Consider the following 70,731-nt stretch of genomic DNA (forward strand, 5'->3'; position numbering starts at 1 on the left):
TCCACCAACATTTGGTCCTTCTCTGCCTCACTTTCACCCATCTCATCCCATATATGCTGCTTGGTGCAATAAAGGAAAATTTCACAAGAAAACGGTTCCTCTAGTAAGTGAACTAATTCAGATAACTGGAAAAAATTTGCCCCCCGTGGCCATATAAAACTGGACGCAAAGCCACCAGATAATAAAACAAAAGAATGGACATATTCGACCAAGTGAACCTATTCTTGGAGAGTACATTCTGCTATAATGCGTAAAAGATCCCCTTGTTCATGCTTTAAAAAGAGATATGTAATTGTGGGATCTCACGCCTTCTGCCAAAAGGATACATTCATTATCATTTTGTTCCTTAACATAGTCAAAACAGAAGACCAATCAGGCAACAGCCTTTCTTTGCAAGATATTTTACAAGCAATATTTTTTAATAACAAATCCACACCTTCTGTCCGAAAAAAGAAAAATTCCCATTCATGAGAAAGAAACCCAATTCTTCTAAAGAAAATCCACTTCATTTTGCGAGAAAATAGGAGAAAAATACAAAGTACCATCTCAGACCTAGAGAAAGCAAATGAAAAAAATTAGTGGCCGTCAAGCCACGTATGAAGCAAAGACAACCAAATTTCTCATTCGGATGAGGCACATTTTTTCCCGTCCAACAGATGACGACGAAGAACCAAGGAATTGGTAGAATGCTACAGTACAACCTAAACTCAAAGACCAAAATGCTCATCCTGTTTCCACCCCCAACTACATGAGACAGCATCATGAAAACCACAAAAGAGAAGTCAAAGAAAAGACGAGGTCGAACCTGGAGTTCTCTTAGCAAGACCCCGCAACTAGTATCCATGCGGATACTCATCTTTCCAAGTCGACAACCTCCCCTTCCGCTCGCCTCTACAGAAGCCTAAACCTCCAGTGATCTCCTGCGAAAAGAAGCCCCATAAAAAAAAGGAACCAAGAAAACCTCAAAACCCCGCCAAAAACTCGCTCTTCAAAAAGCTAAAAAAGCAGAAACAGGAAAAGAACACCACAAGAAACAAGAAAACGAAAAGAGATACAAGAGAAAGGAACAAAATTACATGTCAAAACGAACCAGGAAAGAAACCCCACAAAGTAGGACTCTCCTCGCTCACCAAAACAGAGCCAGAGAAAGAGGAAAAGAACAGACGGCGTTATAATATTCCTGTTGAAGATCTCAAGGATCTAAAGAGAACCCATTTTTGCTAAAAGCAAAAGCAGGGACCTGAAAGACAAAAAAAGACACATTTACGTTCTCCTGAGCAAACCCACTGAAAAGAAAAAGAAAAACCGAAGAAGAAAAAGATCTCTCTTTGGGTAAGTAAAGATCAGAGAAAAGGGAGACACCTGAGAGAAAGAGAAGGAGGTCACATTAGAGAACAGACCTCAGGAATAGAGTGTAGAGGCTTTCTAGGGCCTGAGATAGGTTTCAATGTGGTTTGTCAAGGAAGGAGAAGCCTCTGTTCTAGAGAGAGAGAGAGAGAGAGAGGAGCGCCTACTCTCCTTCTTGTGCAGGCAGAGAACGAGGACCAGAGGAGTATGGGGTGAAGTAAACTCCAAAATATAATACCCTACCCATAATAATGTTTTTCTTTTTACCATATTAAGTTCGTTATTTTAATTTCTCAAGACTGGTGAACTGGTGTGTCTGCATTTTTATAGTTTATACCGAGAAAATGACACTTCATCTTGCAAGTATCCGCCCTTCACGGGACAGCATTTTAGAGGATGTATGATTACAGTAAATGATATAATATGTGTAGATATATAAAGCGTAAGATCCCCACTTAACTCTCACCTCTGGAGTCGATGTTGTTGCATCCGCTCGAGAGTTCAAGGTTAAAGAAGCAGAGCTGTTAAATTTCAGGAAGGTGTTGGGTCGTGAAAGCTGGTATGCTTAGTTTTCTATTAACACCCGAAGTCTGATCACCAGCTCATATGGTGCCCACACTTGCTTAGCACCAACATGGCAACGGCATGTGAGAATGTATGTCACCAAGTGGGAGAGGACATCATGACCTCCAAAACAACTTGGAAATGTTGCCGTTGCACCATCAAATGTTTACAACCAATTTAAAATACATTCTTTCTAAATTTGGCAATCCTCTCACACTCAGGGACCTAACACACTACTTTGTAATTTGAGTCCGTCCACCAACCATTAGCCCAACCAGTTATGTCATACCTTCTCATATATATATATATATGAAAGACAATGCGTATGAGAAGCCGAAGTTCTTCTCCTTTTTCTTTTGCTCTTGAGATCTAAGGTTAGTTCATAGGCGAGGAACATGACACCCATGCATCCACCATTTATAATGTAAAGGGGCATCACTCATGAAAATCAAACTAACAACTTGAATTTCACCAGCCCAGTTATGCTACGCCCCTCAAAGCTAATGCCTTCAATTGGTTTAACAAAAGTGAAACTGATAAGGAAGCGAAATGGGCCCCCACATAATATAAACCGATATATGACCTGGTACTTGCTGATATTACTATAATAATAATAATTATAATAATAATAATAATAATTATTATTATTATCATAAACCTTGTCTCCCTCTCACACAGTAGCCTGGGTCTGCCAAGAGACAATATTGATTTGGATCCCAATAAAGGGCAGTTCACTAAGTTGGTAGTACATATTTCCCTTTATTTTTATTTCTCCCTTCTTTCGCCGTCCCTGCACATGAATCAGGCATGAAGAAAAAAAGTTACGGCACTTTTTCCTTTTACTGCTTTGGATGGACAATTTTAAGCACCGCTCTTCGTTGAGTATCCGTTCGGCCCTACACTTCTTTATAGTGCATCTGCCCGGTAGATATTATTCCATCCGTCAACCTTGTCGACACTCTTTTTAGTTAACTACTCGCGAAAACTTTCACATCGGTTTACGGAAGCATTAAGAGATGTTTTTAAACTTTTTCAATTGAAGTCTTAGTAAGTTATTTATAGTTTTCCTTTATAAAGGGTCCGGACAAGGCCCGTCAGCTAAGTTTCATCGAGTCACAAAATCAAGAGAGAGAAAAAAAAGGGCAACTGCCAACTTATAAAATGAAACTAATAGATCTTTGGACTTTATAGATTTATTGTTTTGTAAAAAGCATGCATACATCAAAATTTTGGCAGAGATACTTGTGGGCTGGTATGTATGAACTTTTTTATACTAACTCGTTCTATTAAAAATTACATTGACTCATGTCAGTGAGTCAAGTGCCTTTTAGCAAAAAAAAATCTCGAATCTATGCAGCATGCCCATTGATTCAAACTTAATATATCTAAAATCCAGGTCTATCAACTCTAATTTTTCATTTTCCACACTAGTGACAAAGGCTAAAAACTTTTGATCCTCTAGCTCATGGGATTCAGTCCAAATCTCTCGAAATTGAGGATCTCAAACGCCGCGCTTTGATCTTATGCCGCAAATCCAAGCTACACATGAACCAGCAAACACTTTGGTTCCAAAAGTTTTTTTTATGTTTAAAAGTTTTAATATATATATATATAAAGTATGAATGACTTATTTTTCACATGATAAATAAATAAAGAGTTTCAATAAAAAATGTATTTTCACTGAGAAAGTATGTATTGACCTTTGACCCAAGGTCGTGAGGGGAGGACGGTGAGCACAAATGTACATGTTTGCCCATCGCGAAAGTGGGACCCACTAATGAGCAACATCACGCCGAGAGTGTACACGTCAAGAGGAAGGGTATTTACGTCATTTCAGAATAAGGGCAATTGCGTCATTTTCGATGCTCCGCCTCCCTGTTCACCTACCCTGGCGGGACGGCTGTCGGCGACAGCGGCTCCTTCCGAAATTCTCGGCGACGACGTAAATAGATCATTCAATTTTTGTCCCTATTGTCTCCTAGAGGAAATCCCAAGATGAAATGTGATATGAAACGAAATACCAACCAGGAAATGCGACCGTAGAAAATTAAAGTTCTCTGGAACATAGTGAAGTTACAGAACTATTTATCAGAGAAATGAACTTTCTTTTTGTCCTTTTTTTTTCCCTTTTGATAAGTTATACCTTACAGGATTTGCTTTGCATATGATGAGATTTCACTGTATCACCATTTTTCTTTAAAAATGGATGCAAAATATCCATTTAAAATTATTGTTGAAATTTAATAAGAAGAGAGATGATCTTGTTCGATGTTAGCCTTTCGAGATTTAATCTTTCTTTTTATCTATATTTGAGGGTCAAACTTCAATAAATAAACTATGTTAAAAGTAGTTCCCACGTTTCCCATTCACTAGACTGTCAATTATCCTCGTCATTTTAGTTTGACACCAGTATATTGTTATGTTAGACTTTCAAGACATTGATTGTCATAATAATGAAGGTGTGATTGATATTGAATATCCAGTGAACAGCTAGAAGCTCTGTTATAACAGTGTGAAGGGAGAAGAATTATAGTTGGTGTAATGGTTCCGGTGCTAGAGCTAGTAGACAGTTATTTTTTATTTCAAATTCTTGTTTCGTCAACTCTTTGCGCTACTAATAGATATTCATTGATATGCAAGTTGAAGCATAATAGATGTGTCTCATTAAAATACTACAATGCAAATAATCTCTAGTACACCTGAATGAAGATGAATTTTTTATACCAGGGCATTATGTCCATTGGTTAAGGTGAATTATTATGCACATCATATTCTAATGGTCTTCGAGCTCAGACAAATCTAAACGCGATATTTTAAGCAGTCTCAATCACGCATAGCATGCATGCAAATATGATAACTATACTAGATAACTAACACCCATAAAATATATACAAAATCAATAATTATACCAACTAATGAATTAAATAATCAAATCAAATATCAAATATTGCTGTTAATGATCGATATTTCATGCTGAGGAGATCAGGAAAAAGAACCTAATTAGAGAGGATACATAGCTGGCAAAGGTGGGGTGGGTAGTCGTTGAATTCATAAAGAGTAATCAATTTAGCTATTGATGTGAGCAGGAAAAATAAGAATTGCATGCACAATATAAATTGAATGATTTTTTTTTTTTCAAATTAGCACATATATAATGGGTGGCTTGAAGACCTAAGCAGGAGCACCGGAGCTAGGAATTTTTTAAATTATGGACTTACTATATAATTTTGCAAATCTTTATAAAGGTCAAATTAAACATTTTCTTGTGTTGATTAGTAAAATATTTTAGAGGGGCATGCCCGTTGCCCCTTGACCAATGATCATGTCTCCGGAATTTGCAGTTTAATTGAGTTCGATTGTTAGTTTGATTTTTTTGTTTCCCAGCCCTTTATCTGTAAATTGCACCCATCAACTTAATTTAGCATGGAAATTAATTATGAAGAAATTAATAGGCTTGACGAACGAATCTTGTTCAGAATATAACGCCCACCTAACTTGTACAGGAAAATTTTAGGTGAGGAACATTTTTCTGGAAGGCCAAAGAGCAGACAACAATCTATTGGCCGTTGGATACGATAAAGCAAGAGAATCTTTTGTGGGGAGATCTTTTTATTATTTTTTTTTTTTTGTTGAGGAAAAGAACTAAAGCAGATGAATAGTTGTCTCTAGTTGGGAATATCTTGAGTTGGTTTTTAGGATATAAAATATTTAGGTGTCGAGACATTAGTTTTGAAGCGCATAGTGTAACTGGTTGAGTTAGGACAGGAGCAGAGCTAAGATTATGGTGCAATTTCATCGCCAGCCTGCATGCCATGGCACTGCATTTGAATTATGGTGCTATTCATCTAGAAAACAAGATTTGAAAGTTGATCAGAAGCATAAGAGGAACAATGCAACTTACAACTGCAGCTTCCTCCTGCTTAGTACCCAAGAAAAGAAAAAATGCATATATGTATAAACGGGAACTTTGTAATTTGGCCTTTATTTCCATGAGTATTAGGACTTGGCCAAAATCTTTTTTCTTTCTTTCACTAATGTTCAAAGCATTAAAGGATTTCATGTCGCAACTTTCTTTGTTAGTGCAGCACGTAGGATGCTAAGACCAACAAAGTTGTTCCCAATTACTGCCTTTCCTACAAGTTGTTCTCTCATGTACAGACATCGACCGTTGTGGTAAGAGAGTTGATTTGGATTAACAATCTGTCCAGTTTCAGTTCCATTCTTCTAAACATATTTGAGTAGACAAACATCTTCAAGGTCATTATTTCAACTAAATTTGACTGTAGCGCAGTTGAATCCAATGAGTTTAGGATACATCTAAAAAAAGACCACAACAAAAGCTAAACCTGATTGTTTAAATTCGTAGATCCCATTTGTAATTGGACGGACACAAATCTAGAGGTCAGCCATGTGATCAGAGCACAGGGCCATGTGAGAAAGCAGCAATATCACAGGGATAAGCCAAAGGAAGAAGCCAGTCCAAGGATGGAACAAGGGCGCAAGGAATGATTCATAATTGAATACCAAAAAAAAAAAAAAAACTGGCAAATCAATCATCAATCACGTAGTTGATCCGAAACTACAAAAGCTCCCTGAACTTTTTCTTTTCCAAAGTAAAAGCCACCTGATAATGGCCAGTGGACAGCAACCTGACAGGCTTCTGGTTGGTGAAACCCTTGGGATCCGGACTTCCGAACTTTGTATACTCAACCTCTCCTTCCCAGCTCTAATTATGAAGTTGTGGCATCTCTTTGAGTTATATGAGGCGCTGAGCGTAGATATTTAACAAGTTTCAGGATCTGTCATTCTATTGCTTGAACTTTCACTGTGTCACCTGCAGTTGTTAAAAGAATGTGTCCACAGTAAATGCAAGATTTTTGTACCTCACCATCTTTTCTAATGTTATTGACCATCCTTGTCTTCCCATCCATTTAAAAAAAGAAAACACTGTTGACCATCCTTGGCTGGTAGCCAGGCTCGGACGGGTCTACAATTGCTGCTGCAGAATAAATGCCTTTTACTATGAGAAGGAAACGATTAAAGATGACGACTTGTAAAGATATTGACATGGTGCTCGTTGCTGCGCCAATAATTGCAGTGGAATTCAAAAGAATTCCATATTGACTCTGATAGAGATGCCACCGACTTTGACTGAATTCCTTTTCTAAAACCTCTTGCCAAATCAATCAAAAAATGAGAGTGATGGCTTTGGATTAAACCCCACTCAGCCGCTTTGAATCGTCCTTTTTCTCCTCAGTGTCTGCTATATGGGCTTTCATGAAACTCATTTAGGCTATAATCTTAGATCTCCAGCCATGGCATAAGATTTAAGAAATGTATGTGGTCGATGAAACGCTATTGTTGCTGTTAGGCCTTTCTTTCTTTCTTTTTTCCTTCTTGTCTCCAGAAGTGCGAAACCTCGCACAGACGATGCCACACTGGTTAAATTGGTGGATATTACATAATTTTTTTAATTAAGTACTGTCATCATATTATAGCTAATTTCATGCATTCGATGCACATTCTTCCTCCATATGGACGGTCTGGTATGGTCCTTTTTTCCTGAAAAGATGAACTGTCTCTTGAATCTTTTCAGCAATTCAAGAGAACGAATCGTTAAATGCAGAGGTGATGATGTTTCCATACACATAAGCCAGTCAGCTTATCGCAGTGATGTGCGATACAATTATGGTAGAATCAACAGTGGACAGAATTTCAACTCGATGCACATGGAAGACTGAAATATTTAAATACTTGATTCACATTAATCAATAGGAAAGTGAAATCCATTAGGTGGGCCTACCAATATTACCACTTTTATAAATTAAATCAACCATTATTAAGAAGTTGGTACAAGGCCTATCGCATAGGCATTGACTGGTTGAGTTTTTTCAAATATGAATGTCAGGCAACTATAACGCCATCCAAAGAATAAGTATATTCTGTTGGGAGACCACGCTCGAAGGTTAGAAACATGTAAACTTCTCTTGATGCCTCTTCCAGTACCTGATGGTTGCATTTTCTTCTGATAGCTCGAGCTAATCTAGAACGAATCATGTTCATAATAATCCAGATGCAGGCTTAAATTCATGGCTGGAGTGCCATTATTAGTTGAGTTGTAAATAGGCTATTAGGCTATCAGAGCGCATTCACTGGACTAATTACTAACTGGGTGTCTATCTTGAAAGGCACGTTCATTTGGGTCAAAGGAGGAGCTCTCTCACTGTTTTCCAGAATGCTGGTGGGCTACGAACTTTGTGCTCCGTCTACACAGGCAAACATATAGATTTTGTTTCACATGGTTTTGTAGATTTAATGCAGCAAAAAATTCGAGCAACTTTGGTTGCTTCAGATCTGGTCTAAGTAGCTCTCTCCTCAAATTTGGCTCGCTACTTGGTTCTTTATTTATTTGGAAGGCAAGACGAGGTTTTGGGCATCTGCCTTTATTTTAACAAATGTTAGATAACAATCAATATATCAACAAATTAAAATGCATACTTTATGCCCTTCAGCCGTCAACTCCAACACTCTGGCCAAGTGAATGAAGCAGTTCCTGCCGAAAGCTTGAGACACGATGTTTGCTAGTTAGTAATAAATTGCATACACGAAGCTCTTTAGCCATTAAGATCTTAGCTTTCAAAAAGAAGAAGAAGAAGAAGAGTTTGAGATCCTCTTCTTCTCAAGGAATAAGTTGGGGCTGGGAGGATAGTTACCAGTTTTATTCAACAAAAACCAACTGTACAAACAGATATATCATAAAACATTACCGCCCCTACCTCAGGCGGCCTTCTCTCTGGAGTGGAGGCTTACCTTTCCAGCGAAAAGCTGCACCATATAGGACTCTTCAGCAAACAATTTATTCTCCTGCAAAACAGTTCACACAGAGAAAGACAACAGCCTGCTACCGAAGACTCAGGCACTCCTGATCAGTTCATCCAATGACAGCATTTTGTATGTAGGTTACAAGATCTTATTGGTCACGACTCAGTTACTACCCTCTAGCAGCATCTCTTACCATGCCTCCTGTCCAAACTCCTAAGAAAGCATCATGGCAGTTCAGCTGGAGTTTGGAGATCAAATCCCGACCCACTCATGGCCAGTTATATTTCGCTTCCAAAAAACCATTAAAAAAAAAGTATGAACCAAAATAGGACATGATAAAATTGTTCTCAAGAATGTCTCAGAAATTATTCCTCGATGTTTGTTTGGTAAAACATGGAAAAAAATGATGGGCAACAAAAAACTGTAGTATTTTCCCTTGTACGCGCACAACCCTGTTTCTTTTACGAACTTTTAAAAGCTTACAAGTTACAAGTATTAATGACATACCAGAGAAAATTTTCAAGGGTAATTAATGGTTGTCTTCGATGTTCTACCAATCAATTACATTATTAAGCCTTATTCACAATTCAGAATGCCATTTAAGGCTGACAAGCAAAGTCAAGCCGGCCTTGTTCAAGCATATTCATGAAGACGAAAACTTGTTTATGAACTATTCATGAACACGCCATGAACGTGTCAAGCCCGCTTGGCCATACCCAAAAGTTATTTTTCAAAAGAAAGTTTTATATTTAGAACTGGAGGTGATCGTCCAAATTTTGGTAGTATAAAGTATAAACTTAGATCATGTAAAAGAAAATGTGCATAATAGATGCGTAAAACATATAAAATATACATGAACTACATTTATGTAGCAAATAGCCCACATTTTTATGACAAGGTGAGCTGAGCAAGATCAATGCTTGCCTCATCTCGTAAGCCTAATCCCATTAAATGTCATTGGATGTTCGATCAGCAGCGGCATTGCAGAAGGGCAACAACGGACAAGACAACAGTATCGCTGCTTTGTCAAAGTCTAAATTAAGCCTACTGCTCATCCCACTCACATTCCACTAGAAATAGCCTCTAAGAGAGCACATGCATCTAGACACTTTCTCATCCATCCTTATACTTTCCGGTTCCCAACACGCTTCCAAGGCAAAGGACATATGCCTTATCTACTGAAAACAACACTTTTCACTTAAGATCTCCTTTCTATTATACATCTAAACAATGTGCACAGAAGTGCTATCATGAGCTGAGTTGATTTCTGATAGCAACAGCTGCAGCTCTATACCATGCAGCAGCAGCCATAGCACCTGGATCTGGAACGCTTGCAAGGATGTCTCTGGAGACATATGCTGATCGGCCAGCCTGCAGTGTCTTAAACTATTAATCAACGAAAAAAGCAGCAACATATTCTAATCCTCATACAAAAGATTGATACCAAATATAACCAAATAAAATTACAAAGGAAAATAAATATGAATCAAGTGAATTACTCTCAGTACTTGTCTAGACTCTAGACCAACACCGAGACTCGCATAAAGTCAAAGAAGCATGCAAATTTCCCAGACAAGATACTATTTTCCGTTTAGTTTCACTTTTCAGTCATTTCATCTTTTAGCTGCAAAGACGTGTACATGTGTGCACACATTTACACATGTTTACACTTTGTATGCCCACAAGCATGCTTTTTGTGCATCTACATATACACAAGCAATTATTTGCAAAATACATCTTACCATGCTGTCCAGAACATGTTTGATTCAATTCAGATGACAATGTCATCAGATATATGCTACAAATTACCTTTGAATAGAAATGTATTAAAGGAAGAGACCTAGAAAGAGAGGTATAGATTCAATAGGAAAAGTACACATGGCGGTGTTGGTGAAGCATCAAGAAAATGACATGACTGACAACTGGTTTCAATACACGTCAGAAAATTTGCAGAAAGAAATATGACCACTGGTACCTTTGCTTGCATATGTTTGGTGGACTCAGCACCAACCTTAGCTGCCTCGGATGAAACAAGAAAAGCTGTTGAAGGCTCATCCCCGACACTTAAACTCTGGAGAATGAAGTAAATATCAATGTGCACATATTTGGTAAAATTTGGACCAAGACTATGTTTACCTCACGTAGAACTGCAGATGCTGGAATTAAAGCATCCAAAAGCGTCCTATAACCTGCTTTAGCACCTCCATATTTGCTCACCGCATCAATAGATGCTTCAAGAGCATCAGCCCCTGCATTAAAAGGACATTTTAATGTTGACAAATTTTTTGACAACACAGTATAACATTTGAATACAAGTTACATTGCTTAGATGTGGCGGAGGTGCTCCCTTTTAACTTTGCATATGCTGCCCTGCAGAATATATCATATCTGAAAAAAAACAGAATGTCAAAAAAAGTAAGTTTACTAAATAATAGAAAAATTCACAAAAAGAAGCTTGGTGGATTTCTGTAATTTTTCCCAAATAATATCATAGAAAAATGCCAGAGTAGCTTGGTGACTAGAACATGAAAGAAGAGCCTACTTGCTTACATAATCCCACTGGTTCCTCCCATAACTCTTCTGACAGAAGCTCCGATTTGGTTGACTGTTTCTGCAGCATCATTCAATGGGTAGCTGCAATATAGCATGAGTGCTTGAGAAGAGGCAGAAAAGAAAACTCCGAACAAAGCACATCTTCTCACATACAAATTTAAGTAAAGAAATTCATGTGTTCAGCAAACATCAATTTGGAGATGGATATCCATCATAAAGAGAATGAAGTACAAGAAAAAACACTTACTGATTTTTCATGTCCTCCAGAATAGCTGCTGCACCTCTACTCATCTATAGAAAAGAAATCCACTGCCCAGTGAACAACATGGTCATAAATATGAAAACAATACATGCTTCAAAAACTCACGGTTGTTCCACAGTCTCCATCACCAACTTTGCTATCCCACTCATTCAGAGTGTCCCTGAGACTGATAAGTTCACGTGCAGCTGCTTCTATAGCAGCTTCAAGAAGACAACCATCCTTCCTTAGTTCTTGAGACAGAATAGGTGCCTGTTTCATGGAACACGGAGCTGGATGATATGAACATAGAATGCTTGAAAAAACAGACAGAAACATATCTTCTAAAGTAACAAGGTGCTACTGATGTAGTTCCTCATTTATTTCATTCAGAATAGCTCCAAAAGCTAATATTTTATGCAACAAGTAATAGATGTACCAGCATTAAGGTCTGGGTAAACATTACTTCAAGTTCATGACATCAGAAGGAAGTTTGAACAAAATTACACCTTGAGTACCTTCTACATATTGATTGTTAGAACTTCATTACTAGAAAGCCCATTTCGCCCACTCACCCATTTCACCCCCAGCAGATTCGTCATTTGGCAGTCCTTGTTAGCCTTCACATACCCCACAAGTGTGACAGAGACAGAAATATTTGAATATTTTCTGTTATTTGCTATGCTGACCAAATATTTACAGCTTTCGGGATTGTTCTTTCCATGAACTTTAAGTTTTAAGATCCATCCTGATTATAAGGTGAGTCTGACCAACCAGATAGATCTACTAAGGTGACACAATTAATTAAAATTTGAAAATTAACATGGTGATGGATTCTGGCTCTGATTGGATAGATTGGATCACATACCAAACCAGGATCACCAGAAAGGATTTGAGTGTTTGGACCGTAATTGTTTTTTTTCATATAAAGATGAACAGAAGGCCCAGACAAAACCTATCAAATTTCCTTGGACATTAGTGCTGTTTCAAGTAGAGGTCCTTCTATGGAAAATGAGCCATCAACCTGCAATTGGTCTGATTTATTATCTTTATGTGGTGTTTTCCCTTGCTTATGAATCCACCTTTTCGAGTTTATACTTGTATAATCAGCTCTTTTTTTTTTTTTGTATTTCCTCCAGTAACAATGGATTGGCTTCTGGTCCACCTCATTCAAACTACAAAGGAAGTTAGATAAGAAGCAGATGGGCATTGACTGATTTTTTTTTTCTTTTTTTTTTCTCGATCGGTATTGAATGATAATCTTGTAACCAGTTGTTCTCTCTCTCTCTCTCTCTCACACACACACACACACATACACGTGTGGAAAACATCATAACAGAATTGAACAATCACCTCATCACTTCTTGCATGAGAGTGGAGAATGGGGACAGGAATCTTGGTAGGTGGACGGCTCCCTGCAAGTTTGGGCACCCATGATCAACTCATTGAAAACCTTTTTGTCCATTACATCCAAAACCCTGGCTGAGCCCTGAGAAATTCGAGAAGATACTCTATGCAAAATAGCAACTAAAGTGAACAGAAAGAAGAGAAGATTTTGCAGTAAAACCATTCTGCAGATGAGCGTAGAAGATTTACCACCAGCACCAACAGGCCAATATGGAGCGTTAGTTGGTGCATCCAAAAACTTCAGAATGTCTTCATTTACCATCATAACTGAAATCGAGAATCCTGAAAAAAAAAAAAAACTTAAAATGGTGCATGATAGCCAAGTTCTTGCTCAAGAAAGTACCTCATTCGAGAGCCACAGATATCATTCTTGGCAATATCATGGAGAGAATTTTATATAAGATTTTTTAAAGCTCATTTTTGGGCAAATCTTGGAAATAAAAGTTGCGGATGGTAGGAAAATTATGAAACTATGACAATACTCTTTTCCTGACATGCTGATAAACATTCATAAAATTATTTCAAATTACAAAAGAAACAACAATTAAAAAATATACACTTAAAATGCATAAAAAAAAAAGATTTTTTTAAGATATAAAAACATGGAAAACATTGTCATATTAAAGTGGTACTTATTTATGCAACATTCTGAAAGAAACAGGACACTTTCCTGATATCATCATTCAGAGTCAATTTGGAGATCAAAATGTGATGTACTCAAAATATCTTTAACAGTGGGGACTATTCTCAATTCTATGTCAACCTGCCATATCAAGAGAGGTCATAAATGACCCTGTGTAGACCCTATCAACAGCCAGCCCATGCTCCAGCTGCAATTGGTGAACAGCCTTTCTTGCTATGATCACGAGCTCCATCATTGGCGTGGCACCTAATCTTCATGTTACAAAGCAAAAAGAAGAAAAAGGATACTACTAAAGTAAGTGAACAAATAAAACAGATAAACATCCAAGCAGCTTTGCATGCCAAGTGATACAGTTCTTGCGTCCATGCCACATGGAAATGGATAAGAAAAAAGTGATGAAAAACATTAGTATAGAGTAAATAAAATTAAACACTAGTCACCTGTTAGAAAAAAATTAAACACAATTTTTGTAGTGCTCCAACCAATAGATAGTCGCCATCAAGATCGAAGGTGAAGACCAGAAACCCTTTACAAAAGTTTGTATATCATTTAGATTCTCATCTGGCCAACAAGCAATAACTCTTCTTGCATTTAAGCAATCACTAGTGCCTTGCTATTGCTAATCAGCATTTCAACTTAAATATTGTTCATAAATTTTTGGGAAATCTCTCCTACATTATTTGATCTATCAAGCACATAAATAGAGAGAAAGCCAAACTATCCTCACTCCTTTTTATATAAGTTCATCCAATTGTTACATAGAACGCATGGTCCAACAATGCAAATGGTTTAACCACCAACTGTTAAATTGTAACTGGGATAATGACAAAACTTGTCTGACTAAACTATGTTATGTGTGTATACAAGACAATATCCAATAAGGTAATGAATAGTTCAGTTTATCAAGTGATGAAGTCACCCATTAATCATGAGAACAGCTCTGCTCCCTCGTGTAATTGGCAAATAACGTGTCTCCTGTAATGTTACAGGATAACAAAAGAAATTACTGATACGTCAAAAAAGAGAAATGCAGCAGCAATCAGGAGGTGGGAACAGCTAGAAATTTTTCCACAGTTCCACCAAATAATCTTTCACGACATCCAAAATATGTAACTAGAGTGGTCTCGTTGAAGAGCACCAAATGAGAATAAGACTAAAGGTTTCGAACAAACCATTGACAGAATTTGCCTAAGAACATGAGACACCACCATATCTGCAGGCTGAATGTCAGCAACAGCAGCTCCAGGTTCTCCATGCTGAAAATAAGACAGCAAATAGAATAAGAAATAAGTTACTAGAGGAGAAACTTAAAAACTTGATAGTTTGATTAGGCTCATAAAAGTATAGCAATGCAGAGTGTCCAGAATTTTGCAAAAAAACATCTGGTACATTGAATACGAACTGGAAAGGAGAATGGAAGAAACATGAACATGGCAAGAGAAGACTCACAATTCCAAGACCAATCTCCATTTTCCCAGGACCCAAACGGTCAGACGTGGCCTGACCTGGCAGGGTGCAGACAGATAGAGCTACTCCCATGGTACCCACCATTTCAGATGCACGTTTGGCCTCTGCAGCAACATCAGCAAGAGAAAGACCAGCAGCTGCAGCTGCTCCAGCAATCTGTTGTTGTAAAAAAAGATTGTTTTTCAAGATGTGAATAATGAAAAAGTGGGGGAAGGGCAAGTATGGGCATGTAAATGGAACAACTACTCAACAAATTCAGGTAGATCAAGTTCAATAGTACCAAAATATACTGCATATAGATGATGCTATGAAATGCAATGTACCAGCTGCAAGTTGGTTCCACTTCAAGCAAGATGAACTCATAAATAATTGGCTCTTCACAGAAAGGAAAAACTGAATACTGCTAAATGGATGAACCAAACATAACTTTTAGAGAACCTAGACATTTTTCTTAAATTTTCATTTTTTTCATAGGGAATCTCTGAGACACTTTATGGGAACAATTTACCTGATCTGTCAGTGGCTGAGTCAGACCCAGACACATGAAAAATCAAAGGCTGGGCAAGGTAAGGGAACAAGAAGTACAAAGAAAACTAATAGACATCACGTGAACAAACCTGCTCAACAGATAAAAGCTACATAAATATATCCTTCATTCCACAAAGTGCACACAGATACAATGAAATGGGAAAACTGAAAAGGATTCATCACCAGAAGAAAGGGGCATCAAGCCCCATTGAAATCCAATAAATAAAACAAGAATAGAACAAAATAAGTTAGTGCGATTGTTTAGTAGCAAAAAGTTACTTAACCTATTAGGACATCACCACAAACAAAAGAATTCAAGAATGTACCAGCATATCATATCCTTCACATAAACGACGATCAATGTGTCCATTCTATAAATGAAAGAAACACCTTCTGATAGTGAATCTCAAGATTTCGAAGAAAAGAAAGATTGAGCATCAAAGCTCAAAGAACCAAAAAGAGGTTCAAAAGAACCTATCCATTCAATCAGTCAAAGTGCAAAAGGCATAAACAAAAAACAAAAAATATTATTGAATAAATGCGTAAGAACAAGAGAGAGACTGTTTACAAGAAGAAAAAGCCCCCAATTTATAGAGAATGGCAACACTAAGCTGCCTGTATTGACATTTTTTCAAACACATTCACCCAAAATCAACCACGATATCTCAAGATAAAGAAGTTACAGATTGCAACACGGATGGTGAATCACTACCACAGTCATAGTTGGCATAGTCATGACTTGGACTTTTAGGTTATTTGAAACATATATATATATATATATATATATATATATATATATATATATATATATATCTGTATTGTTCTTTACATTTTTTTTTTGCTTTTAATATTTTAATCATTCTTCTTGAGCTGCTGCCAGAGGCTTCAACAGTTAGATTTCTAGCCATTGAACAACTCTCAACAGCTAATTCAAGTCTTTGACTGTTCCCCTATTCAATGTATGCTTCAAGACCTTCTTGGTATTTTCTTGGGAGATTATTCATTTCTTTTACTGTGCCTTGGCACACATAGTGGATTGTGAGACTTCTTATTCTTTTGAGTGTTATCCATATGATGAGGGTTTTTTATATCTGCAGTTTACAGGGTCAACATGTTAACTCAGGGTGCAAGTAACCAAGATCCTTCAATTGGCAATTTTTTTATTAACGATTTCATTTTTGAAGATGGGCACGCCTTTATTGTACAGTAAAATCCACACAGGTGTACACATAATCCATCTGGATCAGCAACCCTAAATAACCCATTTGGGCTCAATTTCAGGTCAACTTGGAGCCGAACTAAGACCACATTCTTTTCCAGCACAAACTGATGCAAAGGGAAATGCTATTCATATTCCAAATGGACAGAACGGAAGCAAAACGTGAAGAAACACATGTCAAACAGGTCTATTCATCAACTATTGGACATCTTATCAAATATTGGAATCTCAGTACATGACAAGCACCTTGTGAACAAGGACAGTCCCAGCCAAGCCTCTACGTCCAGCTATTCCTTGTGATGGTTGAAGTGCACAGTCGTCTCCAATAATTACAGTCTAGAGCATTAGAACTCAGTAAGATAATTAAGTATTCCCAAGACCATTTGCTCTAAAACATATGAATGGAAATCCATGCACCTCAATGCTATATCCTTCTGATTTTGCCTGCTCTGCAGCCAAACCAAAATTTAAGCGATCACCTGTATAATTCTGTGACAACCAGTTCTTAATTAGCAACACCATCCCCTTAAAAAAGGTTTGGTGAAAGTGTAAAATATAAATAGATAACAGAACTAAGGACTCAAAACAACAGTCCTAAAGGTTCAAAAGAAGCTATCCTCAAAACAACCCACAATGTGCACCAAGGCACAACATAGAGGCATAAGAAATAAATTGCACAATAAATATGCTTAGCAAAAGCAAACTTACAAGAGGGGATGAGTCCTCAATATACACAACCAACCAAGAGAGGCCTAGTCATTGTGCTAGTCCTAATGGCTACAAATCTATCTGTTCAGACTAGCCAATGGCTGGAACAGTCAACCCTTAATGACTGAAAAGACACTTGAAAAACAGAAAAATAACAGCCAAAGAGTATACATTAATATTTAATACATGTATACACCTACACATCAAATATACATAAGTATATCCTCCTGTATATATGTAGTACATACATAAAAAGATACTCTATACCCAAATTAAAGGCCAAATGCCCAAACCAAACTTTTTATTCATCCTCATTTACTATATATAGGTAAAAAAACTTCTTCAACAACAATTGTAAGTTCAACACCAAAGTCATTCCTTGAAAACTTAACTTTATTTCATATTACCGTAACTACTAGAAGACATCCCTTGGGGCCAGTCACTGCTCGAATACCCTGAAAATTGAAGGCATGTCAAAACACATATACCAAAACTCATAAAAGGGTTTTGACATTGAATCAGGAGCAATACAGCTAAAATGGAATCAACAGGAGGAGAAGTGAAAATATCTCCACATATAGCAGCCGATAGCATCCCAGCCCCCACAAATCCAGATTGAGCAGGCTCATGGCCACTTCCACCACCTATATAAAATGAATTGTCGTAGATAGAGCTACCAGCAAGGCATCTATGATATGACGAAGCAAATTATCTTAATAAAAGTGTAACAACCTTGAAATAAATCACAAGAACATAAAATGGGAAACTATAATGAAGGTGCAATCGCTTCAAACATCAAACATATTTATAAATATTAAAGGGAATGGGAAAAGATCACATGCAAGGAAAGGAGGGCATGAAATGGACACCACAACCAACCGACAGACCACTTAAAGCATCAAATGTATCTCTAGTAACAAAAAGAAATGGGGATGACGACAACAGGAACAGGCTGCTGAAAATCAGTCAGAAAATTTCCCTGTTTCGAAGCAAGAGTTCAGAAGACAATGATAGGGTGGCCGAACTAGTAACAGTTTCAAGTCAAAATGTGTCTGTGCATACACAAATACATGAAAAGACATATAAATAGCCTCTCTAGGACTTTTGTTTCCAAAAAAAGACCTTTGACTCTCTCTGCTTGACATTGTTAAATGACACCACAGTGTTTGGACACACCCATTACAGGTAATAAACTTGCATAGACATATAGACGCGTATAAAAAATACGCACTGCCATAACATACAAAACAAGCGTAAAAAGTACGACAAAGCAATTACCTCCAAATTATGTTTTTTATGTCGCAATTGAAAACAGAAATAACTACTAGAAAAAAGGTTTGCAATACAGGATTTAGCACCTGAGATTACAGCAACCTTGTCATATGATGGGCCTGAAACATCAGCGCGCAAGACAACCTTGATCTGGAAGGCATTATCCGGTACGTAAATAGCAGAATAAAAAAAAATTTGAAGACAGAAGTGACAATTCACAGCCTTTATCAAGATTTAGTCATCACATCAGGAAATCCATCCAAGTATTGCAAGCCAGGATAAGTTTCAACCAAGCCCTCAATGAACTCAGTCACAACATCTGCAAGAGAAACCATCGGAGCTAAGATAAGAAGCAAGTTTCACATAACATGAATTGTAAATAGGTTCATCAGGAGCTTAAAAAGAAAAGCCACGCGGGGCCATCAAAAGTTTCCGAACTGCAAAATCAAGGGTAATTCATACAAGTTTCACTCCCATATTATAATCCGCGCCAAGCACTTTAGTTGTCAATTTGAACAGATAGCGCATCATCAATTTGAGCAGATAGCGCATCATATAGTTATATTCAATTCTACCGGCTAACTGTTGAACCAAAGGTTTGGGTTTGATTCTGTGGCACGTCCCTCATTTTCAAGTCATGGCAGGATCTCACGGTCACAGCAGTAAAATTTGCGACTTAGCAACGGACCGTCAACTAAAAGAAGAGCGAAGGAAATAAAGGAAAACGAGGACCCCATTGCAAGAATTCATAGTTACAGGAAACAAATTTCTCAATTGAGCAGAGGACCACCAGTAGGTGCAAAACAAAGGAAATAAGGACGACACACGTAATTCCACCACCTTAAAATGACCCGAACAGGGGAGCAGGGTAACCAATTCAATTAAACGCCCGAAACTATCATTTCCTAATGGTGTTACAAGAAAGCCATCTTACGACCTTCGCGCTCGATAGGTGGATCACAACGAGAAAACAAAAAAAGACAAAGAAATAATCGCCAAAGAAACAAAATCCAAAGAAGAGGAAGGAATTCGGCTCACAAAAACTCAAAGACCACCGGGAAACCAAAAGACGAACAGAGACGGAGAGAAACCGAACACAGAAGGAAACAAACGGACCGTTGGGATCGTTAATAAGCTTCTTCCCCTGGTACGACATATCAAAGACCAAGATTTCCCTCCTCCAGACCGCGTGAACTGACAGAGAGAAAAGTGTCCACGAGAAATCCAAAGAAACAGAGAATCAAGAAAGCCCCGTTCATCGGAAGACGCGGCAGTGGAAGAGAAGAAACGGACGGTAGAGGACAAGACAATGGACGGTAACTTGCAAACGTAGTGGCGGGAAGCGATTTGTCCTTCGTATATAATATTACGTTAAAGCCCTCGACTTATCCTCGAAATAGCTACCTTGTCCCTACTTATTTTGGTTGCCTTTCTTGTCCTTTTTGCTACTGATAAGGACGAACATGCCACTTGGGTCGGTGGGCTTAAAGCTGGGCATGGGACTGGCCCACCTTGATGAGGAATCGTGCTCGAGTTCGTGTTCCGGTTCAGGTCAGGTCATAGCTCATAATATTAAAAGGAGATAGTTTTAATATGAAATAATATGTAAATATAATTTATTATAATATATATATATAATTATTAAATAATATTAAATATAAGTTATCGACAAAATTTAAGGAGGACACAAGTTTTCTAATTTTCTCGACGGACGAAGACTTTAGTTTAGGATGGCAATAGAAAGGTGCGGTTTAATAATTTATTTTTTAAAACACTATATACAGTGATCATATTTTTAATGATTTTAAATTCGAGTTCGAGTGTAAGATACTAGCAGCTTTAAAAAAATTATTCCATGAAGTCAGAAAGTTTTTTTTTTTTGGCTGAAAATAAGAGAATTTAAAAGATGTGAAGGCCTTTCTCAAGACTATGGTCACTGGACAAAATCAGGCCACAATTTTATTTTACTTCTATTAATAAAGAAATGCCTGGCCTCGTGGAGGCAGCCGCTACTTCCCACGAAGTTAAACAAGCGGGATTCCTTTTCGTACATTCACTCTCTCACTCAGTCTCTCTTTATCGTGTTCATTGGCGGGGCAATGCCGCGGTATGGATGCCCTGGTTCTTCGATTTGCTGTTTGTGATGCAAATCGTAAGATCCATCATCACTCTGCTTCCTCCCCTCCCCTCTTGCTCTCTCACAGCTGCTCCAGGGCTGGAGGTCGCCGTCTTTCGGGTGCCGAGCGGCGGACGAAGGCGTCGTAAGTGTTGCTTTTTCTGCCTCTAATCCTTCCTTACGGGTTCTCTTTCTAATTTCACGAATTGCTTGCGCTCTGACTGTTGGCTCTTTTGTCTGGGTGATTTATCGGCTAAAAGTAGTAGTTCGGAATAGGATTTTTTTTTTCTTTTTAATGTTAAGGTTCGGATTAAGTCCATTCTAATTCCATGCCGGGATTAGATTTGCGTTGCCAATTTGACATTCATGTTGTTGACAGCTGGAAATGCATTGGGCGTTTGCGTTTGATGAATAATGTGCAACCCCATACGTTCATAACCTTTGATTTCCTACTCAGAAAGGCCTCCCGATTCATGTTAGCACCATCACGGAAACACCTTTTTGAGTTATGAACCACAGTTGTATTGTAGTGTGATAATTCTAATGGAATCCTCCTGCTTCAGGTTCTTCCTGCGCAAGGCAGTGACCGCTATGCAATTAATTATGCCTCTTGCGGAGATTGGCATTTTCGGGAAATCATATGATAGAATTTCAGGTTGCTCTTTCAGGAGCTGGATATTTAAACCAAGCCTTGTTAAAGGAAATCTAAAGTTTATCGCAGTTCCTACAGAAGTACATGGAAAGAGGTGAATACTCCGCAACTACGTGCAGCCAAGTAATAGCTAATTGCAACGATTACTTGAATTGAAGCAAATGCATTTTTATCCGGCTCTCATGCTATTGGTTGCTAACTTTCCTCTTTGTGTATGGTAAAGGATTACTTGATATGAAGTTCTTGTCAAGTTACAAATAGATCACATGTTTAATGTGTAGTGATAATATAATTGCATCCCTTTATCCGATTATCTTTGGGGCCGTTGTAAGTTTATCTGTTCGTTTTTTATGAGCCAATAGAGTCATATCGATGAAATATGCACATTTTGCTAGATGGGCAACTGCAATTGTTCAACTTATATCGACATGATACTTGTTGTTGTGTTTGGTTTTATAGCATGTAAGAGATCTTCCAATACTAAAGTGAGAGACCCTGAGATACAAAGAACTCGTTGTTTTGAGAATTGAGTTTAAGGAACATTAGATAGAAAGCTGTTGGAGCCTGAAGGACGTTAATGTGGGTAGGGCAGATATACGAGCAGGCAAGACTGCAGAATCTGTTGCCTTTGTTTGCCAGTGACACTGTCTGCCTGCTTGAATGCTTTTTGACCCACACTATATAACTTTTTTGTATTTAGGGCCTATGTCACGTGGGTGCTTCTAAATGGCTGCCGCACCTGTGTTCGACCCGTGTCGACGCTGGTGCTTCTCCAACACTGTACATCCAGGTCGGTCAGCCGAACCAGATCTAAACTGACCATTTTAAATATGCACATAACTAAACTATTTCTAATACAAAAAGTTTATATATAAATATAGATAAATAAAAGTTATAAAACTACTAAACAGCTAAAATAGCTATATAACAAATGATTTATATACATATATACACACACATATATATACGTAATCGCAACACCTACACCTAAAATTTTTTGAAAAATTGCTGCATCTGCACCTGCACCCACGCCCTGCCCCCATATGGCATAGTTTAGGGCACTTTTGAAAGTGAAATTTTAAGAAAGGGGAACATTCTTTGCACATGAAAAAGCATGGTACTTGTAGATAAAATAAAATTTTCTGATAATTTGTTTTCCTCCTTAAATGGAGCAACTTATGTATGGCTGGTAAATTGTGCTAAAACTTTTGACACTTGAAATGATGGAACATTTACATATGAGAAATTTATTGAAAGATTTTGTTTTGCATTTCATACAGAATCTTCGCTTTTTCTCCTACTTCAGAATATGCCTAATTCTAACAGAAAAATATTGCTTGTAGTGAAATTTTATTTGCTTTTTCTGGGTTGCAATTTTTTATGTGCAGTGGAAAGAGGAACTTACATGGTTCAGAAATTGGGCCTGCATGATAAGACTGCAAAGCAGCATTATCTTCATCCTAAGTTGGAGCACCCTGAAGAATGCGTCAGCTTAAGCCTTAGGATGAATTGTTAGATTGGCTGGCTAATTTTCTCTGCTGCTGATTTTCATTTGAGACAGTTAAATCAATTTATTCTTCTCAAAAGATATCTCTATCATTTGCTTAAGAAGCTAGAATTGCCATCTGGATTTGGTCAAATTCTGACCACCTTTTAAAACAAATAGAAATGGGTTGAATTACCAGGTGCCGGGTGCTTCACCCATTGTGCTGCCTTAGTGGTTCTGAGGTTACAGACTAGTAAATCAATCAAACCCTGGTCAAGCAAACGTAAAGGTGGATGGCTTGATGTAGGTAAATTCATAACCAGACCAAGTGCATTGTCCAAGTGCATTCTTGTCAGATTCTGGGACTATCAGTGCATTCAATTTCTTTATGAAGCTAAACCAGCAGCTAGTTTAGATATTAGCCACTTGACAACCAAATCCAATGAGTTCTTGATAAGAGTCTAAGATTGTCCATGATTGGATTCATCATATCCTTTATTGATGCATAGCAAGCATTGCTGGTGATATGTAATTCTTGGAATTCCATAAATCCATAGTGCCAGTATATGTCAGATAATGTCACCACCATTCTGTTCAGTCAGGTCAAGAGATGCAGATGGAGCTATGAGAATTAAGAAGGCCTGCTTAACTTGTAAGGTGCCTAAAATTCCCTCCTTCCTATGCAGCTCAGTAACAAGTTATATGGATATTTTTGAGCTGACTTGCTCTTGTTAGGCTGATGGCTGATTTTTCTCATGGCTTGTTTGCCATAATGACATATGATGTGTGTCAGTGTCACCTAATACAGCAGTCAAATGTTAACAAGATTCACAGTCTTGTATAAGTAAAAGAGGATTTGTGGAGAAGTTAAACTTATGGACTTTGAAAAATCTATGAGCTTATTCAGAGAATCTATGAACTTAGAGATTTGATAGTAGCTTCAAGTATGTTATCATGCAGGTTTTGGCTTCAACCTTCTAAGCTTTGTAAGCTGCTATCAAATGATGCTCGTTGTACCATTGACTGCTGTTTTGAGTAATGTTCATGGTTCCTAATCCAGGGCATGGGGGGTTACCTGTACGATGTTGATGATTGTACTACAGATTGATGAATGTACTATAGAAACAAAGGAATTAAGCTTTAGGAACATCTACTTGGTTCCAAGTGGGTGCTGTGGTCAGCAGAAAGGCTTCAATGGCCTTGATCTAACAAGGAATCTACATTCCATCTCTTCTGCTGCAGTTTTTTCATGTCTACATGAGATTAGTTGGTCGGAAAGATTAGTCTACTGTTTAGAGCTTTGTCATGAAGATCAGGGCAAAAAAGTTGCATACCGAAGAAGGGCCAAACTCAAAATGTGGAACCTGATGTGGGAATGGTGCCCTTGTCTGGCTTGGAAGGTTATGTTACAGATATTTTTATCTGTATGAATATCCAACTATTTGCTGGACATGAGGGCTTTTGGCTTTTCCATACAAGCTTTCATTGTTCTACTGTTGCTTAGGTAAGATTATAAACTTTGCATGTTAGTCTTTTGGTGTTGATATGACTCAGTGAAATGATTGAAAGGACTTGTGTAATTTCTTCCTCTTTCTCTGTCATTTTTCTCTTATTTTTACAATATCTCCCATTTAGGCACCTGGTATTGTATCACTTGGTCAATTTCCTACCAATTGGTCTTGTTTCTATGAACCAGGGAGATGATATTCAGTGAATATGTTCACTTGTAATTTGGTTTATTCTGTTTTCTATCAGTTGTGATTTCTTATTTCTGACGACATCTTAATATCATTGTGAATATGCAATCCATGTCTTTTATTGAAAAAACAAAACAAGTTCCCTAGTTTTGTCCTTGAGTGATGATTTACTTCACATGGCTTTTCTTTTTCATTAAATGCCCTGCTAGGTCCGAAAGAAGAAATTGGAAAATTGCCTTTGCTTTGGATACAGGAGGTTCTGATGCCACTGGCGATTCAAGTCCAATTGAAGACAGTTCTGCATTTGGCGGGACTCGTCTGGTGAGTATAGTTCGTGCTGCCAGTAGGCAGTTACTGCAAAAGCTTAATGTTGCAAGAAGGAACTTTCCCATGAAAATCTTTCTCTTGCTGTTGGGGTTTTACACGGCAAATGCATTAGCAACAATTCTGGGACAAACAGGTGACTGGGATGTCTTGGTTGCTGGCGTTGTTGTAGCTGCCATTGAAGGCATAGGTATGCTCATGTATAGAAAACCTCTACAGTTACCAGTAGGAAGGCTGCAGTCATTTGTTGTGATGGTGAACTATTGGAAAGCGGGTGTCTGCTTGGGCCTCTTTGTCGATGCCTTCAAACTAGGAAGTTGAAGCAGGCATCATTATATAACCTTCGCAATTTAAATAATTTATTTTCTTGTTGCCAGAATGGTCTTGATTGTGCCATTTTTTGAGGAATACACGTCTGTCTTATACCGGTCTTCCCATTTCACCTCATCCACTGTTGGTCATCCAAGTAAACTTGCTCTGTTTATTTCTGTCGATTGAAAATCTTCATAGCGTCAATTTCTTGCGGAGAAGATTGTGTTCTACACTTGATGAAGCTTTCCACCCAATGACAAGGGAAGGGCCAGAGTTTTCTAGGTACGTCACATCAGTAACTCAAGGGGGTGTTTGGTGACTTTGTTCTTGGATTCGAGAAGATCTAAAATTTTAGGATTTTTTGATCCTTGATTTCTAATAAGAACGTAAAATCTAATGCCTGAAAGATGCCAAATTACACTATAAATTTATAAAACCTTGCGTCTTGAAATCCAAGGCTTTCTAATCAGACCCTCCTCCACTCTGACCTGAGATTCATAGGATTTGAGACATAACTGTAATTTTAAATCCACGGTTTTAGAACCATGAATTTGAGGCGGGCCTCTTGTTAAATCAAAACCTTGGATATAAGATGCGGGTTATTCATACCCAGTTCTTCTTCCCTCGTCCACTAGGAACCCTTGCTTCTTCGTTCCATTCTGTGGCAAATGACACACCTACCATGCGTGTTGAGCTCTAGACCACCAACTTGAAGACGTTAATCCCGCTCACCTAGCTAGGCTGTAGCCTTCCAGCCTTTATGGCGAAGCTTATCAAACAATTTGACAATGGTGTTTGCTTACATGAGATGCAGATAACCATTATCGAACATATGCTGCAGTTGAAATCCTTAACGCGTGCTTACAGATTCAGACAAAACTTTAGAACTAGTAGGTAGTGATTACTGGTCGAGATTGTGTTTGATGACCTTATATCTGAGATTCAAGTAGCAAAGGTGGCACCAAACGTCTCAGGTGCTGTTGAAAACAGATGTTTATAGCGGAAGGGTCCTCATATCTACGATCTGAGTTGCAGCGGGGCAAAGGGGGAGGTTCAAGCTTGGAGTCCCTCTCAGGCAATTGGATCTGAGACCAATAACCTCAAATCTGATCTTACCCCTCTGATCTCAAGATCCAAGCAATCTGAATGCCTCATCAAGGACTTCAGATACTAAACCCTTTGGTGGCGGTGATTACTTTGGACGTGAGATCAGAAGCAACGGAAATCAAATCACCCATCTTCATTAGATGGAAACCATTTCAGTTCTTGCCAGCCCACATGCCCTGTGAAAATTCTTTTCCAGATTTAGTTCAAGTGCCAAAGCAAACGTCTCCAACTCCCCTGCAACTTTGGCATCTTCACCGACAAGGTAGCTAAAACAAAAAAAAAAATTGAGCTGAAAATTGAATTTAAATGCTTGCAACTTAACAAGAAAATTCTTCATTGACGTGAAACTTTCATGTGAACATGATGTGCAAAATTATTTCCATGCAAGTTTTTCAGCCAAAAAGATTTAGGTTTGATGTGGATGACAAAACCAATCACGTGGATAACTTACTCAGCCAACAAAAATTACTTCGGGATAAAATATCCTGGAAATGAGGATGACGTATGGAGATGCATCAAACAAACGGTAAAAGAGCCGGGATTCCCTTGTCGATGCATTCACGACTTCCTTCACCCGCTCGAGTTGTGAAGCGGGAATCCACCTCTTTCATCGCCGACGGTCTCCCCATTCCTCCATGGCAGGCAGCCTCCATACTCTGCATCCTGCCATTCGCTATCGTCGGTTCTGACACCGTCGTCCACTGCATTGCCGGATTCCATACCATCGTTTGTGCTATTCATGGAAAAAGTGCCTTTTCTTCTTCGATCCCCATCTATTGAACCTGATCCGACACCGGCGTCCATTAAAGGGGGTTTCCATGAACGCCTTCGTCCAGTTTCGGAGGATTATTCGAAGTTCGTCGGCTCGGATCTGACTTATCCCAGTGGTGCTCTTGTACGGTTTTCTCATCTGATTTCTCTCTTTCCGTATCTCACTTATATTATATGAGATGATTTACTGTGCTCTCTCTGCATCATGCTTCATGTATGGAGATGTTATCATCATTGCTTGCGATTTACTGTTAATGTTATGGAATCGGTTAATGATCTATGGAATCAAAAGCCGCCTCGTTATCGCTCTGTTCATGCTTTTGTTCGTGGCTGTTCGAAGCATGACGATTGATGTCTATGATAGTAATGCAACTATTACATGAGTTTCATAATTTGTCCACAGATTGAATTGCAATGTCTATAGGTAGAAATTTGACTTGAAGCACGGTATTTCAAGCTTGTGGCTATAAATTCAGATGTTTCTATCAAGTTGATGGTCCGGGCCGACACAGCAACAACTCATCGGCTCATCAGTTTTAGCTGATTGGGTGGGAATGCCTGGACCTACGCTAGCTCAGCAAGTGTTGCATGCGATGTCCGGAACACTGGGACAGTGTTCCCACATACGGAGAAGCCATGGACCACCCTGCAGGTGCCCCTGTCTGCCGTTGAAGATGGGGAGGCAATGCAAGGGTCTGGTTCAGCACTGCAGCTTGTCCGGGTCTCTGCTTCATTCAGAGAGAGAGAGAGAGAGAGAGAGAGGGAGCAGTGTGTCATGGTGGCATCTCTTTATTCATCTGGCTTTAGCAAATACCGTCCTTTCACGTGTAAGTTCGTGGATGGAAAAGCATGTTAGTGGTGGTGGGTGATCAATCGATTGGTCACTTCAATGGCGTTTCTTCGATGTTTGTTGTTCAGCATGAGAATAACGTGGCAGAAGTTCCTCTTCTGGGCGGTGGGAACTTTCTTCCCATAGCCTGCCGTGCGGGCGTTCAGGTGAATGGTGGCCCTCGGCCACAGTGCCTCTCTTGCTTTGTATCATTATATGTGTGGTGTGTACATGTGGAGTGGGAGAGAGTGTGTGTCCGTAGAATTTGAATGTAGGTTAGACAAGACTTGAATTTTAGATTCTACAGTACCCCATTTATGCAACTCCTAAATTTCTTCAGCAGAATCCCTAGTTTTTTGTATAAACGGTACATTTAATTTTAGAAAAGAGAATACGTAGAAGGCGGTAAGAGTTTTTACATCTTATGTCCCTAGTGTGTGCGTGTGTGCGTGTGAATCGAATAAGAATAGATTGGAAGCAGAGAAAGTGAGAGAGGATTATATATTCACCTACCATTCGCATGGACTAGACATCACTGGCGTTCTATACCCTCTGCAGGTTTGGGAATTAGGTAAAAATGGATTTATCCTTACGGTCTTTCTGGCAGGAATCAATTCCCGTGTCATTTAACACCTGAAAATTCATAAAATATGTTGGCCGTTTGGTCACAATCAGATCATTAGAAAACCATGAATTCGCACTAGAAAGCCATCTAAATCAGATTAATCAAATCAAATAGTCTTTAACAATCAAATATATAAAGTGCACTCGCACAGCGTGTGAGAACCATTTGTAGAATTCACCACCTGCTTCTTCTAGAACAAAGGACAGTAGATGCAAAAGACTCACTTTGAGAGGCACTTCAGTAAGTTATAAATCATCTTACAAACTCAACCTACAAACTTTGGCTGACTTTTATATGTAGAACATTTTGTAATATGAACACGTTATACATACACTCCTTGTCATGGAACCCAAGTAAGATCAGTTTTCCTTCCTTTTTCTCACTCTTCCTCTAAATCTTTCTCTCCTTTTATTTTCTTTTTTTTTCTTCTCTCCACAATAATTCTCCTCATCTTAAGTTTAGTGAATCTCAGGGAAAAGAAGAGGCTGTCTTTTGTAATTTGTACATATAGTTGTGCAGCATGCAAAGTGTGCCTGCTTTGCCATTGCCACTGCCTCCCAAAAGGGTGCATTGGTGCTGGTATGCTCATGCCTTCAAGCCAACTTGACGGCTTTCTTGCTGAGAAGTTGAAATTATAGCCTTATCTTTTTCTGTTTGGAGTTATTCTTTTGGTTTTTTCATGTTAAAAAAGCATCTTTAGTTTGTTCAAAACGAGGGCTATGTCTGCAAAGACTTGGGACAACACCTTGGTTACCATCAACCTATGGTGAACACTTTTACCGGTTGCATTCGGACTACGTAGTTCTTGCGTTGAGCAGAACGGACCATCGGCAGTTCTTCCTTGCAGAAAATGCTGCGTATAGTTGGATCGCAACTGGAAAACTTCTTTCTACACGTTTGTTTGGTGCGAAATGAGGAACATGTCCTCTCGTTGTCTCGCACAATCTTTGTGGCCTTACCTAGCTAGCCCGCTTTAGCTCCGGGAATCTGTAGCTATCAAGGCTGGGGCTAGAGCCTAAGACGGTCCTCGAAGCCATGGATGATAAGTCACTATCGTGGCATTTTTGTTGTCAGATTTGTAGATTTACAAGATTTATACTTTGATCTAAACTTAAGAACATCTTGCTTCCTTTGCTGATAGGGCGTATTTGAATGATAAGTTCCTGGCAGCCATTTCTGTTTCTCAGTTATTTGCACATCCTCATTAGCAGGACCTTCAATTCTCATCAAATAAATCAACCCCGCAATCAAGAACATAAAAACCGCAGCATCTTGAGAATGTTTGTTCTTGCAGGATTACTTTTACTTTTAACTTGTAGATTTGTTTTTATACTTTCTTTGTTACCCTTTTGTCGCATGTCCTTAACCAAGGATCTGAATTCTGAACTCCGGTGATCTAACATCAGATCTCGGCCTCTTTTCAACGTGCAGATCTAAGACCCACATACTGGAATGGTGCTGCTGAAATCCACCGTTCGAAAAATAGATTTCATGCCCCACAATAAGAGAGACCTTGCCGTGATGATTTAATCTGCCATGTAAAATTCGGATGCGAACATGCAAACATGTCTATACAGACGTACCCAATTTGTATCCATTCTGCAGGTACTGCTCATTCAGGGAAGCACGGAGTGTAAAAGAATAAAAATGCCCTTTAGCTGAAAAGAAAGAAAAGAAAAAGAAGAGGAAAAATCAGAATAAGTGAAAACGTTTCAGTTTGGAGAAGCACAAAACTGCCTTGAATGCAAAAAAAATAAAAAAGGCCCCTTGCATGGGTCTATTAACAAAGCACCAAACATGCCCACGTGTATAAACTTCTTATATACTAAGTGCAGACCATAGGGCCTTTGTAACAAAAACCCATTATATTATTGTTTTATGAATCTGTTTCAAAGATTGAAGCGAATTCATGAAACACTGGCTTTCAATTGATGCATAATCTGCTTCAATCCTCGAAACAAATGTACACAATGCTAACATAATGCTATGCTACCTAATGCTCCCTAAACTTACTGCTCAATAAATTTGTTTTAATCTATATAACAGATTCATGCGATATTGTGTTAATGTTTCTTTTGCCAAACGCCCCCTTACTGGTACACCATTTTGAGCATGTGTTGATGGTGACATTAGTGCTGGCCCTGGTATGGAGAACATGTAGATATCCAATAATAATCTAAGTTATTAAACTTTGACATTAACAATTCTTTCGTAGAAAATTATTTTTTATTAAATAACAAATTAACTAATGAACTTCTGTCCTCATACCCTATTTTCAAAATGATTTGAATGCATGTCATGACTTGTCCTGTTTATGTGTCCTTGTGATACATACACATGCGCACAAATGGTGACAGTAAATTATTTCACACATACACACATATTATATATATATATATATATATATAAACCACAAACACCTGGCCTCAGATCCAGAAAGAGGACTGAGCGCTAGATACGTACTTTTAATGTAAAGTTATAGACAAAAGAACTCTACTCATAATTAAATGGAAGTAATAGACTCCTTTAACTTTTGTATTTTTCTTGACCTTTTTGTTTAATAAAAAAAATCTATCATCTTTACATAAAGGGCCTGCGGGACGTTGAAGAACATTTAATCAATTATATACACAAAAACACGAATCGATCAGCAAAACCTTTAGCTAGGTCATAAATTAAGAACTATGTAAACACAATTATTCTTGTTAAATATCTAAAAAAGGTACTTTGAATAAAGTGAAGTTGATGGCAAAAAGTCAATAATATTGCATTGGCAGGCACATCTATCTCTCCCTCCCTCTCTCTCTCTCTCTCTCTCTCTCTCTCTCTATATATATATATATATATATATATATATATGGTAATCGTTTTAAGAACAAATTTGAGTAGAATTGAAAAAAAAACACAGAAACAGATGCACGTCTTGTACTTGGCAAACCACGACAGCCACGCCCTAGCTAGGTTAAGCAAAACATAACATGTCCACAATAATTTTTGAAGTCATATCGCAGGGCTCTAGCTCTATGTCTTTGTGGGTGCGCCTGCCTCCAGGCACACGTGAATGCATGTGCTTGTGTCTGCATCTCCATCACACATTCATATTTATCTATCTTCAAAAGAACTCTTGATGTGGACTCAATATACGCATAGGTGCTAGCTGTATCCATTCAATCATAACACCCCATCGTACTCTAAGTCTAATAATCGAACCCCCAATTACAATTCCATAACTCTCTCTTTCTCTCTCTCTCTCTCTATTGTTAGATTCACTCAGCTTTCTTGTTTGTGTTGCCATCCATTTTTCCTTGAATGTTTCCCGTTTTAATGAATTGGTTTTTCAGCTCTCTCTCTCTCTCTCTCTCTCTCTCTCTAGAGTGTTGTTTGCATGGTTTATATATATATATATATATCAATCATTTAGATTTATTGGATACTTGTTTGAGGTGATGAGATGAGTGGGGGCAGATAAGTGCATGAACCGGGAATACACCATCTGCTCCCTTTAGAGGCAACATCGCATTTGTTTATGAATATCAGGGGGTTGAAGGCGACCAATATCTCATAAATTAATCATAGCTTGCCTTGGTATAGATCTTCTTTATGTTTATATCCTTTTTACGGCTTTTGGAAATCTGTGATCCACGAGGAAAAGTTGAAACGAGGCCCCTTGGGTTCACTCACAGACAAAAGAAAACTATATTTTTTTTTTTTTTAAAGTAGAAAGAAGGGAGAAGAAGATACATTATTCATCGGTATATCGAGAAGAGATTTTTCTCATTATTAAACTGTTAATTACATTATTAAATTACCACTTGCTCGTCGTCGTTATGAAATAATCAGTAATTAATGTGATCATTAAGTCCAAATAAAAAAAAAAAAATCAAAGGGGGCCACATGGGCGTGGGCGAGGGCCTAGTTGGCTCTCCCGTGGGGAGCAACAACGCGTACGGCCGGGGTTGATTGGGTCGGAGAATCTTTCCGAATTCGGAAAAATCTCTTCCGCCGCCCGATAGCTCCCCGTCGCTCCACGTCGCTCCCTTTTCCCGAATCTGGAAAACCGTACGGTCGGCTGGGGGGGCTTCTTCCGGCCGGCCGGCCGGCTTTGGCGCTGCGCCCCCTGCCTTTTCACCGCCGGCCCCTCGACCTTTTCCCCATTCTGCCATCGAAAAGTTGCCGAAATTACTGGGCCCATCCCCACTTCCCTGCAGATGCCCTCGGCCGTAGGTCGTCCTCTTTCAGGGAGGGACTTTTAGCTCGAGTAATTGTTGGGTGAGGAAGCCCTCACTGGAAGCTGCGTGAGGATATGTAATAAATGATCAGGATATACATGCCAAGGTTAACTTGTCGAAGTTAAATCTCGAAAAGTGTTAAGACCGAACTTCCTGAAAGCATTTATCATTTTGTGCATTGGAGTAGATCACATACATGTTCTGTGGATCTCAAAAAGATTACACCAATTTAGATCCAACAGTTTATTTAGAAAGAGAAAAGAAGAAACAATAAAAAAAAAGGAGAGATCCGATCGAGCTGACATGTGTCGTCTAAGCACGAGTCTATCATTTGGTTGTCAGTGTACTCTCATCAATGTGCTAATAATTTTAGCATCGGGAGACATATAATGCATGTTGTTCAGTGATTTAACTAGGGTCCAACCTTATCTCCATTGTCAAAATCAAAAGTGTGAATAAATGGATGCCAAAAAAGAGGAAAGCAGTCCCTCTTTAAATAGGCAAGTGAGATTGAAATAGATGGGGATTCTTCCAAGTTTCATCCACATTCCTTGGAAGTTGGGGTGTACAATTTGATGTTGTATTGCTGATTGGTATTGTTTACTTCTGCTTTGGAAAGTATATCATAGTTGATCTATCTGATTGTTATGTTACAGTGACAACCCATTCTTAGTTCAAATTTTTGCTATCTGATTGTTATGTTACAGTCACGACCCATTCTTAGTTCAAATTTTTGTGGGTGCTACTTTTTTGAATTGCAAACAATAACATGAAGTATGTTCGAGCGGAAGGGACCGCTTGTGATGCAAAGCAGCTCTAAGCCCTAGAGAAAGGAAAAGGATAAGTGGCTTCACCTCTCTAAAGTCCTATCAAAGACACTTGGTAGCGAGTAACTGTTTACCGATGGGAGTTGCAAATTGATGGAATGTTGCCAACGAGCTTGATACAATGGAAGTTCAGTGAAAAAAATGGTAAGACTCTCATTCTATGCTCATTCCGATCCTAAGGGTGATTACGGATGGTATTTTGATTCTAAAAACACGAAGCATAAGTTATAGGGAACAATCGTTTGCTTCTTCATTGTCGTCTTCAAACACTGGGAGGGAATTAAGACGTTCTTGTTCGTGGATGCAAGACACGACACGTACGTGTTTGGCTAGTAAGTTGTAGCTTATAAAAAGGGAGAGATAATTTTGTAAAGGGAAGCACATCTTAACTACAGGTCGCAACATTTATGCCAAGTATCTTCTTGGATTAATTGATGGACAAAGTATTAGATGCAATAGATTGCACTTGAAAACTCGTAGTTGCAAGCTTTGTGTAACCAATTTTGCATCGCAGAGGCAAAAAGCAAGTCTCATGCTAATATTTAATCAAGTTGGTTCCCGTATAAAATATAACTCTACAGTCGACCTTACCGTGTGACGATCAGATCATGCTTTTGACTAAATTCCTTACATGAACTATATTCTTCATCACTGATTTTAAAAAGTGCATAAAAGTATGGGATAGGTGGCGTTTACTAGGCAAACTTTCTGGGTGCACTGGATAAATGCCAACTTGTATGTCGATTTGACCAAACGAACTATATATTATGTTATCTCTTGTAGTGTCATTTGGCCAATTGCTAGATGATGCGCAGAAACACGATCAGTATTACTAGTTTTATAAAGGAGTTACTTCCAGCATGCAGAATCAATAAATTGGATTCCCCCTCATTGAAAATCTTTCTTTAGATTAAAGAGGAAGCGCAGCAAAGCTAGGTTAAGTGTTCGTTTTGCATGAAATGATGAACGAAATTGCAACTGCAAAGTCTCGACATGAGACGTTGAACAAAATGAACCAACAAAAAACCACCGTAGACTGTTGCTGCATGGTAGTGACATTTGCAAAATTTTTAAATTTTAGCCATGTAGAACACAATAACATTTGAAAAATTTTTAAATTTTAGCCATGTAGAACACAATAACATTTGAAAAATTTTTAAATTTTAGCCATCTAAAACACAGTAGCATTGAATTCCCCGTCATTAAGAATCTTTTTTTTTTAGGTGAAGTGTTCATTTTGCAACTGCTAAATCCGGAGACGAGACCTTTCACAAAATGGACTAAAAAGAAAATCATGTTGTTACATAGAGTAATGGTTGTGCATTCTCTGAACTTAGGTAACTATGATGTCAAAAGAAAAATGATATATGAAAAAATGATGTGAAGAGTAAAAAGAGGAATAATTGCAGCAAATAATTGAGGTGAGAGAGGGGGAAGGCCGTGGTCTAGGGAAGCGCCACAATTTTAAACGGGCACACACAACGTACACAGCGTTTGTTTCTGCTTGTGGTGAGATTGTGGCAATCTCAAGAGGAACCAAACTAGGAAACAAGACAACCAAGGTGCCGCTTGGTGTCTTTGTAGGACGTGCTGATGATAACATGGCTGACATGATCGTCGAAATCATGGCCATTTTGAAATCTGTCGAAAGAAATGTGAAAAAGAAAGACAGCAACTCTTCTCTCGGTAGTAAAAAAGACAAAAACTCTTCTCTCTGTAGTAAAAAAGACAGCAACTCTTCTCTCTGTAGTAAAAACTCAATCCAGAGAGAGAGAAGCGAAGGGGGCAATGCTGCCATTTGACAATTGACAAGACGAGGCAAAAGAGGAGAGTATGAGAGAGAGGGGAGGGGCTGTAGGATAGTGGTTGGTATCCAAAAGTATGATAGCATTGTCTCCATTTCCCAATGGCCTCGCTCTTTTTCTCGGTTCCCAAAGTAAAAAATAATTGAGAAAACCCATACAGCTCACGGTTTCCCCTCTTATTCACCACCACCATTATGAGCCTGCCCCTCACATGATTACCTCCTCAGAATGTTTTCTTTATATCTTCTCTCTTTCTCTTCCCCTCTCCTTCTATCATCCTAAACAACAAAACGGTTTCCCCTCTTTTTCTCCCTGTAGTTACAGCTTAAGAGCACGAGAGTAAAACGAGGGAGAAATTAGAACGATAAGAGTGTAGAAGATCCTATAAGCTACAGCTTCCACTACCACCATCACCACCACCACCACCATTAAGAGCGTCTTTCTATCTACAGTTTAAGGGGAGAGTTTGAGAGAGAGTTTATCGAGCAAAACAGGACTTTTGGTTGGGCTCTTTTGGTTTGGCGTGGTGCGTGTGATGGAGGTAGCTGAGATGGGAGAAGGAAGGGGGAGTCAAGGAGGAGGAGGAGGGGGAGGGGGGACGGTGTACAGGGAGTGTCTGAAGAACCACGCGGCGAGCCTCGGGAGCTACGCGACGGACGGGTGCGGGGAGTTCATGGAAAGCACGGGTGGGGAGGACTCGCCGGGGAGTGGCGGGAGTCTCCGGTGCGCGGCCTGCGGGTGCCACCGGAACTTCCACAGGAAGGTTGTGGCGGCGAGCCGCGACGATGATCTCGACTTCAGGCGGTGCTGCTCGCTCATCGAGGCGGCGGCGCCGGAGTCGGCCGGGCGGAAACGGTTCAGGACCAAGTTCTCGGCGGAGCAGAAGGAGCGGATGCTGGAGTTCGCCGAGAAGATCGGGTGGCGCATCCAGAAGGGGGAGGAGGCTGCCATCCAGAATTTCTGTCGGGAAACCGGCGTCAGCCGCAGGGTCTTCAAGGTTTGGATGCACAACCACAAGAACTCTTCTGCTAACGCCTCGTCCCTCACCCAGTAGCAAAACCGCTGAATTAAACCCCGGCCGTTGGATATCTCCTACTCTCTTCCCTGATCTGATAATAACCCCACATCTAGCTGTCTCCTCACCCCCCCCTTCTTTTTTTTCCTTTTCTTGTTGGGTTTCTTTCCTTTTCTACTTTGCCTGTTTCTTTTACCCTCTCATTTAAAACTAATCTTAATCTTGATTTTTGAGTCTTATGGGTTCCTGTAAACAAATGTTGACATGGGTACTGTTCCACATGTTTACATGTTGTAGAGAATGAGAGAAGAATGAGAGAGTTGTTCCATAGTGCCATAGATCAATTGGATTCTCCATGCTGGTCTGGTTTCTGTACTTGTTGGTCTAAATTCTTCTTGAACACAATTAGGGTTTAGTCGTTAAGGATTACAGAGAAGAAGATGCTTTCGAGACTTGGGTCTCTTTATGTCTTTCTTTTGTGGATGCTTATGGGTTCTCTCCTTTTTCCTACTGTGCCCAGCGTGTATGTGTGTGTGTAGAGACTGAGAGGTTTGAATTTGTTTGGTGTGCACGATAGAGAAGTGTTGGTGTTATTGAAGAGAATATTGAGATTATGGGGATGGGGTTTCACTTGTTAGGAATAGAACCGTCTAGTGGGATTTTTTTTTGGTTTCATGGTGATGTCATGGAGATAATCCTTTTATAATAATGGGATTTGGACGTATCAGAGAGCTTTCCATCCAGACGCTAACGGAAAGCAGAGTTCTCCATAAGTTTTTATCTCCTTTTTTCTTTTAACTATCGCTTTTGGGCTATGTTTCTGATTGGTATCAAAGGTTGATGTGATACTGCTCTGCGGGTAATGGGACCTATTGTTTTGTTTACAAAGTATGGGGATGGGGATGGAGTGGGGAATCTTTGGGCCACGATGAAGCCGCGGATCAGGCCGGCGGCCCAGGCCGGGGTGGCTGACTGGCCGGTCCCAGCGAGAAGGCACAGTTGGTTGGTGGGTGCCACAGGGGCCGGGCCCCCAGTCGAGCTGAGGTCTGAACTGCTCAGAGATCTACAGACTTGGAGGTCTAGGGCTCGTTGGCATCTCATCAAATTGTTCTAGTTGGTTGACCAAGCAAGGAGGTGTCCGGCAGGCAGCAGTCTGGCCCCATTAATGGCAGATCCTCATCTCGACCAATGCCTCGACACTTCTCCCGTTCCCTCTGGTTGGCGTGTCCTTTAAGCCGTCGAACATGCATGCACCTTGATTTCTGTTGGCCATGGTTACCTGTTGAGAGAGAGCGATGTTTTTACCATGTCTATTGTTAGGGGGGGAGAGAGAGCTCTTTTAGTTTTACCATGTCTATTGTTAGGGGGGGAGAGAGCTCTTTTAGTTTTACCATGTTATGTTGGGTGAAAAGAGTGAGAGAGACATGGTTGTTATTAATTGGCATCATTTACTGTTCGAGAGGGAGAGAGAGACATGGTTTACTGTTGCCTGTTGGAGGCAGATAAATCTGTGTCTCTCTTCAACAGTAAACCGAATTCTGTCTCTAACAGTAAACTCTGCGTGAAGACAACTACAAAGCCCGAAGTGCGATCCTTAACTATGGCTTGCTGTTAGATGGGAAAGAGCGAACCATGGTTTACTGTTCGAAGAAGGAACGCGAAGACCGATCCTTAACTATGGTTTACTGCAAGCAAGAGAGAGAAAGAGAGAGAAAGGGAACCATGGCTTACTGGAAGGGACAGTGAACCTAATTCTTGATTCTTCCTCCAACAGTAACCATACATTGAGAGAGAAAAAAGGGGGTGATGGGGTTTTTACCCTTAACTGTGGTTGCCGCTACAGGAAACTGACGCCATCACTAAGGTCGCACTGTACCAGGTTGGTCTATTCTGTGATGAGAAAGAGGACGCCTTCTCTAGAACATGCGTCACTGTTTTGATAGTTCTGGTTACACCTATGGTTTAATTCTCACTGTGTGTGTGTGTGTGGGAGAGAGAGAGAGAGAGAGAGAGAGAGAGAGTAAGACATAAATTTTGTCTTTAGGCACCGATTTACTGGTGAAGGCGAGGAGTGACGTAGACTTGAGAGTACTGTGGTTGTCATTAACCTCAGTTTACTGTTTGAGAGATAGAGAGAGAGCATTTTTACTGCTAGAGAGAGAGAGAGGTTTCTAACCAGGGTTTACTGCTAGGAGAGCGCGAGAAAGACGAGCAAGTTGCCTGCTCCCGTTAACATTTAACAACCGTGGGACACTGTTGAGGAGAAAGAGAGAGAGAGGGATGCAATTATGGTTGGTAGCCATTGAAACAGCACAAAAGGAGGTGGATGGCAGCCATGTGAAGTCGCAGCTTTTGTCCCGCTCCATCGGCCGCTGACTCCTCGTCGTCTTCGATACAGACACCCCTCTCTTTGCCTTTCCCCCTTCCCTACCTCCCCCCGGACTGACTTCCCTCTCTCATCTTCTTCACTGTGCTCTGGTGTCCTCGACCTCCAGCGTTCTTCCTGCCACATAGTAAATGCGCTCCCCAACATCCCGAAAATTTTCTATCTAGTACATATTTCTCCACCCTGAACCTTTTCATGCGATAATCAACTTCTTCAGCTACCTCAATGATTCTTTAACCGAGATCTTTAATTTCTTGTTTTTCGTTAAGATGGCCTGTTTTGACTTTTGAGAGAACTGTTCTATCAGACTAATCTTTTGCTGCATTTGTTTAGACACATTGAAAGCCCATGAGCCGACATGAATTTAGTGATTATGGTCTCTGCAATTAGTTGTACTTTAAAATTTTTGCCTTCAACTGCGTCCGTTCAGTTAATGTTGATTATCGAATCACAACCATCCGACATGCATTCAAAATTTTGGTGAAATAAAAGCCATGGACTGCGTGACATTTTAGCGATTGAAAGCAATATGTTTTGCTGGGAAATACATTCTAATTGTCCACTACAAAAAAAGCAAAGTGGTAGGTCTGTACCTGATTGAGACCGGGTACATGTGCCCATATGGCTTCTCAAATGAAGTGCAATTCGCCGTGCCGTCTGATCTAATCGGTACAATGCGCAACTCTATATATGAGTTTTGAAATCGATGCAATCCCCTCACCTTGTATTGATCCACGGGAGAAAAAACTCGGTAAAAATAAGCATTTTTCCAAGTGAAAAAACAAAAGCCAAACGTGAGTGAAGACTTTACTGAGATTTACAAGCAAACTATTTTCCGCTAGTAATAGTAACCTGGAGGTGGATCAAGTACCGCAGGGTTCACCGGCAATACTTTGCTCGGTTACTAGATCCCCTCTCCCTTCATTTGTCACTTATTACAAAAAGCACAGTTCACAAGGATCTAAGATCTTATGTTTGAAAAATGCAAACATTACACTATCAATTCATAGATCTTGCATTTTGGAACCCAAGGGCTTCAAGTCAAACACTCCTCCCCACTGACTTGAGAATCCCTGAATTCGATGCACATTGGTGATCTTAAATCCATAGTTCCATCGGACAATGGCCCCTCGGTGCATGACGGTCAGATATGTCACTCATTAGATAGAAGGATCTCATGGTGGATTTGCATAGTTATCTGGGAGATAGTTCACAACTAATCTGGGCTTGAGAAAATCTACATCTTCTTCAAGTGCAGTTCAGACTCTTCCCATTTTGGTTGCTCGTATAAAAATTTTCACACACACACAAGAACTTTTTCTGTTATTGGAGGACATTGGAACTCCACGGAAGACGGTCAAATAAATATTCACAGATGCAATACAGAAACTGTTGAATGAGTGTAGAATCGAGTATCGTGTCAAGAATCCTTTTCATCTTCACAGGCATGAATTTAATTTCCTCATAATTACTGACCTCTTCAACGAATTAAACTCATATTTTACATAACTTTTGCTCGGAATAAATTAACAGAAAAAACTTCGAAGTATTTGTTACATGGGGATACTATGCCATTAATTCTCTAATGTAAAAGGAGCTCCTTAATTGACGAAAAAAGGAGTGCATATAATACTGCTAATAACTTATTTGAGAAGAGATTTTAAAAATTGTACATGGGAAAAGGTTCTTCCACTAGTTTAGCCACTAGGTTAATTTCCCTGTAGTATCTGGGAAGCTGATCATATATAACCATCAAGTGTGCGTGCATGAACCCAGAGGAGCTCCTTTGTGGCCTCTCCCTTTTGTGTATTCAATCAATTTTTTTTAACCATTTTTGTTGACAACTTGTGCTACATGCCTGATGATTGATCAACAGGCTCAGTGTGTGTTGTAATTTTTTTGTTTGGCAAGTAGTAACATAAGCAGATCCATATCAGATTATGCCAAAATACTTGCATTGGTTTTCCAACTTATAATGTCTTTGGCAAGGTGCATGAAACTCTTCCTAAAAAGTTTATATGAAATTTGTCCTTGTGAACGACAAATCTTTTTTCCTGTTTTGTTTGAATCCACAAGTTGTTGGGTGTAGGCATGCAGCTCTTGCTTGGATATATTCTGGGAAGAAAAACATCCCACTGCTAATTATTGAATTTGATTTCCAACCTTCTTTACCAGAAAATATTCTTTCCAAGTGCCTCTTGTACTATTAGGGGGTGTTTGATTGTCTCTGATCTAAAATCCTCATGATTTGAGAACCATGATCAAACCCTTCCCCCCTTCCAATTTAAAACCAGTTTTTTTTTTTAATGCAAAAAAGGTGAAATAAAAGATTTCAAATGTGGATCTTAGGTTTGACCCGAGATCCCTAGTTGGATGAACTATGGATTTTACCCTGGATCTTTTGTCATTTCAGCAAAAGCAAGCCACATCAGATCCATGGATTTCCAATCCAAAGTAATCAAACGCCTGCTTAGTTTCTTGATCTTCAGATCACAACGGTTTTTGCCTAAATAAGTTTCGAAATATGTATTAACTATTTTCTTCTGTTCTAAGTGAACAGGAGGGAGAGCCCTGCTGCCCAGAAGAGAGCTGAAGCCCACAATATTTTCAACTGATACACCATGTAGGCGAGGAAACCGGAACTGATATGAAATCCAAAATGGATCGAGCTCCCATTGGCTCAATCATTTTGGGAATTCGTTTGACCTTTTCCGTTCCCCTTATTTTTCCCTTTGTTAGTTCCGAAGCTTCCTTTTGTCTTCTTTCATGCAAAATACGACTAGGAGCACTGTAATAGCATACGGATCATAAGATTTTCTTGTCTTCTTTCATGCAAAAAAAAAAAAAAACGACCAGGAGCATTGTAAGCATATGGGTTTTAAGATTCTCCCATCTCTTTAGTTAGCCGCACTTAATTTTTCAAAAATCCACCGATTTCTGGCGGTTTGGATCATCTGCCAAATCCGAAGTTTAATTTTTGATGACCCTGAATTATAATGCAGCTCAACGGGTAGCCAACTTGCTTAATGAAAATGTCTGGCAGATGCATATATTATTGCTGGCTTTGGGGAACAGGACAATGAATGCTGGTTCAGTCAATTAACTCAGAGGCATGTATACCCCAAGTTGCCCTCTGCGCCATTAGAGAGATGCTGTCAGTTGCATCCAAGTTGGGCTTATCTTCTTCTTCAACATGTTCATGCACAGTCTCTGCACTGCACTGCCCACTGCAGTCAACATATAAAAACCAAATCGGCTACTGAAGAATTACGTACTGATCCCGATTTGGGTTGCCTTCTTCCACATACAGCCCCTCATGATTCATGCCTACTCTTTAGACCCACATGCGCTTCTTGCTCATCTGCCAAAATTGCATTATTGAATGGATCTGACGTTGACGTCGCCGGTTGAAGTTGTTTCCCGTGACCACCAACATGGATGTTTGGAACCCAGTGCACCTTAGGACGTGTTTGAATGTATGGACTTGATGTCTCAAAATGTTGCATTTCTGAACCTCTGAATGAATCTCAAAATTGCACCTGCAGGCTGCTGCTGGATGGAAGAGTGTCTCTGGGATATCCTTTTGGATAGCCGCAGACAGCCTTTTTTTTTTTTTTTTTTTTTCTATCTCGTTGAGTGCAATCTTTCGAGAAATTTGGAACAAAAGTATATAATCTTTTCAAACTTTAGAGGAACATCTTTGCATAAAGTTGGTATCAGAATTTTCTTGCAACAATAAATTATGTGTTTAACACGGCATTCACAAACACACGATCAACGAATTAATGCATCCTTCTAAAATCTGATATTACATACATCAGGAAGACTGATAGCCTGTAAAATTATTATGTTTCACGTTTTCAACATGAAGATCGGCTTCATATATACGGTTAGTTTGTGAAACGCACAACCTTAGAGGTAAATATAGAAGCGTCAACTCTAGTCATACTTTTGATCCACATATTCTAGATGGGTTAATTAACTAATTACTCGTGTAATCTATGTTATAGGTGCCGATACAACAATATATACTCCTTTCGGAATCTACAGCATGCACACCTCTCTCTCTCTCTCTCTCTCTCTCACACACACACACACACAACAAGCCCGGGTACATAGAACTAGTGCACAAAAAGCTTCCTCTGAACTCTTTAATTAAAAAAAATAAAATAAATGTTTCATTAATTATATACCTTTAGTGTGTATACTATAAATATCTTTTTTTGGGCACAACTTAAGGATATAAAAGTATACGTATATACCTATAAGAAGTATGAGTCTTTTCTCTGCTATAAATTTGTATAACTTAAGAATGTACAATAAACAATATGATTTTATAAAAAGGTGTAACTCTATTAACAATAGATATGTACTTCTTCAAGGTGTGCACATTTCGTGCGTGTGCTCTAAGCGTTATATAACTTAATTTAAGAACATAAAACTGTATGATCCTTACTTACAAAAAGCTGATAACACACTAAAGATATGTGAGTAATGAAAAATATACGTTTATTTTTCGTTTTCTATTAATAAGTTCCAATAAACTTTTTTCTTTAATTTTGCATGCTTTTTAGTTTAATATATATATGCAAAAGTTTTCTTGTACTTTCACTTTCAGAAAATGTATTAATAGACATATCCTTATTTAAAAAGGACATACATTCTTAATCTATACCAAGTTTATGTACAGTAAAATATATATATATATATATATACTTTAAATATCTACAGAGGGACATATGTTTCATTCTTAATTTATACCAAGTTTATATATAACAAACAGAAATACATAATTTAAAGATGAGATATTCGTTTGAAAAAACATATAATACACTTATGCTTTTTATAAAAATTATATGTTTTGTATTTTCTTAAATCATAAAAAGCTGTTGCACACAAAAGATCTTTACTTTTTATAAACGTATATGTTTTGTATCATTAGGTTATAAAAAAAAATCATAGCACACTAACATTATATTATTAATAAAAGATATATAAAAAAATTGAATGATGAATATGGCTCCGGAGAGTCACCCAGCTCACTCATGAGGATCCTCCAATCATCAATCCTGATTGACAGTTGAGAGAAGAGATAAAAAAAAATGTTAAGCATTTTCACCTTCTAATATTAGTTCCCACAATTTTCTTCTTTTTTTTTTTAGTCATCCATCACAATGGATCAAATAGTCTTGGGTGATTCTAAATAGACTAAGTCATTGTTCACTTAATTAAGATATATATATTTATTTTGTTATATTTCCGTTGAAAGTTCAAATAAGGTTTTTCCTTAAGCACTTTTGTGTGCTATTGGTAAAAAAAAAATATGTCTACTATTCGTAAACATACACTTTTTCAAAGGTATATAGCTTTTATATTTGTAAGCTATGCAAATATATAGGCATAAGATGTATACTTTATAAAGATAGTTACAATTTTAAAAAGTCAATTTTATTACTAATATATATATATATATATATATATATATATATTGAAGTTATAGCACACTGAAGCTATATGATTGATCAAAGTTATTAAAAGTTTCATATGCTTATTGTCAACTTTATTTTTTCTTTCCCTCTCGTCGCGGTTGCCATGTTTCAAATAGCAGTTCGCATGCCGCGTAATTACGCGTGGTAGGGTTGACGAAGTCGCCGGTGCACCACCACCACATGGGAAACTCCCAACTTTTTTTGCCTGTCTTCTTTCAAGACAATTCATCCTTTCTCCTCCACCTCAACTCCCTCTCCCCCCATCTCTCTCTCTCTCTCTCTAAATTTTCCGATCAATACTAACGTTTCCTGATCGTGCTCCTCTCTCATCACCATCGTTCCAAATAAGAAAAATAGAGAAGAATTCCAAACAAGAACACCCGAAGAAGGAGAAAAAAAAGAGTGAGGGAGAGACATGAAACCATTCTGTTGCATGGTGACGTCCTTCCAGATTCGGCCGTGAAGTGCTGCGGTGCAGAGGGCAATGAGCGGTGAGGAGAGGAGGGCGACGACGCTGTGGAGGAGGGCAGCGGCGGCTGTGAAGGACGGGCACAGCCTGTGGATGGCGAAGCTGATGGCCGGGCGGCGGAAGGGCGCAGGCGGCCGCCAGTTTCCCGACCTGGAGGCGGCGGTGATCAGGGCGACAAGCCACGACCCATCCCGCATTGACTACACCAACGCCCAGAGGGTGTTCACTTGGGTGCGCACCTCTCCTTCCACCTTCCTCCGCCCCCTCCTCCTCACCCTCTCCCGCCGCATGCAACGGACGCGCAGCTGGGTCGTCGCACTCAAGGGACTCATCCTCATCCATGGCGTTTTTTGCTCCCGCACTCCCCTCCTCGACAAGATCGGCCGTCTCCCCTTCGATCTCTCCAACTTCCAGGCAATCCATCTCTTCTTCCTTTCCACCTTTGATGATCAAGAAAAACTCTTCCTTCCCTTCATAACGCGTTTTTGTCGTTATAAGGGCTTGGACCGACGACAAATTATTAATTTTCATGCATGCAAACGATCGTCGTTCGCTGTTGAATCTGTAATTACCAAGAAAATATCGTTTATGGCTGTTATATTCACAGTAACTATGTTTCCAGGATCATTTCTGCAGGCACGCACGATCATGGGGATACACAGCGTTCGTGCGAGCCTACTTCGCCTTCCTCGACGAGAAATCATGCTTGCTGGCCATCGACGACGGCAGCCAGAGCTTTCAACCTGGCCTGAATTCCGTCACCGGTCGGGTATTGACTCGCCTAGAGCGCTCACAGTCGCTCCTAGACCTGTTGCTACAGATTAAGCCTTATTCCGACGGCATGAACGTGACCTTGATCCTTGAAGCCATGGACTGCGTGGTCATCGAGATCTTCGACGTCTATGGCGGCATTTGCCACGGCATCGCTCGGGTCCTTGTCGGAATCTTCAACGCCAACCGCCAAGAGGCCGTTGGGGCGCTGCAGATATTACGGAAGGCAGCCTCGCAGGGATCCCGTCTCAGCGAGTACTTCGAAGTTTGTAGGGAAATCGGAGTTCTGAACGCGTCAGAGCTGCCGGCCATCGAGCAGGTTCCAGCAGACGACATCGAAGATCTCGAGAGGCTCATATATGGGGTCTCTGTGCAAAAGGGTGTCATGGGTGCAGGGGAAGGGAGCTGCAATGGAATGGTAGAGGAGGACGAGGAAGAGGAAGAAGAAGAAGAAGAAGAAGAAGTGGGAGGAGGAGAAGGAGAAGGTTGTGGAAGTCTGAGAGACACTACCACCATTGTTACCAGAAACTGGGTTGTGTTCAACGATGATTTATTGACAGATAATGAGAGAGACAACTCAAAAGACCATGGTGGTAGTGCTAGTATGGGCGATCCTTTTGCTGCTTCATTGATCATTCCTCCCCATGTTTACTAAAAGCGTGGGAGTTCTCACATTAATCACCTTTCTAAGTGGGATCGAAATCACGTTTCCGGGTTCGGAATGCATTTGTATAGCCATGAGATAATGAGACACTGTAAGCAAAATGTAGTATCCTTTCTATCATCCCGGTGTTCATGCCATTATCTGATCAGGAGTTGTTTCTGCGAATTTGGACCTTACAGATTTTATGTACACAGTTAATTTAGAGGGCTTTTGGTAGCAGGAACGTCTAGAAATTAAAAAAACGCAGTGTTCCTGTCACGTAATGCCCTCGTATAAACGACTGCAGAAGAGATTAGCACAGGGGTGTGTTTGCAGAAATTTACCTCAAAGACCTAACTATTTATTCCCATTGATATAAAATAAATAAGGTGAGACTACTATTTAAACAGAATGAACTTATTTTAAAGTGTTTTCCCATTGAAAAAGGAGTACCATTTCACAAATGCAGTGAGAGGCATATTTTTCTGCGAAAGGAACCGGAAACTACTGTTCTTTAGAACGTGTCAACTAGAGAAGATTCTGATTCTAGTCTTCCTATGTTGGATCTTTGTGTCTTGAGTCTATTCTAACCCGTCTAGCTGATAACACCATTTGAGATGGGGATGTAAACAGGTTAACTTTAGTGAGTCTCGTCACCGATTCAGATATGATTCGATTTGGTTCAGAGTCAACCTCAGGAACAGATGTGGTTGCTTAAGGGTGGAATTGGACTAGCTGGCTTAATCGCCATTCAAAAATTTACATGTATTTGGTTCTGCATATGAAATTGCATGTACACCACATGAAAATTTTCGTCATTAATAATTCTAGTTTCAAACCAAATTTATGCTTTTCTCGGCCTTTCGGCTAAAGATGAAGTGTAGTATCGGTTCTTGTCAGTTCGTTTTAGACCAAATTTGGGTCTGTAAATCAGATAAACCTGACCAAGTGAAAGGCCCAAACTTGGCTCCAGATACAGCCTAGCTACCCCACTATGAGTGGATTGCACACCACCATGAAGAGTCGGCAGGCATCTCTCTCAAGAATACTTCTACATGAAAAAAAAATTCTTCCAATTCCGTTGCGGCCAAGCATGACTATGAAATATGAATGGAGCCAGCCCTAGTTAGAAAGCCATAGAGCCTTCCATGAGACCCCATTTCATTAATGAATGCACTTAACCAATTCCAATCACCAGGCATATGTCACATGAGCACGGGCATGGGTGTGGATGCACACACATGCACACACACACACACACAGCAACAATAAAATTTTAAGCCAACAAATACATAGTGTTTATATTCATAAACTGTATATCAACTGTACAAAACTATCAAAATACAATAAAAATAGAAAAAAAGGGAGTCAGCCGTGTCCAGGCCATGTCTCATCCAGCCATGTTGACACGAGTACGGCACCCTTCTAGGGGTGTCCGTGTGACAGAGTACCAAACATAGGATCAGTAATTGCTGAATCTGATTGAATTGTTCGGTGCCAAAAATTGGTATGAAGATTGGAATTCCAACATAATCCGGCAGTCCAACGTACACCACAGCGATTGATAAAACTGAGAACCGAGTTACTTCTTTATTGCCAAAGTTTTAACACGAGGGCAAGCGATGGGGTGCTTGATTCCTCTGATTTTAGAGGTTTGAATTTCGACTAGATGCTAATGTGCCAAAAAAATGGACGCCAGTTTCATCAAACTAAGATTCTCAATTACGTTAAGGTCCAATATGTATGGGAACCTTCTTCACCAGAGGGCGAGATCCTGAATTCACGAGCACAGAAAGGAGAAGCTACAATTGCCCCTCGCCATCTCTTGTGACAAATCGTGCAACTTTTAAGGGATTTTCAGATACGTCCATAGATTTTACTAAAACTGGGAAGAAGAGTATACGAGCAAATCACCCGTGAATGGAAGAACACACCTGACCATTCCTTTTCCTACTTCTTGGTCGTCTAAACGGCAAATTTAAGTGTCGTAACTCGTAACATAACCCAAATGCCTTCCACAAAAGAATTAGCGTAAAAGAAACACACCAGTGACAGAACCAGATACCACATTTACCATAAACTTTGAGGTACAAAGTTCCATTATGTAACCACAAGATGAAACTAAAAAGTTGAGGACAATGTTATGGGCAAGGGAATGCGTATCTTTAAATATTTATCATCGCAAAAAGTGGACATAAATAATTCAGGAAAATATCGCTCTTTTTAGATCATAGATGTTAGAACCTTCAACAACTTGACTAAAGTAACGGATGTCTCTCTCTCTCTCTCGCTCGCACATGCGTATACATAAAGAGTTAATATGCCGAAACATCTACCACCAACATTAGATGGAATCGATATCCGAAGATAGTAAGTAATTGTTACTGCATTGACTGAATTGCACGGACAGGACCCAAGCAATGGTCATCATTCCAAGAAAATTTCAGCCCCTCGTCGGGCTCCTCGTAGGAATAACCATAAGCTATCGATACCCAACGTTGTGGAAGTGAAAAAATGTGAGGAAATCCAAGCGAAGACAACATTTTTACGAGGATATAATTACACTTATATCAATTCCCTTGAAAAGAATGGTGGACATCCATAGGTTGGCTCTTCTAACGAAGGACACATAGAGGAAGGGAACGGTATAGTTGAACATTACACATCAAAGAAATCCTACCCACTGCAAATCAAACTATCATAACAAAGGGCACTTGGAAAAGTATATGAGATCATAGTTGGTTACCTATCGGTCTATCGCATATAGGCATATGGTTAGAGAGGTGCCTAGAATGGCAAATAGGAATTAGCCTTACATCCAAGGGGCAGCCAAAAAAAATATAATACGCATGCATAAAACCGCCGGGTAGTAGGTATACCACACAAGGAAAAATAAGTAACAAGCAACTTTTCGAGCATGCCTAAAAGAAAAAAAAAATCCACAATCCTAGCTGACATATATCCAGATATATGCAGCACGAACAACTACATTTCGTCACATTCCCCTGCAGGCCTTCCATGGAAAAACCTCAGATTTCCTTTGGGTAGAAAGCGAAAAAGACAAATTATTTGTTTCCGTCAATTCAGTCAACAGCCCACACTACTTTGTAGCAGTTTTGGAAATCTTGCCATCAAGAAATATCAAATACCATCAGTATAGCAAGAAACCTAAGATTTGCGAATTCAGCTGTCTAAAGGGTGAAAAATCAATAAATTTGGTTAGATATTGGTAATTTCATTTGCGAACAAGTTCATGATCCACATACAAGAAGGAGGCGTTTGACCGTCTACTTTTTTCTGCTTTTACAGAAATGGAAGTTACTTGAACATGATAAAGAAGCTGACATGTTACAAGGATGACAAGAAACAAAACCAATGAAGTTTTGATAACACACAGAGGGAGAAAGAGATGTTAATATAACACATGTTTAAAGGGAATCGAACAGAGAAACTGATCATATCAAGGCCAACAACATTACGTATTTTGATTATATGACTCCATCTACCAAATGGTACTAGTAGCATATATGGATTCAGGTCATTTTACCGACTCCAAATGATAAATTTATAACAAAATCGACAAAAAAAGGAAGATGCATGAGGATGACCTAGGAATCCTTTGTTCAAGAACAACTACAAATAGAAGAGTAAGAAAAGTAGCAATCAGTAGATGACAAGCATCAATAGTCATAAAGCCAGAACAAGAATGCATCCACGCTATTACCAATTATAGTTATAGCCACTTCAACAAGTCCAACCCAAGCTAGGTGTAACCAATAAATTTCATCAATTGATGTACATCTGCAGAAGAGTGAAAAGAAATATTGACGTTTTTCACATCACATTCAGATGTAATTCCTTCGAATATTCTCCCTATACCCTACATGGTGACAGGAATATCTTACTACCCTAGTAAGAGCATCTTAACAAAACACATGTCAAGGCATCCTAAGATCACTATATATACCAAGTGCATCTATTCTTTCTCTGCAAATAGACACATATATGCCAAAGCTCACGTAATCTCCAACTGAGGATATATAGACAATTACCAGGAGTAAGATTTAGTCTCATCACAACTAAAAAAGTCAAGAAACTAGGGGGAGTTTGATGGGCAGTTGAAAGTTTTTCTGGTGCACTTTTTCGTTAAAACCTTAAACCATCATACTTGATGCCATCAAAAACAGGCAATATTTCTGGGCACTGTATGGCTTTGATAATTATTCAGCTTAGATTTTTTCTCCAGAAAAATTTCAACTGCCATAAATCATGGAATAATTCAACTGAAGAAATATTCAGTGCTATCAAAGGTCCCACATCACATTCTATTAAGTGTCACCTAGAAGCTAGATAAAGTTAGTGGATCTAGATGCAAAAGTTTTTGTATGGCTGGAACTGTTCTACATGAACTGGTCAACAAGGACCAACCATGTAACCCTTGCTGGTGTCAATACATCCTCAACATCATACGCAGAGAGCTTCCTTTATGAATCTATCAAATTGTATTCAGCAGTTGCATGCCTTGCATCGATATTTCATGACATCTTCGTAAGTCCAAACAAGTTGCAAGAGGGAGGCCCTTCAACAACAGTTAAAGAAACTTGCAGAGTAGACTGGTCCAACCATAACATGACTGAAGAAAAAAAAAACCTAGGTCTTGCAAATAATGTCCTAAAAGCAGTTTGAGACCAAACCTTCACCTCATAGATTCCTAAACCAACCACTATGAGAAGAGTAACTTTTTTATTTTTACCCCTCACTTTGAATACGACAGAATATTTTCAAACTTTTACACTTGAATCCTATCAATTTAGAATCCATCTGGTAATAATGTTGCACAGTTGTCTCCAGCATTCCATGAAATTAAGACTGGAAGATTTTGCGATCATTTACCAGATTGTGGCAATGTCTAAAAGATTGCTTTCAAGACATAACTGATAAATCATCACAACAGAACTTTCCCAAATGTAGAGAACTTACCAAATATAAAATATAACACTTAATTCCTAAACAGCCTATCCTTCATTTGTAGCATGAACATAATTACTAAAGAGTAAAGACTGTGAGAATAGCATTTTTATTGCATTACTGTATTAAAGGAATGACATAGGATGGAGAATATTTAAGGTCCACCACTCTAACAACATTTCGTTATTCATTTCTTAGATTCACGTGGATATGCAACATCAACAAAGGCATATGAATGATATAGAGTCTAGAATGCCCAGTTATTAGAGGAGTACACCTCAATGCAAGCAGCATACGCCTCGGAGAATCGACATACAAAAATGCCCTGAGGCGTTATACTAAGGCGAACTTGCGCTGATGCATGGCGATTTACTTTGAAGGGCACATGTCACCATAGTTCATGCCTGTTCATCGTTTTAAGGAAAAAATAAAACCCCCTTTTTCTCTTTCCATAACCCTTGAAAGAATCTCACCATTGATGTTGCCGCAGTTCACTACCTTGACACTCTATATCACAACCTCATAGCCTCTCTTTCTCTCTCTCTCGATTCTCTAAGTTGCTCAGGTAGAGGGATCTCTTTTTCTCTCTTGATCCATTGTGGCAGTACCTCCTCTACTTCCCTTAGACTGGTGATCTTGCTTCCTTCGAGATGCATTCCTTCCTTAAATTAGTCAACGGCCAAAAGAACCTTGATGTCGAGCCTTCTTACATGACTGTCGTGGAGATCTACAGCAAGTAGCTTTTCTTTGCAAGCTCCAAGATTCAAGTGGTACCCGCACCCACTTCTGCTCTCTCCCCCTCATCAACAACCTAGAGGACTTAATGGAACTAGCAGCGAGGACGATGAGATTTATTCCTTCACTTTGTTGACTCTTTCTTTGTTTTCAGTTGGCTTCAGCTAAGCATAAATAGCATCACTGAGATGCAGTTCTTTGGAAAATCTCATAGAGGGAAAATATCCTAATATTTTGACGCCCTTGGTAGTTTCCCTGAAAACCCTTGAGAAGTTGACATACAATGTCCTAACATGAAGGCTGAATATCACAGAAATTGGCCCAAGCTAGGCGTACTTTTGAATTGTGAAGAAAAACTTCATGCTTGAGGGAGTCATTACATTAAACATACTATCTCGCAATTGTGTAAACCCTCTTTGGAGATGCGTGTTGCTAATATTATGTTGGCATGTATGGAAATACCAAGATTGTCTTTCCATTATCCCATTACATGCATGGATTGACTAATAATAATATCGTCACTTTTCCCTATGTAATTTGATGAAAACCACAGTTGAGATGCTTATTTTAGGATGGAATGTTTTATGCAACATTGTCTCTCGCAACATTTTGTGTGCCCTATTCAGACACACAAAAAATAAATCATGGCGGCATATAAAACGACTAACAAAGGATGTCGACCTTAAGTAGATTCCCGTGACTATTATAGATGATGATACTATGACTATTAAGACTACTCGGTACAAATTGGGCGTTCAACAAAGCATTCAATCAAATAAAATGATAAAACGAAGTTGCCATGATCATCTTACTTTTTTAATGAAGATGATGCTTTTGCATCTCTCTTTGTTGTTTTTTTATCATGTGCACTGCTTCAATACAGTAACGGCATGCATATATGTATATAAAATATGATCAACTCGGGTTAAATATGTCTTTCATACTGTTCTTCAATTATATATTTGTTATTTTAATTTTGTTTGTTCAAATTTTTCATTATTTGTATATCTATTATATATTTTACAATTTTGATCCTGAAGCTTACGCCACGCCTCGCCTCATGATAGAATCAATGCCTAACTTCACCTCCACATTTAACAACATTGCTAGAATGTCCATGCCCACCCACTCTAATAGCATTCCATATCTTCATTTGTTAAATTCATGAAAGAGATGTAAACATTGAAAGAGATGTAAACATTAGGTAACTATAAAACGAGCCTAGGGCACTTAAACTTGCTTTTGAATATGTACCCATATTCAGCCCACAATATTAAAATATAATGTACAATAAACTAAAAAAATAGGTATACAGAGTCAATTATCAAAGACATTTAAATACCATCAGTGTGTATTCAGGATGGTAATTTGCAGCTTCTATTTTGGAACCTTAACGAATGTATCCACAAGCCACCAAGTTGGTAGGGAATGCACCCAAATGATACAAAAGGTTGGTGTTATACATTAGCTCTATAAAGGATCCCCACAGCATTGCTGCCGTAAATTTAAAAAGCCAAAAAAACTCAGTCACGCAGATCATGACAAAATGATAGACGTGCGAAAGACAACAATACATATATGACATTCAAACATGCACATAATAAACTTCTAGCTCAGAGAGAAGGCAAAAGGGAGAGCATCAACAATATGTGCCTTTAAACAATTTTTCTTTTGTGTTTGCAATTCATTAAGCATTTCAACAAAAAGCCCCAGAACATATTGAGTTTTAAGAAGACGATCCAAATCCATAATGGAAAAAACTATATCTGTCTCAAATTGCATAATAATGCAAAAACACCAAATTGCAAGAAAAAGGAATTGTTTTAGCTTCCGACGACACTGTGATATGACCAGGATCATTTCTGGGGGGTTACAGACTAATTCAAAAAACCACCTCTACAAAAGGGCCTAAAAGATATATACAACCGAAGCCGGCCAATACATCATTCTAGAGGCCTAACATGAGATCAGATGGAAGATACCAACATCGATTATCTAAAGTTTACCTGATAGTAACAAATTTGTTAGTACCATGTTTGGCCCAGTAAGGTCTTAGGTCAACCGGACTAGATAGACTATGTCCTTCAGATAAAAGCTTCTCCAAAACCTTCTTAAACGCCCCTCGGCTCATCTTCCTCCCTGCTATCCGAGCTCCCCGCCTCTTCTGGCTCATAGGCAATGGATACATTGACAAACTCGTTGTACAGCAAGCCGACTGCCATCCACCAGAACCCCATTTATAGCACTGTTGTGGGACTCCAGTACACGAACAGACAGGCACCGGAATGCAGGAGAGATCCAAAGTGAGCCCATTGACGACAACGCCAACGTTCTTCTTCACCGCCTTCTGAGAAGGACCAGAGCCGTTGGCCTCGTCCTTCACCACCGAAACCTTCGTCCTGGCCTTCTTCGCCTTCTTTGGCTGCTTCTTCGCTGGATTATCCGTCCTCCCTACGCCGTCCGATATACCGACCGCACCCTCCTGCAGGGTTTCCTGCTTCACCGCACCAGAGGGGCCGATCTGCAGCATCTGGGTGGCCGACGGCTCGTGCAGAACAGCGCCAAAATCTTTGCCACCGTAATTCGAGTTCGACGGCATTGGGTGGAAAAGCTTCGCGTTCGTGGCAGTGACGCATTGCAAATCTCTATGGTGCAGCCATGCCTCCCTCGAGAACTCGATCGGTGCGGTGTGCGCTACCGAGTACGCCGAGATGGAGCCGTTCCTGTCCATAAACCTTGCGTTGCCGTGATGTGCAGCAGCCGCTGCCGCTGCAGCAGCGGCAGCAACAGAATCGCGGTCCGGCGGCATGAGGGCCTTCTCTCGCTCGGCCACCGCAGATATGAACTGCAGCACCCTGTTCTCCTTCAGAGATTGGTTGGGGAGCCCCCATGTTCGCACGCCCAAGCCTCCGCTGTCTTCCATATAACCAGAACCGAAGATCCTACCAACATATATATCTCAACGACCCTCTTCTTTGCCCTCTAAGTCTGCACCAAGAACCCCATTTTCTCCCTCCAAAATCAAACCCTACAAAAACAAGCCGATACCATCAAAGACCCAAAAGAATAACAGAAACCCAAAACGTAAATACATCAAGTTTATCAACCACGGGCGAAGCAACACAGGAGAGAACGGAAGAAAAACCATTATCAGAAAAAAACGAAGATAGTTTCTTGTTCCCTGAAATAAGCACAAAACATTTATTAAAAAAGAATGAAGGAAGAAAAAAAAAACGAAGATAGGAGCGATCGAGAAGAACAGAAAACCCAAGATTAGAGAATAGAAAATGAGAAGACAGGAAGTCCGGGAGACATCTCTGCTTGCCTTTCTAGACAGAGAACGAGGAAACGCCTTAGAGAGAGATGAGGGGTTAGGGTTAATTTGCGATAGAAAAAGAGGTCTTTTTCTTTTGGAAGCGAGGGAGAGAATGTGACCCAAATTTAATGGTTCAACTCCTTATCCAGTTCCCTCCCCCAAAATCCGAATCGCTTCATATCAATTTTCGAACCGTTTCAGCCCGCTATTCTTCGACGGACCGGTTGGCAGTGGGAGCAGCAACTCTTCGGCGACCGCCATGGCTCAGTCGACTCGTTTCGCTTTGGCACATGACTCGTTGCTTTGACTCGGATAATAAGAAGTTGAGTTGCCCCATGAAACTTTGGAAGTGCTCTGCCTCCCATCCCAACCATTTCAAGATTTCATTTGTTCCAACCAATCACTGTATGCTCATCATCTGGGCAAGGTCAAATATAGTTTATATATATATATATTTCTGAAATAATATCAATATTTAAAAAAACTATAGAAAATAATGCGCTTAGAAAAAACACATTAGATTATATATAACGAAAGAACAAGATTACAGAAAATGTTGGAAAAGAAAGGAAAATAGCAATCGAAAACGAACGTGTCACTCTCCAAATCGCCATGCTTTCAAAAATACTATGTTAGTTTGGGGTCCATGATAATGAGATGTGGGATTTGACAAGGAAAGATTTTGATGAATTATAAGCATTGCTAATTTTGCTTGACACTTTGTCTTATATGGCGGGATATTGTCGGAGATAAACTCAACAAGATCTTAATATAATTTAGTCAACCTTAGAAACGAGCTGCCCTCTTTCTCAAATTTGCCATACTTCATTTAATTGAAATTATAAATGCACTTTTTTTATAATAATTCCTATAAAATGTAATTCTCAAGAAGTTCCGATTACTATTATTTCTACATTATACATCTTTTATATATTAAAAGAAACCAAAAAAAACTTTAAACATGACAACATTTTTCAGGAACAAAAAGAAGACGACTAAACATCCCCTTATAAATTTTGTCCTGCCAACAACTAACAGAGCGTGGAGCTTTATATTTAAAACAATAGCAGTAATGGTTAACCTGATTTTCTCGGCAGACCCTCCATTAATGAGCTTCTCTCACATAATATAATGACGCCCTCACTTTACTCTGTTAGCTTATCAATAGAACGTCTGCATCACGAGATTCAAAGCTCTTTTCTTAAAAGTGTGTACGCATTGAGTATTAAATGTAGAATATGAAAAGCCTTTTCTCATTTCTCGTGGACTTCGGATATTATTATCTCCATTGCTAGAGGTCTGACACGACATTTTCAAAACGAAAAGAGTCAAGGATTCGTTTTTGGTTGAGGGTGAGTGGATTTTTTTTTTTCCGATAAGCCTATATGTTTTATATTTTATTTATAACATAATATATATATATATATATAAAGATAAAAAAAGTCAATAAAATCAAGATGTATATCAAAAATTGAAGACCATAAATTAATAGTTACAGCCACAAAATAAAAGCAAAGGAGAAAACATACAATACAATACACAAAAAGTGAAATAAGAGGGATGGGAAGAGAGTGGAAAGATGGAACAGCACCATCACTTAGCCGCAGAATGAGGACGACGCTGCAGCCGAATAGCAAAATGAACATCTTCCTACACAAGACGAACGCAGACTGCCGCGAAAAGAAGGTGTTCCTAAAGACTCTCTTGTTGCGCTCTTTTCAAATACGTCACCAAGCTGAAATGAAGAGATAGAGAGTTACATACTATCGAGAAAGTTTGTTATATAGTTGAAGAAGCTTACTAATACGAACTAATCAACATGAAGTTTGTTTAGATTACGTGTCCTTTAGTCATTTCATCTCATTAAACTCCATTTTTAAGTTAGTGATAGCCCAGGGCTTAGCTTTTGACACGTGATTTTTGCTTAATAATGCAAAAGTTAGATGTGTTTTTAACAATATTGAAATTTTGAGCTTGTCTTCTATTAGTAGCAACAATTGGTTGTGTAATGGAAATTTTCGCTATTTTACTTTTGTTACTATTTAATAATTATTAAAATGTTATTTCCATTTAGCCGACACTGTAAATCGTTATTTGTTTGCTTTATTTTTCTCTTTTCTTAATTATTTTTTATTTAGGGGTTCTTTTCCTAGAATCCGTATCACTTTAAGTTTCTTTATTAAGAGAATGCTATGGTTGGAAGTTGAGGTAACATAGCATCCAATTCTTTTTCTGCTGATGAGGATTAGAAATACCAGAAACGCAGGGTGGGCGGTGGAAGTAGCCAGTTCCTATTTTCAATCTTAGGAGCATTAACTTTTTTTGTATTTGTGGGCGGTGGAAGTAGCAATTTCCATTAGGCCCCAAACCCAAGCCTGGGCTCGGCTGGTTGAAATAAAAAAAATATATTTTTATAAAAAATTTTGAACATAAAATACTTTTTTAATAAAAACGAGTATCCATGCAAAACATATTTCAAACAAAAAAAAAAAAAAAGAAAAGACAGAAAGTACAGGCACAGTCTCTTGTTAAGCAATAAGAATGAAATTGTTCATCCAACAAGTGAATTTCACTCAATATTTGAATTTGGATTTAGATTTCAACCAAGTTTTCAAATTTAAATCCGTTTGGGATTAACTGGAAATGCTTATTTTAGTTGCATTGGCATTTTGAATCTTTTTTTTTTTTAATTAAATTTGGTTTGCCCTCACAAAGAATTGGATATCGAACCTGAATCCCATTTTGAAGCGTTTCTTGTTTCCACTTTAACCCAAGTTTCTTGCTTAAATCGGATCCCACAATGTAAAATATCTGTAACCAATAAGTCCTTTTCTAATTTTGAGACTATCTCATGTAATATACAAAAAAGAAAAAGAAATTATGAATAGTTACCTAACTTTTGAACAAATTTAACTCAATATTAATGTTCTCCATCCAATGCTGCACAAAAGTTTATGTCACAGTCGGTTATCCGCCTGAAGTATAGGCGGCCTTTTGTAATTTTCGATAAATAGATGAAAAAATAAGAAAATCTTTAATCGCACGGATGTGTAAATTACACCAAAGCGTGTCCGTCTTTCAACCTCTCCCTTACTTTTTAGTTTTCCTCTTTAAGTAATATTATATTCTTTTATGGGTGTCAATGGGAAGAGTCTCCAATTATTCAACGCCCTTGCTCGGCTTCCACGTTTCCTTTGATTTTTTTTTTTAGCAATGATTAATAGAAAAATATCTAACGTAATTAAAAGATATATGTATATATATATATAAAGATGCTAAGCTTATCAATTATCATATACTAGACGATTATCTTAAGTAGTCGTCGGATACCCAATACTTAACCAGATCTTAAAAATTAAACACTGGACTGCCCCGATAAATTATCGGAGTAAACTTGATCTTGACTCGATATTATTTTTATAAATATATATGTATATATATTATGATAACTAATTATATTTTATATCAAAATATTGTTTTTAATATTAAGAAGGCTGAACTCGAGCTTGGGTTTCCAGGAATCGAGCTAGGCTCGAGCTGCTATTATGGGCTGCGACCTCATCCGAGCCTGACTCTTTATCAAGCTGGTTAGAGCCAAGCCTATGCCCATTGTTATGATCGCGTAAGACATCTAAGTTGAAAAGTTGTTACAGTTAACAATAATGCAACTCAAAACCCCAAGTACTTTCAACCTGACAAATTATCGGACCATATTAATATGGATCCCAAGAACAATAGTCCAATTAATTAACTAAAAAGCATTTTGTGAATGCCACATTTTAATCTCTAATTTACCGCTGCATGATAGTGGTTGGGACGAGTTATGAATTATCCAGTGTGGTAATTATAGAGTTTCGGTCACATTCTTGAGCAGATGCGAACATCTATCTATGATATACAATTTATGTATTCACCGTTACCAAAAACAAAACAAAACAAAACAAAACAAAAAATTTAGCAGTTTTGCTTCTAAGGAGCATGCTGCATTGTTGTTGAGACTAATTATGAGAGGCATTTGATACAAACACCCTCGAGCATAAAGTGTTCATAAAAAAAAATGGTTATATAAAGAATTAAGGAGCATAACATAGCTGGTTGGACTAAAAGCATATGAAAAAACATGTATTTATTTTGATTCTTGTGGGTGCTATATATATGTTTTTGCATCTTAAAATGGTGGAGCACGACAACTAAGTTGAAGAATATACCACTATCATCGATAATGCCAATGCAGCCCAAGACCCCGAGATATGATTGCCAACCATAGCCAAAGTAAGCTCAGTCGAATTGCACCACAAACTCACATAGTGAGCCTCACGGTGGAGCTCGTCAACCATTTTGAGGGGCGCATTTATGCTCCATAAGGTGAATGCTCCTTGATCTTATTTGTATCACTTCTGTGCAACGTAATATCACTACAATTTGATTGCCCCTTACATAGAGGAATCAATGAAGTCCATTTGGATTGAATCTCGTGGGCACCATGTCATTTTCAAGCCTATCTTCATACTTCTTTCATGCAATCATCGCATGGAAAGAGAAGTTGAGCATTTGCATTTGATGTATCCTGCAACAACATTTAGCTCCTTTCTGAATGAGAAATTAATATGTATATATATATTTGATTGCCAAAATTGTTTTTGCTAATTCAAATTTTTAAATTTGCCGGCATTTCCAACGTTTGTTCAAATTTCTGATGCTTTTGGATTTAATGTCTGAGGACAAAACCATCTGCTTAAAAAAAATATAGTATAATTGACATTCAAATTCAGTAGATAGCGGATGATTGGACGAATGTCAAACACTTCAAAAAAGACAGTATTGATTACATTATTATCTGACCATATTCATCAGGTGACTTGTGATAATAAACACATTAATGCCCATGTACTGAACTCTCTACACACACACACACATGCACAAACACAGGCTGCTAGAGGGGGTGCGTCTCTTATTCCGTTACTATGGGCACTACTCCTTCTTATAGAATTAAAGAGAGATGAGGTCCAACAATCAGAAACATGGCACCTACAACAACCCTTACTTTCCACTCATCGCATTAAACTTCCAATACAGAAAAAGAAAAGATGGTGCAGATTATATGGTTGTATTTGCCATGATCTGATTTATGTGTTGTGAGAAAGAGAGAGGAGATAGCCAAGGGGAAGAGGGAGGGACAAGAACCAGCCTCTATAATGGCACTCCTAATACCAAACTCAACATTCATCGATACCATCAAGATAGCATCCTCTAAGTAAAATTGAACTAAGGACATGACTATCAACCCAACCGATTGCACCATTCAAAATTAAGAGAGAGAATCTAGAAAGAGAATGAAACAGGACAGAAGATATGAAGGGAATGAAGGCATGTTGGTGTGGGAGCTGCCGATTATTTTTTCTAAAAAGGAGTAGAGACGAAGGGGGTTGCGGAACTGCACCATGTGCACCCAACTCAAGATGGCAGTAAGTCAGTCTGCTGCTTTCTTCCTTTCCCCTTCCCCTTCCCCCTTGGACACACGCACGCCAAAAGCCGTCCCACAATAAATGGCCTCTCTTAACCTTCTTCTCTTCTCCCCCCACAGCTGGCCCAGCTCCATGGCTGGCTCCTCCTAGCTGTTGCCACACGTGCTGCTTTCATGGCCGTCATAAATGCCTTAAGCTACTCACACTGTTTGCTTGCTACCCGTCATAAACATGATTTTCAAGCATTGAATAGCCCCTCATCTTCTTCCTCCTTCTTTATTTATGTTTTAGTTTTTCAAATATAAAGCTTCGAATTTCAAAAATAATGCTCCATAATTTGCATTTATAAATAACAATCCATCCTCCTCCTTAAGGCACAGGCAAGCATAAGTGGGCGGGCTGAAAACTTGTCCCTCTACAAAGTGTTGTGTTTGACTAATCCTAGCCGTCCTGATGCATTAGGGCACAAGCCATTTAATGCTGACAAGTTTGATCACATAGAGGTTTACGGGGAATCAATAGGGACAGCGTCACCAAACCCACTATGACGGACGTCTGTAAGAAGAACTTCTTTAAGAAGATGATTTGTTTTTAAGATGGTGATTTGTGCAAGTTAAGTGAATCTTTCATCATTTCCAGCTAAAGAATCGGAGAGGCAGCAAAATGGGTACTACTTGAAATGGTTGTTTTCCTGCACCCGGTAGACTGCCAAACTCAATAAAAATGTTTGCCAACATCACTTTCAGCCGATCTGGTAATATTATTGCACATTTCATGTACATTAACTAGGAATCGCTTTCATGTAAATGTAAGGACTTCTCTCTCATAAATATACGTCACCAAATAAAAGAAAAAATATTTAATGCATTTAAGAAACGGTACCCAGTTGCCCCCAAGAAATGAAGGAATAGCTTTGTGAGATGCACGGAGCCATAATGTTTCCAGAGAATGACCAAACTACCCTGTACGTTCTGTTACAAGTTAAAAGGCCAACAACCAAAAACAAGCAAGAGAAGAATCACAAAAGTCTATAATGGCACTGAAGCAGAGCAGCAATGAGGCAGCAGCACAGATGAACGATAATTTAGAAAAAAGGAAAAGAAAAGAAAAAAAAAAGGAATAAGTGTATATGAAATAACTAAATGGAATTAAAAGGAAATAAAGAGATTACAAACCAAATCAGAAAGTTTTCCTATAGGAAGGAGGCCCGGCCCCTGAACAGAAGTCAATACCCGAACCATATAGCACAAAATAAGACATCTATGGTGCGTTCTTGACTCCCTCTTTGGAGGCCTTCCTTTTCCTTTCTTTCCTTCTTTAGTGCTGAGAATTCTTCTTCCGCGGGCGCGTGTTGGAGACAAAAAACAGAAGAAAGAGAAAAAAGAGAAAAAACGGAAAAATTTCTGCAGGTCAGCTCTTGATGGAAGCATTCAAGGGGAGCCACAAATATCTTGAATGCAGGCAGCAAGAACTGAGGCTTCTCTGATACTTTAAAAAAGGGAGTGCAGGTCAAGTTAATGAGGTGCCCATCAGGCACCAGAGCAATTCAAGGCAGCTTTTATTTGTTGGACAGTGGTGCTGATGAGGTTATTTACTGTGGTTACCGATTCCAGATTGAGTCTAGCTGATGGCAAACTGCTAACCAAAATCTGGAACGCCACTGTTATCAACGAACCTGTTGCGGCATTGCTGCTGCTGCTGCTGCTACTAGTGCCACTTCTTTGTTGATCATGGCGGCCATCGGGTGATATAGTGAATCCTGAAGGGAGGAGTGCTATGTACGAAGGATCTTCCCCGCTCATTGCTATGTTAATTGCAGAGACATCAACTGGGGCATACACCACCATAGATCCCGAAGCATCTGTGCAGCTTTCCTGTAGTATCAACATGTTGTTCTGGCTGGCATTGAATGCCTGGAAAAAGTTTAGTGGAGTTAGGAATGTGAGCGAGGATGAGAAAAAAAACGAGTTTTTAGTTGCTTACTCGAAGCAGTGAGATAGAGTTGCCAGGATGAGATCCATTAGCAATGTGAGCGACTTCTTGAACTGAATTACCGCTAGAGAGGACATCCCACTGGAAATTTATGAAGAGAAAAATCAAATCCCAGGTCTCTACACAGCTCAGGCTGTTTTTGAATGGCGTAACGTGGACAGAATTTACTACTATTACCTGTGCCCTCGTCCTCTCATCTCTAAAGAAATTGAAGACGGTTTGTGCAGACACTGGCAACCACAGTGAGGTCGCTGCACTAAGAACAACCCCATTTGGCTGACCAGGGTCAATGCTCTTGTGGGTAGTGACCCGAACTCCATCATCGTTCACCCCGGACAGTGTGGTCCATCTATGGCTACTGGAGGCACTAATGCTAGAACAGAAGTTGTTAATCATCCTCTGCGAAAGCTTCATCATGCTTCTCCTGCCCTCAGGTGAAGGGATTACTGTTTAAAACATAAAAAATGTGAGAAATAGGAAATTATTGAAAAAAAAAAAAAATAGTCGCAAGAGATATCACAGTGGAATAGGAATGCCTATCACCTCCAAGTTCCCTTGTTGATATGCTGGTCACCATTAGGCTCGCATATCTTTCGCACATTCTCTGTAATGTAGCAAGCCATCGTTGGGCACCAAATGCTAATCCACTGTGAACAAGTTCCCGATAGATTCGGTGCACCGTACTCCTATCTTCGACTTCAACATGTTCTATCCAGGTGACCTATATAAGGGAAACTCAAATACATTAAAAAATGAACTTTGTTGGGATTCTGAAGAATCATTAGTAAAACAACAAAATAAGCATCAGTTCTCAACTGGATTACCTTAGAATAGCCATTAGGCATATCTTGGATCCAGACACCAGATGGAAGCTTTCGACATCGCAAGGGAGAAGTAAACTGACTTTCTTTGGAGCAATCAACGGAAACATCCATTACTGCCCATGTCCCTGGTCCATGCTGTTGGCAGTATCGAAGAAAATAGAACTCCCTAGTAGAAACCAAAGGGGAGAGCACTTGTAGTTCTGCATACATCTGAACCACTTTCCAATCAGAACTCAAACACCCATTTTCTGGACAAGGGAGAGAAACGCGTTATAAACTTACCAGTTGCAGGGAACCACTTCGATTGCCGGACATGCCTGCAGCAAGCACATCCACAGTTCTTGCCCTCGAAATAATGGTAGGAAACATCTCCGCCCATTTGTTCTGCGATAAGATCATCGTGTCATAACTCAAGGAACATTACCGCAGAAATTCTAGCAGATATATTATGCGAGACAGATTATTTGCTCACCGCATCTACCAATATATCAACTAAAGCCATTCCATTCATGATCACCAGCCCTGAATCTTTGGATGCTTCGGTCCTAATATCCGGAGCTTTCGACTGGCTTGGTCGAGGGAACATTCTTTCGTATGCCTCAAGATTGAGAATCTCCCTTCCATCTGTGACGGATCTCATCCACAGAGGCTCTTCCATCTGCAACATTCGGATGAATCCCTCCATGGCATTTGTGGCCACCTCCACCATGAAGGACTTCTCCAATTCTGCGACCCCTCCACTCTGCACCGGCAGCCCGACCAAGGAACCCCCTACCGAACTACCCGGAAGAAGATCGAGATCGAGAGAGAGCCCCGGCGCTTGCTGGCTTCCGAAGCCACCAACAGTTAGGTCGAGAGAAGATAAGTGGACAGGTTGTACTGGTGGTAGCTGTGGAATAGGCCTCCCAATGTACTTTGCAGCGATGCTGGATACTCTGTCAAGCTAAAAATTATAAACATGAAAAAATCATCAGCTGAACTTCCCAGAAAAGCGCAACTTTATGAAACTAGTAGAATCCGATTTGCTAAGAAGCAGGAAAATTGAAGAATTCATGGATGCTCAACCTCCTCTTTAAGCCTAGCGTTTTCCATGCGCAGTTTCTGCTCATCGAAGTAAATGTCTTCGCCTACAGGAGGGCCACAAGAGGGGCAAATCACATTCTTGAGAGCCTCCCTTATGGCTATATTTTCACAGCGAATCTTGTCATTCTCTGCTCTTAGCGCACAATTGTCAGCACGCTCATGCTGTGCCTGATAGATAGAGCACCAAAACGATTACAAAAACAAATAAAAAAAACACCAAGTTAGAAAACACCAAAAAGAGCCTTTAAAAGAGAAGATTTCACATGTGCAGAATGAGAATACCTTCATTTGGGTCCTCCTGTTTTGGAACCAAAATTTGATCTGCCTGGGCTCGAGACCCAATTCACGACTGAGTTGGAGCCTCTGTTTTTCATCTGGGTGCGGGCATTCCTTAAACATCCTTCAGATCCCAACACAAAAAAGAAAGGATCCCATCAAAACTTTCATTCTCAGGAAGTAGCCAAAAGATCAAAGCCCCCACAAATTGTTAACGTAAAAGCACAACCAATTATCCAACACCACATCGCCACGCACTAATACTTCACAAAAGAAAAAGACGAAGAATGTCCAAAAGCCAAAAAAGCAAAATGATTCTATCATTTTCGTTTCGCGTTTCCATTTCGTCGGCTCTCTCTCTCTCAACTCTTTCTCCTTCTCTCTCTCTCTCTCTCGAGAAGGGGTTCAACTTACGCTTCAAGCTGCTGAATCTGACGGGCAGTATGCCGGTGGTATTTCTTCTTCCTCCTGGGATCGGACACATCCTGATCGTCGCCAGACCCTCCGTCCATCGTCACCAGCATCAAACTCTTCTCCCCTCGCTCACAGTGGTGATAACCCGGCCCCGTCACTCCCCCGAACGCCTCCTCCAACCCATGTAAATACATCGATAAACCCTACCAGAACCCTTGTTTGCCCACCACCATAATCCCTCATCCTCCTGCTCTCCTCCTACACTCCCTCTCGAAACCCCATCCACAGTTCCTTCATCACGAATTCAGAGAACCCCCGAAACGGAAAGAGATGGATATCCCTTCTCCTTCACTCCCCTCCTCGAATCTCGACTACCCATTTCATAACTCCCCCTCCCCCACCTTAACGGCACCCTCGCCGGCGAAAAACCGCTTGGTGGACCATACAATCCAGGCCTCGATCTCGCGGGGGATTTCGCCCCCTCCTTCTGAAATAGAAGTGAAGTTAATGGACGCGGAGTTATTATGGCAACCAAGAAGAGAGAGAGAGAGAGAGAGCGAGCGAGACAGAGAGAGAGAGAGAATAGCGTAACCGATGAATTTATGGCCTCTCTCTCTCTCTCTCTAAGGAGGATATATGGTTATAGAGTCGTCTCTGCAACCGAGGACACTCTCGGAGTTTGGCAAAAGCACTATCAGGGTGCAGGTCCGAGCAATTAAGTCTTCAGCCGGAAAAACCGACCTCCGGAGAGCAAACCAGTAAGTTCGGGGCCAGTTGAGGATGAGACCTCCGGCGAAAGGAATCTACGGCGCAGTTATTACCGCGATTTTGCCAAAAAAGTTCTTTCAATGTGAAGCTCAAATGACCAAACCACCCCTTCCCTTCCCCGTCGATGAGGGGAGGGGTTTTGGATTCCTCCGGCGTCCCAACAGACGATGGGTAGCCGTGGAATGCCCTGACGTGAAATTCCGGGAAATTCTGGGAAATTTCGAGAATTTAGAGGCGTGTTGGACGGGTGGTTGCGCCTACTTATATGATACATTCTTGTCGCAGTCGTAGAAAGGAATTTCTTGGTGATTTCAGAAAAAACCAGAGGCGTCGTTTGCGCTTTTCCGGATAAGGCAGGAAGGGCTTTCTTTTAAGGGACCTTTCAGTAATTTCTAGATAGCTTCTTTTAATTCATAAATTACCGGACCTACCCTCGGCGGCCTAGGGTTTGTCGGACTGACCCTGTGGTTGCTCGCCTTAGACTTCATCTCCCAACTTGGTCAAACCTAACCGAGTCGCATCGAACGCGAGTCGAACCCAGGTGTAGACCAAGAAAAAGTTCATATTGGACTAACCTTTTACTACTTTAAAAGAAAAACTTCTCCTGAACTTAGGATCATCAACTGATATGTCTTAAATGTTGTAAATGATATTATCAAACATGCCTTTTTTTTTTTTTCTTATTTCAAGAATACGAATTTTAAGAGGGTACAGACTTGCGGCTCCGACTTAAAGAGTCGCTTTTCCAGTTATATTAAATTTGTCTCTTCTGTATGCTTTCACAATTCAAATTATATATATGCATGAATATTTATATTATTTTGTAGCAGATATATCAAACAACTATTAATTACCCATTTGTCACAATTTATGTCACGCATGAGCTTGAAATGTAACAACCTACTACTTATACCAAACTCGAGGCCTCTTGTCCAACGGATTCTAGACCTCATCTTATTAATTTCAATTTCCACCTCAAAAAGCACGATAACAAGACAATCAATCGCTTAACAATCTTTTTTATAAGTTCCTGAAGATATTTCATAATTTTCAATACGATACTAATATTTTCAAAGTTGGACATTACAATTCATCCCCTTCAAAACACACATATCTGTTTATATACGACCTTTAAGTTCAAAGTACTATTATAACAACCTAACCTACTCTCACATTAAGCTTCGGCCCTCAGTTTAATCTACCCTTTAATAATTCTGATTGAGACTTTAAGACGACAAATAAGCAGGATTTAACAACCTTTTTTATTTCATAAAAAAAAAACAACCTCTTTCATGACTTTGAAGATATTTTATAATCTTCAAGATAAAACAAAACTTCTCAAAATAAGGTCGTTCTTCAAAAGTAAATAGCCGTCCTTAAAGACAAAATATTGTCATGAAGGCTTGATTGAAGAGACACGAGCTTCTTTTGATGAGCTTATGGTCCATGTAAATCAAAATTTGAGGCTGGTAAACAAGAACTTATATATCCTTTTCGCAAGAGTAAATACATGCGGATACTTGGAGCATCAATAATATTAGAGGTTGAAAGGGACGCATTATTTTTTATTCAAAATTGAAAGTTGATGGCAACAACTTAAGATGAAAGAGCAATTGAGGCACCAACTCCGGTCTAATGTATGAGCAGCTCATACATATTATGGTATGTTAAAAAAGAAATTCTTGAGACATCATTTTCCTTCAAAACTAGTTTCATCTTCATATGCTATATATATATATATATATATATATTTATATTTATATAGTGGCAACTTCGAATTTCAAGCCAGCAATTCCCTTTTTTTGAAAAAAAAAGAGAAATATTTAAAAAATCGAAGAAAAAAAAAAGAAACAAGGGAACCCCTTTAGGAGTACACGCTGGCGGCCACGTCATCAAAACCGAGGCACCAGGCTGGCGGGCCATCCTCCTGGAACCGCGCTGAGACTCTGTCGACGTCACGGCGGGGCCCGCCAGCGGATCTAGCGCGAACTGGCATCGCCGGTGGACGCCAGCTGGACGCCGAGGCGCGTACGGCGGTTCTGGGCCAGATCCGACGGCCGGCGGCCTCATACGCCGGGCCCCGCCCGCCGGAGGGTTAAATTCGGGGGCTCCGGGCATTCATTGCCGTCTGACTCGGGGTCACCAAACACGCGTCCGGCGGCATAAATGGACCGGTACGTCGGCCAGAACGTTGAAAATCCCAATGCTTAAAACTGTATCGGCTCGATGTGGATCGTCACCGTATCGTCTTTACTGGAAATTTAAATCCCAACTGATGGTTGACAGTATCGAATTTGGCCTGCCTCGCTTGCAGCAGATCAGATCGGATCGGATCCTTGAAAAGTGGGGTTTTGGTTTTTGGCTGTTTTGGATCTTCTCTTCCCTTCCCTCTGCCCGTATTTAGTTACCTATTTGCATCCCTAGGCCGTAGGCACCTAACCACGAACTTGGCAGTTTTGGCTCTTTTGGATTCAAATTTAGTTCCATCCTGGATGTTTCAATACTATTTTTTTTTTCTCCCAGAAAGAAAAATGGCGTGTGGCATGTCCTTTTTCAATTGCGGCCATAGTTGGGAAAATGTAGCTTGAACATGAGTTCATAATAATATGTTTCGGTTAATTCATGTGTTCAATTAATCAAGGAATCTAACTAAATGGAGGCCACCTCCTTCTGGAAACTCCACTCTCCAAAACTTTTTATTTGAGTCTGTTAATTGAATATTTCATAGAGTTGAGTTAAAGAAAAGCTCGGTGCTTGAGCTGTGAGCTAGGATCATTTCCCTGCTTCAGCTAGAGTTGAGTTGTTCATGTTTGTTTACATATTGCACAATGATCGCCGATTCATAGGGATCCGACCCAGTTCATATCCGAATCATGCACCCATTTGAATCCATAAAATCTTATACATTTCATTGGTGAAATAGCAAGATTCATGTCACTTACCAACTTGAACAGGTTCAAGTTGATCCATTTTTGTACGTCTATATATAGTTCCAAGATGAAACGAATCTATAGGGCAAATTGCTCGGGCAAACTGATGTCATATAACTTCTTTTCTCTAAAAAGCATCAGAGGAACTTTGAACTACTCTGAACAGATGGTGTTCAAAGGGGCAGGGCACATAATCTTGCAATGGTCCTGTCAAAATAAGGCATGGTAAATCATTCAGGTTATTGGTCATAGATCAATCTCTCGATTGGGGAGAGGACGAAGTTGGCTAAACTGGGTAGTTCATCAAGATAGATGTGTATGATTTGTCTTTAATGAATTGCTTAGCCTCAGTAGCTATTCAAGTAGTAAGTTTAGCCATGCAATCCAGCTTGAGTTTGCTTCGATCCAGTTAAATTTCTAGACTAAAGCTGTGGTGCCGGAAGCCAGATTACCTAAATTGGCTGACGCTTCTAGATCTGAGCTGGTCCTTTGAATGGTTCTGGGCCCAGAACATTAAATCAGACATTGACAATAAAGATGAGCTCATTGAAGAAGTTAAGAAATTGAAGAAGAGGAAAGCTGTACGTAAGAGTATTAATAAATCCGCCATGAATTTCAGTTATTGAACCATTGAATGGCTATTATTTCTACACTGTAGTCGTAACAATGATAACAATAGCATAATAAAACCACGACCTGCTTCTTTTATGATTACTACCACTATCCTGGCCTTCTGCTCCACTACAACTGCTACACTGCTGCTCCTGCTAGCACCAGTTATTCACAGCACACACACAAGCAACTAGTCCTATAATCAATATGTTCGAAGCAAATCGGGGCATGATTTGCAAAAGTATATTGATGAACACGCACCAGATACTAGAAACAGGTCTATCTCATAGCTTTGATTTCTAGACATGGGTATGGGGATCAAGTCCGGTTCTTACTAGACAGAACATCTTCATTCTCCCACAAAAGGGAAGATGTAAATGAACTTTACTTACCAAAATGAGATCGTTAGCTTGTTTTCTTATTTTTTGCATCTTCTCTGTTAAGCTTTTGTTGATTACTGTAACCTTATATCAATGTCTGGTTTTTGTAAAAGCATTCACAGAGAAATCAGCACCAAGAAGACTGGTTCGAACATAGAATAAATTAATTAAAAACCATGGCAACTATATATGAACTTACGTTCTTGTTTTAGGATAACAAGAAACATCCCGAGTCATTGTCTTCCTTAAGCCCGCTATCTTCACAAAGTATTCCCCTAGTGACATCTGAACTCATGACATCCTGTTAATCTGATAGCCATACAAGTTTCCTCTTACCACATAAGAAAATACTTGTTGCGCACAACTGAGAATAGTCCAAGGGGCAGACGAGCCTGAGGGATTGGTGTATTGAGACACGTAGAAGTTGTTGCGATATCAAGGTTCAATCTCATGGCTGTTACTTCTTACCATATGAGCCGAAAATGAGTTCACTTCCAGGTTTTATTGTTGTACTCGTGAGGGCATGTTCAACGAGATGTTGCCTTTGGCTTTACAAGAACCAAGAAGAAACTGATACTCTAAGTGGTGGATTTCAACTGCTGAGCAAAAGAGTTGACAATGGAGTTCCTGAAGCTATCTAGCTCCTA

At 39.5% G+C, this 70,731-nt stretch overlaps 7 protein-coding genes across 15 annotated transcripts in view; 3 read left to right on the forward strand and 4 right to left on the reverse strand.

Annotated features, from left to right (window-relative positions):
* The window catches only part of LOC116259429 (65-kDa microtubule-associated protein 6-like), a 6,295-nt gene extending 4,736 nt beyond the window's left edge, over nt 1-1,559 (reverse strand). The window contains exons 1-4 of one of the 6 annotated variants that reach the window (XM_031637244.2): nt 1,363-1,556; nt 1,131-1,240; nt 806-920; nt 1-56 (exon numbers count right to left, since the gene is read on the reverse strand). The exon at nt 1-56 is cut by the window's left edge and continues 148 nt beyond it. In XM_031637244.2, the coding sequence (XP_031493104.1) occupies nt 1-56; nt 806-856 (107 nt within the window). In that variant the 5' untranslated portion in view covers nt 857-920; nt 1,131-1,240; nt 1,363-1,556. Of the gene's footprint in view, nt 57-805; nt 921-1,076; nt 1,241-1,362 lie in introns of all 6 variants that reach the window. The other 5 variants (XM_031637242.2, XM_031637243.2, XM_031637245.2 and 2 more) reach the window with 5 other exon arrangements.
* Nucleotides 1,560-9,538: 7,979 nt separating this feature from the next.
* Nucleotides 9,539-20,063, reverse strand: LOC116259259 (putative 3,4-dihydroxy-2-butanone kinase). Of its 2 annotated transcripts, XM_031636982.2 has the most exons (20): nt 19,885-20,063; nt 19,014-19,087; nt 18,855-18,918; nt 18,028-18,140; nt 17,904-17,951; nt 17,206-17,277; nt 17,035-17,124; nt 15,024-15,197; nt 14,747-14,830; nt 14,494-14,549; nt 13,695-13,825; nt 13,121-13,213; nt 12,878-12,939; nt 11,654-11,797; nt 11,534-11,577; nt 11,284-11,367; nt 11,054-11,121; nt 10,870-10,982; nt 10,709-10,804; nt 9,539-10,104 (listed from the first exon to the last, which is right to left on the reverse strand). In XM_031636982.2, the coding sequence occupies exons 1-20, from the start codon at nt 19,922-19,924 to the stop codon at nt 9,982-9,984; spliced, it is 1,773 nt and encodes a 590-aa protein (XP_031492842.1). In that variant the 5' UTR covers nt 19,925-20,063; the 3' UTR covers nt 9,539-9,981. The 2 variants fall into 2 exon arrangements, with proteins under 2 accessions (XP_031492842.1, XP_049935176.1); XM_050079219.1 differs by lacking the exon at nt 19,885-20,063 and adding an exon at nt 19,807-19,867 and having other exon boundaries at nt 18,855-19,087.
* Nucleotides 20,064-20,772: 709 nt separating this feature from the next.
* Nucleotides 20,773-25,474, forward strand: LOC116259711 (ycf20-like protein). Of its 3 annotated transcripts, none has more exons than XM_031637619.2 (4): nt 20,773-21,029; nt 21,264-21,359; nt 21,448-21,630; nt 24,929-25,474. In XM_031637619.2, exons 1-4 carry the CDS (start codon nt 20,878-20,880, stop codon nt 25,362-25,364), a joined length of 867 nt encoding a protein of 288 aa, XP_031493479.1. In that variant the 5' UTR covers nt 20,773-20,877; the 3' UTR covers nt 25,365-25,474. The 3 variants fall into 3 exon arrangements, with proteins under 3 accessions (XP_031493479.1, XP_031493481.1, XP_031493480.1); XM_031637621.2 differs by lacking the exon at nt 24,929-25,474 and adding an exon at nt 22,925-24,469; XM_031637620.2 differs by lacking the exon at nt 21,264-21,359 and having other exon boundaries at nt 24,929-25,467.
* A 10,179-nt stretch (nt 25,475-35,653) lies between these two features.
* On the forward strand, nt 35,654-37,029 carry LOC116259493 (zinc-finger homeodomain protein 4-like). The gene has a single exon (XM_031637349.2). The coding sequence runs from the start codon at nt 36,084-36,086 to the stop codon at nt 36,600-36,602; it is 519 nt and encodes a 172-aa protein (XP_031493209.1). The 5' UTR covers nt 35,654-36,083; the 3' UTR covers nt 36,603-37,029.
* Nucleotides 37,030-44,682: 7,653 nt separating this feature from the next.
* Nucleotides 44,683-46,778, forward strand: LOC116259292 (putative clathrin assembly protein At1g25240). The gene is made up of 2 exons (XM_031637031.1): nt 44,683-45,321; nt 45,530-46,778. The coding sequence occupies exons 1-2, from the start codon at nt 44,923-44,925 to the stop codon at nt 46,331-46,333; spliced, it is 1,203 nt and encodes a 400-aa protein (XP_031492891.1). The 5' UTR covers nt 44,683-44,922; the 3' UTR covers nt 46,334-46,778.
* A 6,896-nt stretch (nt 46,779-53,674) lies between these two features.
* Nucleotides 53,675-55,493, reverse strand: LOC116258365 (barley B recombinant-like protein A). The gene is made up of 2 exons (XM_031635489.2): nt 55,350-55,493; nt 53,675-55,052 (listed from the first exon to the last, which is right to left on the reverse strand). The coding sequence occupies exon 2, from the start codon at nt 54,945-54,947 to the stop codon at nt 54,027-54,029; it is 921 nt and encodes a 306-aa protein (XP_031491349.1). The 5' UTR covers nt 54,948-55,052; nt 55,350-55,493; the 3' UTR covers nt 53,675-54,026.
* Nucleotides 55,494-61,931: 6,438 nt separating this feature from the next.
* On the reverse strand, nt 61,932-66,328 carry LOC116259448 (homeobox-leucine zipper protein ROC8-like). Its single transcript, XM_031637277.2, has 10 exons — nt 65,395-66,328; nt 64,987-65,104; nt 64,687-64,872; nt 64,094-64,564; nt 63,904-64,005; nt 63,622-63,831; nt 63,341-63,518; nt 62,975-63,243; nt 62,789-62,878; nt 61,932-62,718 (listed from the first exon to the last, which is right to left on the reverse strand). Exons 1-10 carry the CDS (start codon nt 65,586-65,588, stop codon nt 62,335-62,337), a joined length of 2,202 nt encoding a protein of 733 aa, XP_031493137.1. The 5' UTR covers nt 65,589-66,328; the 3' UTR covers nt 61,932-62,334.
* Nucleotides 66,329-70,731: the final 4,403 nt, after the last annotated feature.

This window comes from Nymphaea colorata, chromosome 8 (genome assembly GCF_008831285.2).
Source record: "Nymphaea colorata isolate Beijing-Zhang1983 chromosome 8, ASM883128v2, whole genome shotgun sequence".
Classification (NCBI taxonomy): domain Eukaryota; kingdom Viridiplantae; phylum Streptophyta; class Magnoliopsida; order Nymphaeales; family Nymphaeaceae; genus Nymphaea; species Nymphaea colorata.

Coding starts and splice junctions, on each gene's coding strand:
- LOC116259259 (XM_031636982.2), bottom strand. CDS start 19,924: ATGTCGTACCAGGGGAAGAAGCTTATTAACGATCCCAACG. Junction 19,088..19,884: donor GCTTATTAACGATCCCAACG/GTCCGTTTGTTT, acceptor TTTCTCTTGCAG/ATGTTGTGACTGAGTTCATT. Junction 10,805..10,869: donor CATCTGCAGTTCTACGTGAG/GTAAACATAGTC, acceptor TTCATTCTCCAG/AGTTTAAGTGTCGGGGATGA.
- LOC116259711 (XM_031637619.2), top strand. CDS start 20,878: ATGGATGCCCTGGTTCTTCGATTTGCTGTTTGTGATGCAAATCGTAAG. Junction 21,360..21,447: donor AGAAAGGCCTCCCGATTCAT/GTTAGCACCATC, acceptor CTCCTGCTTCAG/GTTCTTCCTGCGCAAGGCAG. Junction 21,631..24,928: donor ACAGAAGTACATGGAAAGAG/GTGAATACTCCG, acceptor ATGCCCTGCTAG/GTCCGAAAGAAGAAATTGGA.
- LOC116259493 (XM_031637349.2), top strand. CDS start 36,084: ATGGAGGTAGCTGAGATGGGAGAAGGAAGGGGGAGTCAAGGAGGAGGA.
- LOC116259292 (XM_031637031.1), top strand. CDS start 44,923: ATGAGCGGTGAGGAGAGGAGGGCGACGACGCTGTGGAGGAGGGCAGCG. Junction 45,322..45,529: donor TCGATCTCTCCAACTTCCAG/GCAATCCATCTC, acceptor CTATGTTTCCAG/GATCATTTCTGCAGGCACGC.
- LOC116258365 (XM_031635489.2), bottom strand. CDS start 54,947: ATGGAAGACAGCGGAGGCTTGGGCGTGCGAACATGGGGGCTCCCCAAC.
- LOC116259448 (XM_031637277.2), bottom strand. CDS start 65,588: ATGTATTTACATGGGTTGGAGGAGGCGTTCGGGGGAGTGACGGGGCCG. Junction 64,565..64,686: donor ACGCTAGGCTTAAAGAGGAG/GTTGAGCATCCA, acceptor TATAATTTTTAG/CTTGACAGAGTATCCAGCAT. Junction 64,006..64,093: donor TTGATATATTGGTAGATGCG/GTGAGCAAATAA, acceptor ATCTTATCGCAG/AACAAATGGGCGGAGATGTT.